This window comes from Notamacropus eugenii, chromosome 4 (genome assembly GCF_028372415.1).
Source record: "Notamacropus eugenii isolate mMacEug1 chromosome 4, mMacEug1.pri_v2, whole genome shotgun sequence".
NCBI lineage: Eukaryota > Metazoa > Chordata > Mammalia > Diprotodontia > Macropodidae > Notamacropus > Notamacropus eugenii.
Window position 1 is genome coordinate 141,036,158 of NC_092875.1, and position 72,089 is coordinate 141,108,246.

Genomic DNA, 72,089 nt, shown 5'->3' on the forward strand with positions numbered 1-72,089 from the left:
GGTGTTGTAGTGATACTGATTGCAAGTGATGAAGAGGTGGATAAATTCTAAGAAGAACTCAATAATCAAGCCCCAAGTCAAATAAATATGCTTGATATAGGTAACTTGTTGACTTCAGTGCCAAAGTGGTGATGGGTAAAGGTGGAAAGAAACATATGCAGAATCACAGATCAGAAACAAAAAAATGAGAGAGGCCAAAGACTTGGAGAAAAAAGCCTTAAACTTTTGCATCATGAATTAGTTCATCAAGAAAAATTTGGCAGATGCACAACACGATGAGCACCAAATAACATTGCAAAAAAAAAAATGAAATTGATATCTTAACAGAGAAGAAAACACTATTAACACAAAAATCATCCTTGCATAAGCTGTCTTCTTAAGGTCAGCCACTGACTTGTCTGACTAAAGACTAGAATACGTAAAAATGTAGAGAAAATATAATGATAGTGGTTATGCCATACAGTTGAAACAACTCAATCCTGAACTGTTTAAAAAAGGCAACTGATGATGTAAAATGAGTAGTGGATAGCATAAATAACAATTTTATACAGAAGTATAACTGACATATAAATCATCATAACAAGAAAATTAAAAAAAGCCTAAAGAGCTCCTTAGTCATCAAACACTTTTGTTAACTTATCAACTGGAGAAAGGTGATGGCCAAAGTCAATACCAGTTAAGAATATAAACTCATATAAATATCAAACACAAAAAGCAAGCATTATATGAAATGGGACTATGCTAGAAGTTGTCCCAATAACTACAGAAGTAAAGCAAGGATGCCCACTTTCCTGTTATTATATGATATGTAGTTCTAGAAATGCTAGTGTATCACTATTATATTAATTAGCTCATTTTAATCCTGAGGCAATATAATGTCCTCTCAGATCCTCATGGTTCCATATTCTACTACTTTAGGGAGTTTATATTGCAAGAAAAATTTAGAATGTTATCTGTTTAAAAAGGCAGGCCTATTCTTCATATCCTGTTAATTCAAGTTCAATGTTGGGATGAAGTGTGGCACTCATAGGTAATTAATAGTTTAAAAAAAAGAGGTTTACTTAACCCTAAAACAAAGCAAAGATATACAACGAAGATAAAGTGGCATTTCAGTGTGTAATTATTATTCACTCTATTCTTTGTGACCCCCCCTAGACCAACTCTTTATGGATTTTTTTTTTTTTGGCTAAGAAACTGTAGTGATTTGCCATTTCCTTCTTCAGTTTTATGCGGGCAGGGGTTAAGTGACTTGCCCAGGGTCACACATCTAGGAAGTGTCTGAGGTTAGATTTGAAGTCTGGTCTTTCTGACTGCAGGCCCAGTGTTCTATCCACTGCCTCAACAACAGTAACAAATACCAAGTAACAAAGATGAAATGGCAATTGCATTGGTAGACAGAACCATTTTTCCCCTTCCCCCATCTCCATATGGAAACACATCTGTTCTGGAGGGGAAGTGTGGCAATTCACATGGTTTTCAGATATCCATCAAGGAAGAAAGGCACCACTCTCAGGTGCGCAAGACCTTTTATAACTCTTAAGTGACCAGGAAGCTACAGCAACACAGCCAAAGACCACTGGGAAACTTCATTGAGAGTCACCAGTTTGAACCATGTCCCACTTCTAAGGCCTACCAAGTCCTGCTTTTGTCACCTTTTAGGGAAATTCTAACTTAAACGGTATTTGGGGAGGAACAAAGAAGAGAGGAACCCGGGTAGATATTGATCCTGTCACATTATCACAATCATTCTTGAGTGTCCAGTTAGGAAAATTCCTGATATTTTGGCAGAGTTTTGACTCTCTGACTTAATTTGCATTTATATTTATCTCTGGCATCTTATTGGTTGAAGAAAAATTCAGGTTAGGGTAAAGAAGCCATAGAGTATATTGAGGTATCTGTTAATAGGCATCAGGAGATAGAGTTGGGGAAGGAGCAGATCTGTTCATGACACTTCCCTCAATCCTCTACTTTCTCTTTTTATTTTTGTCGGTCACTCCTCTGCTATGCATTATTTATGACTCAACAGATGATAATCCCTCTTCTTCCTCTTTATAGTCAGACCCTTGAAAACTCTTAGGGTGCTGAATTAGCTCCCAGGTTATATAAAAGGCCTATAGGGCATTATCAAAGCCCTCACCCAGTCAAAACACACTTCTAGTCACGATTTTGCAGAGTTCTAATAGTTTACACCTGTCTTGATACTTTCAAAAGGCCTTCCTCGAATGAAAAATAATTAAGAAAAGGAAAAGGAAGTCAAGCAGAAGGTAAATGGGATCCCTTACATCATTGCTTGAGCACTCTAAACTCTCCTCCCAAGCACCTAATCCTTGGGAAGCAACATTGGTCCAATGGATCTAGGAAACTGAGATCCTCACTCTAGACTGCTCTGATGGAGAGGCTTCTCTACTGAGGACTCAGTCAGAAGATGACAAGTGCTATAACAAAACTGGTACTGGGTCCAGGGGACACTAAGGTACTTTATTCTCTTCTTTTCTTATTAAAGGGATTCTTCAACTCACCACCACCCCTCCAAAGACATAGTCTATTTATTGACTAAGTTACATAAGCTTCCTCAAAAGAAAAAATCTAGTTCTTATGAAAGCCCACTTAGTAGTCTCTTTCCAAAAGGGTTAGCAACTTAGGGTCCAATGGAAGTCACCCCATCAACCTGAAATGGGAAATCAAACTATCTTAGGTAGAAATTCTTCTATCATTCCCTCTCTGCTTAGGGCCATCAAACTGGGGTGTGAACAAAAATTTTTAATTGTAACCTGAATAGAATTTTAGAAAACTTACAGGTGATAGATCTCTGGGAATTACTGAAAAATATGTGTATATATATCTATGTGTGTGTATACATATACATATACATATACATATACATATATGTGTGTATATTTATGTATGTATAAAACTTAGCCCTGAGGAGACAATAGGGGGATCTATTTATAATGCTATATCTAGCTCATGAGGCTCAATTTTGCTTCCTACCACAATTATTATTTTTATCATTTAGTCACTCAGATTTTAGAAAGGAATATTTATTAAAATGGAATAGTTATTAGAGCAGAGTAGTAACAGTTGCCCTAAAAGTCTGTCATGCTCTCTCACAAGTACATGTAAAGTCCAACGGAAAGTGAGATCAAGCTTCGAGAACATGTGTGGCAAAGAGGTAAGTCCTTTTACTAGAATTCTTAAGATGTTTTCATGTGTGGCATAGCTTTTTTCCTATAAGCTTTGTAAAAACTTGAATATGCTTTCCTTACTGCAGTCATTCTGTCCTTGGTTCCTAATGCAGATACAACCATTAGCCATCCTGGGAACACTGCTGGGACTTGGAGAAAAAGTCCCAATGCTCTCTAGACCCTTTGAAGTTCACAAGGCACCTCTGCCCAAGGCAGGATGTAGGGAGATTGAAACTGAGGACCAGGATCTGTTATACCCTCTCCTCTTCCTCCTCCTTCCTCCCAAATCAATTTCTTCTAAGGAGGATACTCAGGAGTATAGGATATTCTTGTCTCCTCACTACAAAGCATTTGAATCTCTCTTGGATTATAAACTAGCTTCCTGGTTTATTCCTACAGTATTATCAAGTCTTCCACCCAATTAGAACAGATTTTGTGTCCCACCCAGGAAGTTATCCTTGCTTTGTTCAACACATAGAGAAATCAATCAAGATGTATTTCCACATATGGAGTTCTATGGGATGAGATTATTGGAACCCAAACCTTGCACTAGCAATATCAATGATGAAAGAAAAAGAATTAGAGGCATTGAGAGGCAAAGAGGAGACAACACTAATCCTATTTGTTGGTAATATGGAAGTTTATTTAATAACTCTTAAAGAATAGTCAAAGAAACTAATTTAGACAATAGCTTCTGCAAAATTTCTGGTTGATAAATAGAATATAAACTTGCATTTAAAATTTTATAAAGATGAGTAGTATCATCTCATAAAGCCCAGAGAAGTAGTGGAAGGTAAAACAAGTTTTTAAAAAAGCTTGGCCAAAGATTAAACTAGGCAAAGTCAATCCCGAGGATGTTTAAAAAACAAAAATGGAGGGACAACAGACAGAAGAAAAAGGGAAAAGATTTACAGTTATTTTTATGTGGTTTTCAAAATCAAGGCCAATGGAACAACTACACTTAAACTGCTTATGTGGAAGGTAGACATGATGCTAAAAACAGACAGGAAAAACAGATAGCTTGGGCCAAATTTACATATTATTCATCTGTACTAGATGTGACATAATTATAAGGCATTGATTGGTGAATGACTGCAAACTAACCCACATAATTATAAGGCATTGATTGGTGAATGAGTGCAAATTAACCTGTTTTGTCTACTACATCTATTGCTGACACCATAGTATAGAAGGAACATCAAGCCACTTTCAGATGCAGAATGGACAGGAGAGATTGAAAGATGGTGAGATTCCTGTGACTTTTTGGAATGGTAGAGCCTTGTTTCTGGAACTTCTTTGTTTGGCATTTAAAGCCCTTCAAAAATCTAAAACCATTTTACCTTTTAAGGCTTATTACATATTACTTGTCTCACATAGTCTATGTTCCAGTGAAACCAATCTACTTGGTGCACCTCATAGACACAATTCCATCCCCAATTTCTGTCTTTGTGCCCTCTTCACCTAGTGTGGTAGGTGTGTACACATGTAGACACTTAATAAATACTCATTTTGTTGATTCAATTGATTGAATGGGGTAAAGAGGATAGATTAGCAGAAAAGGTGTGGTAGTAGATGTAGCAAGATGTGGCACCTCATCAAATATTCAGGATGAGAAAGAGTTGATATTAACTTCAAGGTTATTAATATAGGTGATTGGAAAGATAGTGATGCCCTTAGCAGAAATACAAAAGTTTGGAAGAATGGTGGGCTTTAGGGGGAAGATGATCACATTTGGGATGCTTTAGTCAGTTCTTACTGAGTGGTAAGAGCCAGGGTGAGCATTATATGTCAGAAATCTACAAATGCTACAAATCAAAATTATTTATTATTTTGATGATGAAGAAAATGCTGAAGAAAATATTGTGTGCCATTTTTTAAAAGTATGCCATATGTCCTTTTTTTTGAGATTGTTGTTAAACATTTACCACTATACCCCTGGCATCAGACATGTTGAGTTTAAAATATCTGTAAGATGTACACTTGGAGATGTCCAACAGTAAGCCAGTGAAGAGGGACTGAAGTTTATGATAGAGGCCATAGCTATAGAGGCTATATAGAGCATATGGGATATGTAGACCTGGGAATTATATACATAGAGGTGATCATGAAATCCATGTGGGCTGATGAGATTTCAAAGAGAGAGAGAGTGTGAGAAAAGAAGAGTATCTACGGATGATGAGTTAGCAAAAGAAACTAAGAAGTGGTCAAATAGGTTGGAGGAGAATCATAAGAAAACAGTGTCAAGAAAACTCAAGTATCTAAGAAAAGGAGATAGCAACAGTCAGATACTACAAATATGTTCAGAAGGATGAGGAGTGAGAATAGACTTTTGGATTAGCTATTAACCTCAGAGAGGGTAGTTTCTATGATCATAGGATCATAGAATTAGAGCTTGAAAGAATCTTGAAGGAGATCTAGTCCAAGCCAAAGCCCTTCATTTTGCAAATGAGAAAACCAAGAAGTAAAGATTAAATGACTTCCCAAAGGTTGCAAGATAATAAATGGCAGAGATAGATTTTGATCCAAGGTTTTGTGATGCAAAATCCACATCTTTTCCTACTATATCTTAGCTCTAAGAGGTGAAGTGATTTTTAGATAATACATCGCTAATACATAGTAATAAATACATTTTATGAGACTTTGCCTCCATCAAATGTAGTCATGAATCAACAAGTAGCCACTAAGAAACTGGCAGAAAGGACATTCCCAGACTATATAAGCGTATGGTGGGGATAGGGATAGAGGAGGAAAATATCAGGGAAAGGACTAAACCAAGAGGAAAATATGAATGAAATGAGAGTTTCTAAGTTATAACCAAGGGTTCACCACACCCTCTATTTTAAGGCCACAATCCTGCATGGTGACATAACTGCTCTACCTTCCTACTCTACAGAGGCCTCAGTTATGAAGTTGGAAGAAGAGGTTTACAACATGACATCCCTCGTTCAGGACCAGATCGTTGGAGTAGGACAAGTTGCATGATATGTGATACTATATTAGCTAAAGCTAATAATAAGGACTATAGTACTTCCTGGAATAGTGGATCAGCTTATCAGAATGATTAAATTTCTACCTGTAGTTAGTCCAGGGAAAAGCATAGAGCTTTCTCCTTGTGTGAATCTATTGATTGAAGGCATAAACAAATTGGAGCTATGCAAAGGTGAAATGAGGGACCTTGCAGACTTTTGCTGACTGGAAGATTTCAAACAAAGGCTAGATAATTATTTGATAGATGTGTTGTAGATGGAAGTATTGTTCAGTTATAGGTTGGTCTAGATGGATTCTGAGCTCCTTTCCAACTCTGAGGTTCTATGATTTTGTGAATATGATTTAATGAAAGACTTCCATTATCCTTTATAGTGAGGAGAAAATGACTCAATTAAAAGGAAAGCTACTTCATGTTATCTTTGGTTACAAGTCTGTAGAAGTTATCACTGTTCAGATTTAATGTTTGGAAGGCAATTTTCCCTGGAGATTAACCCTACTAGACAAACTGCCAGATTTACATGGAGCTATTCCAGAGCTGTTCTGAATAGCGCCTTTATTATAACTTTTTAAAAGATTAGACAATTTAATATAGGTCCCCAAATACACAAGATACCATGTCCTTTCTGTCTACACATTTGTAGCATTGAGGCATTTCTATTATTTCCACTAAGTGGGCTGTAGTTTGCATTACATTTCTTTAGATGTGCCAGCCATTCATTTGAAATTATTTTTTTAGAAAGGGAAAAATTGCTCATGTTTTAAAGCATAAGGGAATCTCTGGGAACCATTTCCAGTGAGATCATTTTGGTCATTTTACAGTAGACTTCTCAAACTGATAATTACTCTTCTGTGCCACAGTTGCAGCAGTGAAGGATAGAATATATCCAGAATTTCTCTCATATTGGGAAAAATTAGAAATGCTTTCTTCACACATTTATATGTATACTTTAATAGTTATACTTATACTGGGGTTTTTGCTAAACATTGTGTTTGAAACTCTGGTCATTTTAGAAATGCTTACCTTTGTGTATTTATATTACACTGTAGGTGTTAAAATGAGAGGCGTTTGACATTTTCTTTTTTTCCAAATTGGTCTAACTAAACAGGACAAATCAGATGGGTGAAGGATTTTTATTATGTGCATTATGTTTTGCAGTTGGATGGAGCTGGTCCGTAGTCTATATATATTAAACAGATATTGCTGATGGACAGTCATCTAGACACAGAATTGAATAGGAAGATATGAATGAGCTATATTGCCTTTAGGAACTTACGTAATAGTTTTCACAACCCAATTCTCTCCCTTAAGCAAAGAATTATAATTTTAATTAATAGCACATTTCTAGTGATGCTCTGGATAGAGTGCCAAGCCTGGAGTCAGGAAGACCTTCATTCAAATCCAGCCCCAGACACTTAGTAGCTGTGTGACCCTAGGTAAGTCATTTAATCCAGCTTGCCTCACTCTCCTCATTTGTAAAATAAGCAGGAGAAGAAAATGGCAAACCATTCCAGTATCTTTGCCAAAAAAAATCCTAAATGGGTCATGATGAGTTGGACACAACTGAAACAACTAAACAAGTGATGCTCCATAACTACAAGTAATGATATGCCATGTTCTTCAAAGAAAGAAGCCAAATTGCCAGTATCAAAAGTGAAAAGGGTGAATTCACTACCAATGAAGATGAAATTAAAGCAATTATTAGAAAACATTTTGCTTCATTTATATGCCAACAAATCTAACAATCTAAGTGAAATAGATGAATATTTACAAAAATATAAATTGTCCAGATTAACAGAAGAGAAAATTGAATACTTAATCCTATCTTAGAAAAAGAAATTGAAGCTATCAACAAGATCCCTAAGAAAAAACAACCAGTACCAGGTGGATTCACAAGTGAATTCTACCAAACATTTAAAGAATTATTAATTTCAATACACTAGTTGTTGTCCTTCATTCCCAAAGAGGACCAAAATGACATCATTATGTTAGAGTCAAATTATACTGTGTCCAACTGTGGCTAGTCAGACTATTGTACCAAAGGTCCAGCACAAGTAGTTCATGTGAACATTTAGGGTGGATTCTTTAAATGTGTGCATCTTGCATTTCTTTTGAGCTGCTTCAGTTCTACTTTGCTTATAGAGCACATGATGAGGGTACGCCTGATGAAGGTACACCATGCCCAGGGAAGATCATCAGTATTGTATGTCAGTTTCACAATAGCATACTGGCCTGGGTTCTGAATAATGGATGATACTCTCATGCTTTCCCAGTCACCAGTGGAGTGAAACAAGGCTGTGTACTTGCTCCTATACTTTTTAACATGATGTTTTCAGGTATGTTATCAGATGCCTTCAATGAAGAGGAACACAGCATCAAGGTAAACTACTGCGCTGATGGTAAATTATTTAACTTGAAAAGGCTACAAGTCACAACTAAACTGGAGGGAAAGCTAGTGCACAATCTTTTGTTCACAGATAGTTGTGAACTCAATGCAACCTTTGAAGCTGAGATGCAACAGAGTATAGATGAGTTCTCTGCTGCTTGTGCCAATTTTGGCCTAACAGTTAACACCAAGAAAATCCAATTTTCCATAAGTCAGCACCATGCCATCCATCCATAGCAAAGCATAGCAAAGCAGTTATAGCAAACAGAATAGTTTTGAATAGTGTGTATAATTTCACTTATCTGGGCAGTATTCTTTCTAGGGATGTCCAAATGACAATGTATTGCCAGAACTAGTTCAGTGAGGTGCTGAAATTTTAACACAATTTCCCATAACTCTTCATGATTGACAGTATCAAAGGTCTTGGTTAGATCAACAAACATTGGGTACAGAACTCTGTTCTGCTCCTGGAATTTCTGCTGAAGTTGTTTGGTAGCAAGTACCATATCGACTGTTCCTTGGCACTTTCTGAAGCCACAGTGGCTCTCAGGTAGATTATAATCTTCCACATGAAGGATAAGTTTATTAACGAGTACTCTGGCAAGGATCTTGAGAGTACTAACCAAGAGAGAGAGCCTTTTTACTGCTTCCCACCCCCAATTGTCACAGCACAATCTATTTCTTTTGCTTTTATGGAGATGGACAATGGAGGCATCACCAAACTCCAGGGGGATAATCTTGATATATAACCCAGAAAATTTCAGTTAGCTTTTGCATGAGTAATGGATCCTCCATCTTGTAAATCTCAACTGGAATAGAATCAGTGCCAGGTGCTTTGCTACAAGAGAGGAGCCATTCAAAACCTTTTCTTCAGTTGGAACTTCAGCTAGGGAGGGAGTGGCTTCAATCTGAGGTAAATGATCACTGGCTTGGACATTGACTGATGACAGTCTATTGAGAACACTATGGAAATTTTCAGCCCATCTTTCCAGGATCATGTGCTTTTGTTACCACTATGATGAACCCTGATGAGGTCAAAGAAAAATTTTATGAAGACCTGGACACCTTTATTATCAATGTTCCAAAAAAGGACAAGCTTATAATTATGGGTGACTTTAATACTAAAGTAGGCTCAGACTACCAGGAATGACATGGAGTCCTTGGAAAGAATGGAGTTAGAAACAGCAACAGCACCTGAAACAGCAACAGTCACTTACTGCTGAAGACTTACTGTGTCTCATGACCTCATCACCAACACTGTCTTCCATTTACCTAAACACAATTAAATTTCATGGATGCATTCTCCAAGCAAACACTGGCATTTAATTAACTATGTCATTGTTAAGAGAAGAAACAAACAGGATGTGAAAGTGACAAACGCAACATGTACTGCAGAGTGCTGGAATAATCATAGACTTATTCTCTCCAAGCTAAATATTTGCATTATACAAAAGTGGTGGCTCCAAGACAAGATGACTACCAGAAGATTTAATGTCAACAAATTAGAATGCATCTCTAAAAGGGGATGGTTCTTTGCTAACTTTGAGGGAAAGTTGAGTCAACACCTGGTCAACAACAGTGAAGCAGAAAAGGAGTGAAGAACTTTCAGAGATTTGGTGTAGAGTACCACATTTATTCATTTAGGTCAGAACACTCAAAAAACATCAAGACTGGTTTGACAAAAGTGATTGAGAAATTCATATACTGTTAAATGAAAATTGAAAACTCCACAGGGTTCACCAATAGGATAGTTCTCCTATCTCTGAGAAGGTAGCAGTTAACTTCATCAAGGGTTAATTGGTTGTTCTCCTTCATTTTCAAAGAGAACCAAAATGGCATCACCATGATAAAGTGAAGTTTCAGTGTGTCTGACTATGGCTGATCAGACCAATAAGATCTTGGAATGCTCCATCACAGGTTGGGCACAGATAGTCCATGTGAGTATTTGGGGTGGATACTCCAAATCTGTGCATCCTACGTTTCTTTTGTGCTGTCTCAATTCTGCTTTGCTCATAGAGCACAGCACCCTTTCTGATGTGGACACACCACAATGAACGATCCTGTGCCAGTGCCTCCCATGTTGCACAGTCAAATCCAAAGTTCTTGAGAGAGACCTTAGGAGTGTCCTTGTATTGCTTCTTCTGAACACCATGTGATCACCTGTCCCATGTGAGTTCTCCATAAAATAATCTTTTTGGCAAGCATGCATTCTGCATTCTAACAACATGGCCAGCCCATTGGAATTGCGCTGTCTGAAGCATAGTTTGAATGCCTGGTAGTTCAGCTTAAGCAAGGATTTCAGTGCCTGGTACCTTATCCTGCCAGGTGATCCTCAGAATCTTCCTAAGATAGTTAAAATAGAAGCAGTTTCCTAACATGGCACTGGTAGACTGTTCATGTTTCACAGGCATACAACAGTGAGATCAGCACAAAGGCTCTTCAGTTTGGTAGTCAGTCTAGTACCTCTTCTCTCCCAAACTTTTCTTCAGAGCCTCCCAAACACTGAGCTAGCTCTGGCAATGTGTGCATCAACCTCATTGTCAATGTGTACATCCCTGGAAAATACATTACCAAGGTAAGTGAACTTATCCACAGCATTCAAAACTTCTCCATTTGTTGTGACTGATGGTTCCACGTATGAATGGTGTGATGGTGGCTAATGGAGTACCTGTGTTTTCTTGGTGTTAATTATTAGGCCAAAATTAGCACAAGCAGTAGAGAATTGATCCATACTTTGTTGCATCTCAGCTTCAGAGGCTGCATTGAGTGCACAATCATTTGCAAACAGAAAATCGTGCACCAATACTCCTTCCACTTTGGTCTTAGCTTGTATGTAGTCTTTTCAAATTGAAGAACTTAACATCAGTTGTTGACTTTGACGCCATGTTCATCCTCATTGAAAGCATTTGACAACATGGCTGAAATCATCATGCTAAAAAGCATGGGAGCAAGCACACAGCCCTGTTTCACTCCATTGGTGACTGGGAAGGCACGAGAGCATTGTCCACGATCCAGAACCCAGGCAAACATGTTGTCATGAAATTGACATATGATACTGATGAACTTCTCTGAGCAACTAAATTTTGACATAACTTTCCATAAGCCATCATGACTAACAGTGCCAAAGACCTTGGTCTGATTTACAGACATTGTGTACAGACCTCTGCTCTGCTCCTGGCATTTCTTCTGGAGCTATCGGGCAGCAAACACCATATTGACTGTTCCTCGGCCCTTTCTGAAGCCACACTAGCTCTCAGGTATATGACTGTCTTCCAGGTGAAGGATCAGCTTATTAAAGAGGGCTCTACCAAGAATTTTCTCAGTAATGACTAAGAGAGAGAATTCCCCCCACCCACCCCCATGATTGTCGCAGGACAAGTTATTTCCTTTGTCTTTATAGAGATGGACAATGGGAGCATCCTTGAACTCCTGGGAGATAACTTCCTCTTGCCATATAACCTGGAAAATTTCAGTCAGCTTTTGTATGAGCAGTGGTCCCCCTACCTTGTAAATCTCAGCTGGAATAGAATCAGCACAAGGTACTTTGCCACATGAAAGGAGCCTAATGGCCCTCAAAACCTATTCTTCAGTTGGAAGTTCAGCTAAGGAGGAATTGACTTCAACTTGACATAAACAGTCAGTGGCCTCAGCATTGATTGATGATGATCTGTTGAGAATACTATGGAAGTGTTCAGCCCATCTCTCTAGGATCATATCCTTATCAATGTGGCTCTGCCAGCACTGAGTAGTTGTGATGCACCATAGGTTTTTGGTCAATAAATAACTTTAATGGAATCATAAAAATGCTTTGAATGATTATTATTAGCATAAAACTGAATTTTACCTGCCTTCTTACTGAGCCAGGAATCCTGAATCTCTCTAGGCTTTGCTCGTACTTTTCTTTTGATGGAATTAAATGCTGCCTTCTTAGAGGTGGATGAACTATCCTGATGGTATATCTTGTGGAGTTCTTGTTTTTCATTTAGCAGATTCTGAATTTCCCCGTTGTTTTCATCAAATCTGTCTTGGTGTTTGTGAGTGTTGTGACCCAAATGAGCAAATGCAGTGCTATACACCAAATCTCTGATAGTTACCCACTCCTTTTATGATCCACTATTGCCATCTATGTGTTGGTTCAATTTTCCTTCCAAGTTAGCAACAAACTGTTCACACTCAGAGAAGAGCTCTAATTTGTTAACATTAATTCTTCTGGTAGTCATTTTGCCTTGGTGGCGGCACTTTTGATGAATGCAATTATTTAGCTTGGAAAGGATAAGTCTATGATCCGTCCAGCAGCTCTGCACCACACATTGCCTTTGTCACTCTCACATCTTGTCTGTCTCTTCCTCTTACAATCACATAGTCTGTTAAATATCAATGTTTGCTGCAAGGGTACATCCATGAAGTTTTATTGTGTTTAAGTAAATGGAAAACAGAGCTGGTGATAAGAAGAGGCAGTGCACAAGCTTTCAGCAGTAAATGGCCATTGCTGCTGCTGTTTCCAACTCCATTCCTCCCTTGGACTCCCTGCCAAGTCTGGTAGTCTGAGCCTACTCTAGCATTAAAGTCACCCAGAATTACAAGCTTGTCCTCTTTTGGCACATTGATGATAAGGATCTCTAGGTCTTCATAAAATTTTTCTTTGACCTCATCAGGGTTTTTCATGGTAGAGCATGGCATTTTCCTGCTAGTGGCAATTTCATTGTCCTGAGCCTGTCATTCACTCCTTTTGGCATGCATACCAGCTTGCTGACTAGATTAGTTTTGATTGTAAAACCCATGCCAGCTTTGCGGCCCTCCCCTTCACTCCAGAAAAAGGTGTATCCAGCTCCAATCTCAGTAAGCTGACCTTCATTTGTCAACTTTGTTTCACTCAGGGCTGCTGTTTGTATGTAATACCTGTTGAGTTTTCTTGCAACAAGAGCAGTTCTTCATTCAGGTCTACTGGATTTTGTGTTGTCTGTAAGTGTGCACAAGTTCCATGTGCCAATGGTGAGTGGAATCATTTTTGCTGATGTTTTTGTACATTTTGTACATTTTTATGTGTTTCTACTGCATAGTAGGATTCCCTGCCTATTGTAGTAATCAGGCCAGGGTTGGGTAAGCAAACAATTTTTAAGGCACTTTTTTCTAGCCCCCTTCCTCATACCAGGAGGTGAGCAGTACGATCCTTAAAAGGCTGCTTAGACACCTGGGGGCTGCCAAGTCCCACTGCTACTTTCAATGAGAAACAACCCTATAGTCTGGGCCACCTGTTTGCAGGGTTGTGACTACAGCTGCCAGTGTATCTGCACCTGCTGCTTTATCATTTGCTTGTTGCCACAGGTCTTTGAGGCACAATAGTAAAATGATATGGGTGATGTCTTTTGATTTGTGTGTAAATTGGATTTAAGTGAGGCAGAGTTACGTGAGGTCATCAGTCTCACTCTCTCCTCCAGAGTCATCATAGTACAGTGGCAGGACAGAGACAAGATGGCTGGCAATGGCTCAGGATGTAGTGGATGACCTTGGCATCTTCGGTGTCTAACCAAGCTCTAAGGACTCCACTTTGCCTGCTTCAGCAGCCTTCATGGCTGTTGGAACAAATTGTTCTCATTTGCCCATTCCATCAGAGGAAGTCTTCACATGTTTGGGGTAGACACCCCTCTAATTCACCAATGGATTTGAGACCCCTTGGTTACCCTCAACCTGGTTTGACCTATCTGCTGAAATGGTTTACCAGGGTGTTGCCACTGTGTATGCTGCAGCTTCTTGGAGCCACAGGTGAGAGTTGGGTGGAACAGGTGAACACCAAAGATGGAAAGAGCCCTGAAAAGGGCTTGGCAGTCATCACACCAAAGGTACTGGTCCTCCCTAAACACACCCTACACCCTTCATCAAGAGTAATACAAGCAAAGCTTGTACAAAGCAGGATTCTTGGCTCAGTAAGAAGGCAGATGAAATTCAGTTTTACACTGATGGTAACAATATAAAGCACTTTTATGATGCCCTGAAGGCTATTTATGGGCTAAACATTTATGGCGTATCAATCCTACATAAACTATTTCAAAAAATAAGCATAGAAGGAGCACTACCAAAATCTTTTTACAATGCAAATATGATGCTGAAACCTAAACTAGGGAGAGCAAAAACAGAGAAAGAAAACTGTAGACCAAATTCCCTAATGAATATTGATGCAAGAAAACTTAAATAAATTACTAGCAAGGACATTAGAGTAACAGATCATTAAGATCTTGCACTATGACCAGATGAGATTTATGCCAGGAATGCAAGGCTGGTTTAGTATTAGGAAAACTATAAGCATAATTGGCCATATCAATAACAAAAGCAATAAAAATCATAAAATTGTATCAATAGGTGCAGAAAAAGCTTTTGACAAAATGTAACACCCATTCCTTTATAAACATTAGGAAGTATAGGAACAAATGGAAGCTTTCTTAAAATGATAGGTACTATCTATCTAAAACCCAGAGCAAGCATTATCTACAATGGGGATAAATTAGAAGCCTTTCCAGTAAGATCAGTGGTGTAGCAAGGATGTCTGTTATCACCATTACTATTCAATATTATATTAAAAATGTCAGCTTTGACAAAAAAGAGAAGAAAAATAAATTGAAAGAATAAAAATAGGTAATGAGGAAATAAAACTTCACTCTTTCAAGATAATGTGATGGTATACTTAGAGAACACTAGAGTATCAATTAAAAACCTATTAGAAACAATGAACAAAGTTGCAGAACATAAAATGAACTCACATAAATCATCAGTACTTCCACATATTACCAATAACACCTAGTTGGAAGAGGTAGAAAAAGGAATTATACATAGACTCCCACTATTTGGGAATCTACCTGCCAAGAAAAACAAAGGACTATATGAACACAATTACAAAACTTTTATTCACACAAATAAAGTCAGATCTGAACATTTAGAAAAACATCAGTTGCTTATGGGTAAGAAGAACCAATATAATAAGAATGTCAATTCTACTTAAATTGATAAGCTTATTCAGTGCCATGCCAATCAAACTACTAAAACTATTTTATAAAGCTAGAAAAAGTAATAAAATTTATCTGAAAGAACAAAAGGTCAAGAATGTCAAGAGAATCAATGAAAAAAAATGTGAAGGAAGGTGGCCCATCCATACCAGATGTCAAATTTCATTATAAAGAAGTGGTATTGGCTAAAAAAAAAAAAAAAAGAGTGATGAATCAGTGACATAGATTTGGTACACAATACAAGTAATAAATGACCACAGTAATCTCATGTTTGATTAACCTTAAGATTCAAGGTTTGGGGAAAAGAACACACTTTTTCACAAAAATTGTTGGGAAAACTGTAAAGCAGTATGATAGAAACTAGATCTAGACCAACATCCCATACCATATACCATGATAAGGTCAAAATGGGTACATGATTTGTACATAAAGGGTGATATCATAAGGAAATTAGGGGAGAATGGAAAATTTTACCTGTCAAATCTATGGATAAGGGTAGAATTTATGACCAAACAAGAGATAGAGAGCATTACAGGATGTAAAATCGATAATTTTTACTACATTAAATTTAAAAGATTGTGTGTAAACAAAATCAATGCAACCAAGATTATAAGAAGAAGCAGAAAACTGGGGAATTTTTTTTACAAGTTTCCCTGACAAAGGTCTCATTTCTCAAATATATAGAGAACTAAGTCAAATTTACAAAAAAAAAAAAATAGAAGTCATTTCCCAATTGATAAATGATCAAAGGATATAAACAGGGTGTGTTCAGAAGAAAGAATCAAGGCTGTCATTAGTCACATGAAAAATGCTCTAAATCACTATTGATTGGAGAAATGCAAATTAAAGAAACTCTGAGGTTCCATGTCACAGCAATCAGGTTGGCTAATATGAAAGAAAAGGAAAATTATAAATGTTGAAGGTGATGTAGGAAAAAATAGGATACTAATGCACTGTTGGTGGAATTGTGAACTTATCCAAACGTTCTGGAGAACAATTAAGAACTATGCTCAAAGGCCTATAAAACTGTATATTCTCTTTGACCCATAATACCACCACTAGGTCTGTATCCCAAAGGGATTTTTTTAAAAAGGGAAATGGATCAATTTGTATAAAAATATTCATAGTAGATCTTTTTGTGATAGCAATGAATTTGAAATTGAGGGGATGCCCATCAGTTGGGAATGACTCAAGAAGTGGAGCCATATGATTGTGATGAAATACTATTGGGCTATAAGAAATGATAAACAGGACAGTCTCAAAAAACTTGGGATGATTTGCATGAACTGATGCAAACTAAAGTTAGCAGAACCAGGAGAGCATTGCACACAGTAGTAGCAGTATTGTATGATGACCAACTGTGAATGACTAAGCTATTTTGAACCATACAATTATCTAAGACAGCTCTCAAGGACTTATGGTGAAGAATGCTCTTTCCCTCCAGAAAATGAACTGATCCTGTTTGAATGTAGACTGGAGCATACTATTTTTGCTTTCTTTTTCTTAGCTTTTTTTGGTTTGGTTTTCTTTTGCAACATGGCTAATATGAATATATGTTGTTACATGACTTTACATGTATAATTTATATCAAATTGCTTGCCTTCTCAAGGAGGGGATAAGGGAGAGAGGGAGAGAATTTCAAACTCAAAATTTTAAAAATGAATGATAAAATTTATTACATGTAATTGAGAACAATGAGAGATAAAAATAAAATTTAAAAATTACATGAAATTGGGAGAAATAGAATGAAATTAAACCTTTTTTTAAATGAATGGTTCAAATACACAGGGACTGACCCTTTCATTATTTGTAAAGATCATGGAACTCAGAGTGGCACATCATTAGCTTTTGAAAAAAAAAGTATGAAGATGTATTTATACTTCTTTGCTCTTTTAGAAGATATGAAAAGGTTTCTCTATCAAGCTGATGGAATTTATAGGAAGCTGCCTAAAGGACCCAACCTATTTGGGATCTATAACTATAAAATTATTCCATATCATCTGGGGATCTGCCACAGAAGTCTTACACATTAGAGACCTATTTCTAGATCTGTTGACATAGTGTGACCTTCAAAAAGTAGATTAGCTATCTCTGCAGAAATTCTAAGGACTCATCCCTTGCAGTTGATAAGAGAGCCAGTGTAACAGCAAGGACTCCCATATACGCAAGAGGGCCTGCTGTACAGGTTCTTAGATCTGCTTTTCTAAAAGGAAAGTAACTTTGGAGGGGTCAACAGTCTACTTTAATCAAGCACTTATATCATTCACTTAGAAAAAGTCAGCACCCTGAACTTCAGAGAAATAAACACCAACAGACAGGGCTTCCAACTGTCAGACCATAAGCAATACATACATCACAGATTAACAGACAGATCCAACTGTCTGACCATTACATACATACATAGTTACCAGAGAGAGAAGCACTAACATCTGAGTTTTCAAAGGCGGGGGGGGGGGGGGGGGGGGGGGCCTTAGTGGCTACTCAGTCTCATCTAACCAAACACTTCCAATGAGTAATGCCCAAAGCAAAACATCACCTATATACAGTATAATACACCCACGAGCCAGAGGGCATCACAACCCTTGAGAACCAGTGTCTCATTAGAAATTAACAAAAGGTGTGGGCTTTCCTAATCCAATTTCCCTTAATGGGCAGATCCCTTAATGGGTGGGGAGGACCTTTAACTCTCACAACTAGCATTATAGTCAGCTATGGAGAGAGAAGGTTGAGATAGAATCTTGCTGTATCTTTTCACTTATACTATTCCAGAAGAAAGGGGCTTTGGGACATTGAGAGACTTTCTGCATTTTCTATAAGGAAAAATTATTTTTGAATGAGAAAACAGAGCAAAAAATGGTTGGAGGGACTGTAACATCAAATAGATTACAGGATAGCAAGAAAGCACCTAGATGCCCCCAATGAGTATGAATCATCAAGCAGGCCTGGATGAGATAGATCTAATGTATTGAAAGAATGTCACTTATTAGCAGTCTGACAAAATCATGGAGAGCAGAAGAATTTCAACAGCACTGAAGGCAATGAAATCCATTCCTGATTTAAAAAAAAGAAAGGAGTAAAGTATTCAAATTACCAGCCAGTAAGCTTAGTAGGAAAGATAGTTACTATATGTGTGTCTGAATAATTCTTATAATGCTCCTATCAAAATGATGGAAAAATAAGTATATTTGCTCATAATTATTAATGTTTCCTAGTCTTCTTTTTTAGGTAATAATATCATCTGTAATTTCTTCCATTCTTTTTTGTAGCTTCCCCTCCCTGAGATTTTGTGCAAAACAGTCTCTTACTGTTTTCAAGATTATGTCACCTCCAACTTGGATTCACTTAGTGAGTCCATCATCTGGTCCAATAACTCTTCCGGACTTCATTTTCTTAAGTCCCCTTCAATTTCATCATGTAGTACATTGGGGACTGAGGTGTTACAGTTCAAATGTGGTGATTCCTCTGTTACTGATGATGAAAATAAATTGTTGCAGAAATATTGACACATATATTCCATTCTGTGTCTGCTGTCTCCTTTCCAGTTTCATCTCTAAATGCTCCTGGGATGATGTAACTCAACTGGGTTTCATGCCAAGGCTTCTTTAGATTTGTTTTTGCTTTCATTGCTTTTTGTTGGTTTATGAGGTGATACTTCTTGTAATCTTTTGCCATAGTACTCCATTGTGTTTCACAAATGAGTTTATATTCTATACTGGTGTTGCCCTTGGCCGCATGTCTCTCTTCTTGGCAAGGAGTTCAAATGTTTTCTGGCTATAACTTTTCTAAGTTATTTTGGATTCCATTTTGTGGCAGCTGCTTTACATTGGTTAAGCTTTTGTGGGAAATAGTGATAAGGTAAATATTTTTGCCTTTTTCCATTTCCCATTTTGGGTAAATCAATGGCTCATTTGAATAATTCAGGTTAAAATTGTTATAGTTGTTCTCACTACCTTATCTTTACTCTTTCTTCTAATTTGATTTATTTTGACCTTTGTTCTAAGAAGTAAATGGTCTGACTGCACACAGACAATTGATTCTGCTCAACTGTCTATTAAGGTGTAGTCAATTTTGTTTTTTGTCTATTACTTGCCACTTGCCAAGTCCAGTATCTTCTAGTTCTTTTGTGAAAAGAAAGTAGTCGTGATATGTACTTGTGAGGTTTCTAGGTAATTTATAAACCTTTAACCTCTTTTATTTCTCAAACCTAAGCCCTATCTTCCAGCATATTATTTTTGTGTATGTCCTCACATTGATGCTGAAGATTTTAATTGTGGAAAAAACATTTAGGGGTTTTAGTGGATTGTAAGCTCAATATTAGTAAAGAGTATATTGCGGCAGCCAAAGATTTATTCAATCTCAGCCTGAATTAAGAAGGGAATAGTGTACAGCAGTGATGTCAAATTCAGATAGAAATGGAAGCCATTAAACCGTGCATAACAATCCATGTGGGTCATGTATTGACTTCCAAAACCACATATTAACATTATTTATGTTCTATTACATATTTATTTATTTTATTAAATATTTCAACTGAATTTAATCTGGTCCCAGCTTCATTGGGGAATATTGTCCTGCACTCTTAATACCTCTGGGATACAGGACTAGGAAACTGATAATTCTTCTATAACATACCCTGGTCAGATCACACCTGCAATATTGTGTCCTATACTAATTAACCAATTTTAGAAATAATATTGTTAAGCTAGGAAGAGTCCAAAGTAAGGCATGGTGAAGAATTTCTAGTTCATGACATATAAACTTTGCTTAAAGGAAATAGACATGCTTGACCTGGAGACTTAGGCTATCTTCAAGTATTTGAAATTCTGTCACCTAAAGAAGAATTAGACTGCATGTGCTTTGCCCTACAAGACAGAAATAGAAGCAATAGTTAGCAAAGCGATAAATTTACATCTCCTATACAGGAAAATCCTCTAATAAGTGTGAAATGGGCTCTCTCACTGGAAGTCTCCAAGAAAATAATGGATGATCACTCTTCATGTGTGTTGGAGTGAGGAATTCTTTTTTAGGTATAATCTCTTCAATTTAGGCCATAGTCCATTCAGAGCTTATCACAAGAATATGTAATGGTCATTAAAAATAAGACAGTTTAATGTGCTGGATGTGTGAAGTTACACAGCTTTCTTTTAATGTTGAGATGTACCATGTCAGGTATGGGCTCTCTTAATATAAAGGGACTGATACATCATCCCTAAGAATCGAAGAGACAGCAGGGTTCATTGATGAGATGAATGGATTCTGAGTCAGAGGACCTGGGTTCAGATCCTGGTTTTATTACTTACCATCTATGCAAACTTGGACAGGTTATTTGATTTCTCTAGACCTTATTTGTAAAATTAAGGTGTTAGAATAGGTTGCCTCTGAGGTCTTTGTCAGCTTTGTGATTCTGTGATCCAGAAATTCTCCCAAACTGGTGGACACATCTGGGTTCTTATCCTAGAGGCTCCTGTCATGTTTAGGTTCACACTACCACTTTTTACAACTTGCTTAAAACTGTTTCTTTGACATGCTCCTAGGTTATTAGTTTTTTGTTTATTCATTTTCTGAAGTTAACTCAGGTACTAATTTTTCATATTTAATATGATTCGATCAATACTTTCAATTCATAACATTCTGCTGAGATACATTCTGGGAATGCCAAATACCTTGAGGCTTCCCTCCACTTCATTCTTCTGTTACTTACTAGAAATTGCCCATTTTCCTGTTTTCTGGGCCATGACTTTCTCCTTAGCAATTCTAAACTTTTCAGGAGTCCTACCATGATATTATAGTTTTATTTTAGTCTCTCAGAAAGAACATCATCTTTATTTAAATAAAAATAAATAGTAAATAGTAAATAATGGGAAAACATTTTACTGACATTAAATATCTCTGAAAGAAATCTTTAATAGTGGGTTTTCTCTTACTGATCCCCAGATGTAACTTTTATTTTGATATGTCTTTATCTAAGTTATTTCTGTCAGATAAGATAGGTGGGAAGGGATAAAAAAGTTCTGTGGAAGGACTACCTCTGAGATGTGAAAAATCCAGTCATAGAAAATGCTGATGGTATTTTAGCTGCATTTTTATTGTGTCAAAATGTGAGTGTTCCTTGTTTATTTTAAAAGCTTACTGAGTCTCTCAAGACCAACCTGCTATTTAAAAATCAGAAAGTTTTATCTCCTGATATTTTTATTGCTTTTCTTTTCTTTTTTTAAATCACTATGGGACTTGGCATAATGTACTCAGCTGAGACTTGTTATCCACTCAAAAATCTCTTTCTCGTTCTGAGAACATTTCTGTCAGACAGTACAGCATTTTAAAATAAGAACTTTTGTAATTTTTCTTATTTTAAGTTTATAATTAGGAAGAGATTTCTGCTGTAACCTTAACTAATAGGTGTATCACACCTATGTCCCGGCTTCATTCATAATCATTTTGGGCTAGTAAGTAATTAGCCCCTGACCCAGTCCCTATTTGGTTTATTACCCTAGTATGATTCTCTACAAGACAACCACATTTCAAGTAGAAAAAGCATGTAATTAAGAGGTGAGATTATAAATATGAAAAGCAATCAAGTTGCAAGATTTCATCTGTATTTATACACATAATTATCTATATACTAAGCTACTATGCATCCAGTGAATTGTAATCTAATTCCTCTTCAGTCCATTGACTCCTTCAAATAACAGGACAGCACAGTTGATTTAGAACTCACATAATATGGGTTGATGGACAAGATGCTTAGAATACATTTCTGCCCCTTGGTGTTTCCCTTCAGGATGAGTAAAATTCATCAGGGTTCATGTCTGCAACTAAAATTTTGGGGCACCATGGCCATCCAAATCTACATAGTTGTTTTCTTTCTCCTCACTCTTCCATCAGGTTCATTTCTTGCCTCTCCTGGTTGCAATGCCACCCATTCTCTCCTACGCGATATATTAATGTAGTTAGAACCCTTGTTTTTTTTTTTTTAAACTTCCCATTTTGTAACACATTCTCTACCAATCTGAGTTCTCATTTGGTAACATTGTTAACCTGAAGTTTCATTAACTTCCAAATAATTATGGAAGACATAATGCCCAGAATCTCTCCCAATTTTCCAATTGATTTGTTTTGTTTCTATTTGTTTTGTTTCTATTTACATGCCTATTCCCCAAATTAATTGCTCATTAAAATAAGATAACAAGGTTCTATTCATTTTAAAGTTAATGAAAACAGATTTGCTTGCACTTCATAAGTATACTTGAATTTACTGTCTTATGTTTCATAGTAGAGATCCCACTTCATCAGACACTCATTTCTTAAGAACTCTATTCAAGGCAAAAGTTTCACTTAAAGAAACATATGATTAGTTTTGAGAATAGAAGTGTACAGAGAACCATAATTCATGAGGAGAACATATATAGAATACAATAGAATATAACATAATATGTAATATAATGTAACAATATATAGTGCGTATGCATATGTATGCATATATACACATATACATAATCATAGTAATATCCCCTTGGCCTGAGGCATCATAGGAAAAGAACTCTTTTGAATATCTCTTTCCATAGGAAAATTCAAAACTATAGCTAGGGGAAAGAAACCTATGCCCTATAACTGTCATCAGCACAGTTACTGGGGTGGAATAAGCACTTAATAAATACTTGTTGACTTGAAGCAGAATTTTTGGTGAGATACAGCAATATCACAAATTAATAGATTCACTAATGAATATATATGCCTGTTCAGAGAAAAATCATTTTAATGTAACACTCCATTTTTTCATTAAAGTAAATATGCATTTCTGTGTACATTCCAGAAACTCTCGGTTAAAAAAGAAAAGGTCTCCATATAGTGTTCATGTCATTTGATTCTAGGGACAGATGAGTGATGATATGAGGAACATTTTCATATTTGGAACAAATTTTTTACTACACTTGCAATAAGTATAGCAATAGCAAGTGGGTAACACAATGGAAAAAATGTAAGAACAAAACTTCAATTTTAAATTCTGCTTATTTAGGGATTTCAGAACCAAAGTATGCTTGCTTTTGGAAGTGATAATCACCAAAATAAGGATATGGAAAAGACTAAACAGATGATGCAAGCTATCCTCTTTCTCATGCAAGAGATTCCCTTGAGATCCTGCCTCTACACTCAGTCTAACTTAAAGAAACAAATAGAACTCATTTACGACTTTTTCTGGAATACTATTCCAAATTCACATAACATTTCTTTCCCATAGACTTTACTATGCGACACTTTTCTTACACATTAGTATTAATTTTTTTCTTGCCATTTTCATCTTAGTTCTTGTTATAGATTCCTAGGTATTCCCAGAGAATGCACCATAACAATTGGGCTTTATATGAATTTTAAAAATACACAGGTGAAAGAATGAGATCAGTCTACATTTTTTTTTACAAAATGAATACTCAAAGCAGGTTTACTTTTAAAATGTAAAAGCTGAGTACTAATATATGCAATTGACTGTAGATTTTATGGTCAAATTCCAGCTCTCCTTTTACATACCATCTCTGCTCTTCTTGTTCCCAAGAAGTAATAGGGTTTAGCAATTTTCCAAGTTATTAGTTTTGTTTCTGTTTACATACCCTTCTCCAAATTAGTTGCTCATTAAAATAAGATACAAGGTTCTAGTCATTTTAAGGCTATCAATAAAAATAGATTTGCTTGCACTTCACAAGTATACTTGAATTGACTGTCTTTTATTCATAATAGAGATCTGAGTTCACCATACACTCCTATCTTAACAACTATACGCAAGGCAAAAGCTTCACTTAAAGAAACATGACTAGTTTTGAAAACAGAAGTGTGCAGAGAAGTATAATTCATGAGGCTAATATATATATGTATGTATATATGTGTGGGTATATATAAATATATACATAAATAATAAGCATACATACATACGTATAAAAGCAAGCTCCATAATAGGGAAGAACAATTAGAATATTCATATTGGTCTTACCTAACCATTTAATCAAAGTTGCACTTAACAACTTTTGTGCTGTGGAAGGGGGTTGTAGAGGCTGCATAAGGTGTGGCTGTCAGAGGAAAGAAGGAAAGAAAACCATTTTGCGATACTGAACATATTCTACATTACTGAAGGATTAATTGCTACTGGAAACAGAGTAGGGATATGAGGATATGGAAGGCTAGAAGTGTGGTCCTTGAGAAAAAGAAGTTACCCCAGGAAAGTACTGCTAAATTTTGCACATTGGGACAAAGCTATACCATCTCAACCTCTTTACAGTTTTGCAGTTAGCTTATATATATTTTACCTTTGTTGCTCCAGACCTATTATTTCATCAGTATAGGGAAGTCTTGGCATAGAAACTTCCTCCATTAATGCAGATAAAATACTTAAAACATTATAATGTTGCCTGGAACACAGAAAGGTTAAGTGCCTTGTTATATGGTCAAACAACCAGTTAGAGACCTTATGGGAACCCATGTCTTCATGACTCTGAGGCCCACCCTCTATTTGCTACATCATGCTACTTCTCTATGCCTTCCCTATGTAATCTATATCTCTATCCATATCTGTATCTGAGCCCAGCTGGATGATGACAGCAAGGACCAGAAAATAATAATTTTGTGCCCTTTTCCTCACAGGGTTGAAGAGAAACTTGGGTCCAGGAGAGGGGTACCATGGTGACAGGACTCTGGAGATGCAGGTAGATGATACTGAGCTAGCAGACAACCAGAAGCTGGAGAGTAGTGGCTAGTGTGGAAATGTGTTCTTTTGGTGAGAAAGTATACCTCCTAAAGAACACAGTGAATCCTTTTTCCTATTGGAGGTAGTTAGGTGGCTCTGCGAATAGAATATAGGGTCTGAAGTCAGTTCAAATCTAGCCTTAGACACTCACTAACTATGTGACCATGGGCAAGTCACTTAACCTCTGTTTGCCTCAGCTTCCTCAATTGTTAAATGAGGATAATAGTAATGCTAACTTCTCAGGATTGTTGTGAGAATCAAATGATATAATATTTTTAAAGTGCTTAGCACCTCACCTTCTATATTCTCCTTATGCTATTAACACTCAATTTATAAGCACAGTAGAGGAGAACGTAGAGTAATACTCCTTTAGGGTCAACAGGGTGGGGATAGAGAATTCCTGTTTCTCCAGTATATAGAGATTTTTCTATAGCATTGAGAATTCAAGTGACTTGTCCAGGGTCACATAGCTAGTAAGTGGCAAGTGGGATTTGAACACAATTATAGTTCAATGAAAAGCTGGTTTAACTGAAAAAAAAAATTGGTTGTCTTCATACCTGGAATGCCCTTTCACTTCATCCGTGTCTTACAGAGTCCCTCCTTTGTCATTCATGATATATGATCCTCTTGACTGCTAGTATGGTCCCACCCAAAATACTTTCTCTATAACTGCTTTGTACTTTTTATATAATTTTCATGTGAAGATATCCATAAGGAAGCTAGAGAATAGAGCATTGGTGAAAAGAGGAGGAAGGTAAGAAATGATCAATTAAGGCATCCTTTGTTTAGAGACATAATTGAAGCCATGAACTTGCTATCTCCTCAGTAGAATGTAAACTCTTGGGACCAGGGACTGTTCTGTTGTTTTCTTTTTTCTCTCTGCATCCACAGTGTCTAGAATATAGTAGGGAGGAAAATACTGAGAGAAGATCTAGTTCAGAATCTTAAGGAGAAGCCATGTTTAAGGGCAGGAGGATACAAAACCTGCAAGTACAAAGAAAGAGTCATCAGAGAAACAGGAGCAGAACCATAAGAGCATATAAGGTCAAGGGAACCAAAAGAAGGAAAGGAAGGAAATAGTCCATAATGCCAAATACTCTATAGAGGTCAAGGGGGATGACGATATATAAAAGACTACTGGATATAGTATAGGGGAATTAATGACTTTGGAGAGAACTCTTTCAGTCACATGGTAGGTATGGAATCCAGGTTACAAAGGTTTGAGGAGGGAGCTGGTGGTGAGCAAGTGGAAGCATCAAATGTTAACTCCTTTTTCAAGGAATTTGACAGTGAGAGAGAAGATGGCAGCAGCATGAGATACTGGCGGGATCTAGGAAAGGGTATGTTTATGTGTATGGATGGGGTGTATTTCAGGATAATAGAGAATTGAATATGTTTGTAGAATATGGTTAAAGACACAATTGAAGAGACATTGAAGAGCCGTGAGAAATAGGAGCTGATAGATGGACCAAGATCACAAGTGAGGTGAAAGGGGGCAGAATTAAAGAGTATAGGTTCAGGATTTAGTTTTAGCTTAGGGGAAAACTACTTCTTCCATTGTGACTAGCAGGAGGGAAGAGAAAATGTGAGTATTAGAAGGTTGAAGAAGGGAAGGAGAAATGGCTCACAAACTAGGTATCATCCTTTACTCCTCACTCTCTTAACCTCTTCAACTAATGTATTGTCAAGTTCTACTGATTCTACCTTTGCTACATCTCACATATCCTCCCCCAAGCCCTTCTCTCCTCAGACATTACTACCACTCTGATTCAGGCCTTCATCTCGTGACTGGACTATTGCAGTAGCCTTCTGGTTGGTCTCCCTGCCTCAAGTCTATCCCTACTCCTGTCCATCTTTAAATCAGTTGCCAAATAGATCTTTTGAAATTTCAGGTCTCACCATGACAATAGACTCCAGTGTTTGCCTATTACCATCAGGATCAGTTATAAAATCCTTTGGCCTTTAAGTCCTTCATACCTTTCTAGTCCTTTTATCACTAGTTTCCCTCCATATACTTTATAATCCAGTGACTCCAGCTTCCTTGCTATTCCTCACATGATAAGCTATCTCAACATGATGTAAATTTTCATTGGCTGTCCCGTGTAGCTGGAGTTTTCTCCCTTTTCTTCTCCAACCCCTGCCTTCCTTGGCTTCATTCAAGTCTCAGCTAAAATCTCAACTTCTGGAAGAAGCGTTTCCTAGCCCCCTTAATGACGGTCCCTTCCCTCAGATTTTCTCTTGAATTTATCTTGCACATCTCTTGTTTATGCATGGTTATTTTCATATTGTTTCCTCCGTTATGGCAAGAGTTCTTTGGGAGAGGGGACTGTTTTTACCTTTGTGTGCATCCCCAGTGTTTAGTGTAGTGCCTAACGCGTACTAGATGTAAATACTTGTGAATCTAAATTTTTTTGGATAGACTCAGTATTCTTCACAAGAAAGAGGAAATCAGTGAAGGACAATGCAAGGAGTTGTCAGGGCCCCAAGTAAAGAGGTCTGGAACATTGTTGTGGGGAGTGCATAGTAATCCATAGAAGATGAGTAGAAGAAATTCAATGCAACAGTGAAGGGCTAATTCAGGGGTGGAGTGGGCCACCTGGAGGCCACATGTGGCTTTGTAGATCCTTTTGACTGAGTCCAAGTTTTACTGAGCAAACCCTTTCATTAAGGGGATTTGTTCTGTAAAGTTTGGATTCAGTCATATTAGCCATTAATTCATGGGATTTACACATAGAAAGGATATTAGGGTTCATTTCATCAATATTCCTTGTCACAGAGGGATTAAATAACATACATAAGGCCACACAAGTACCTAGTGCCAGAAGCAGGATTTGAAATCAGGTCAGGTGATTCTAACTAAAATAATCTTTCCATTACACCATGCTCAGCCCCTAGATTGCTACCAGGTTTATAAGAGATTTAGGAGAAAAAGAGAGACCATCTGCCAATTTGTTCAGACTTTTAATCGTTTAATGAAGATTCCCAGTGTTTAGGAAGTCAGGCACAGAGGCAGGATTCCCAGCCTATTCCTTAACAATCCTTGTGTGTGTAAATTAGTGTAACTTATTTTTCCATGGTTCTCAAAGCCTAGGGTGCTACAATAAGGAAGGCAAAACAGTGGATTTGTAGAGGCAGGAAGGCAACAGTGGTTACCAATAGAGGGCGCTAATTTCTCTCCCACTCCAAGGCTTCCTATAAAAAGCAGGGAGAGTCAGCATCTTTGGGCTGTTTGTTGTTTGCTTTTTTCTTTCTTTCTTTTTTTTTTTTTTGTTGCTGTTCTTGTTTCAGTTTGGGGTTTGGTTTTTTTGATTGTTTTTGTTTTTATTTTGGTCTGGTCCATTTATACTGAAATTGCAGATTTTCTGGGACAGGGGAAAGAAAAGAGTCAAGAGAGATAGCAGTGTGGCTTATTCTACTTGACTTTCCCTGAATCTGTTTGTGCTTTATATCCCTTAGAAAGACTGGTTCTTCTGAACCCTACCATAGATCTTGGGTATAAAGAATAATGAAGGGTTTAGTTGAAAATGATTCTAAATCACAAGACTAGGTAGCAATAGATTAATCCTCAACACTTTCTGAAATTTTCTCTTTTGTTTTTAGGTATTTCAAGATACCTAAGTATCTTTAAGGGTGGAATACTTAGGCAAAAGGCATTAAGTTCCCTCCCCACAATACTTCCTCCTTCTTATTTCTACTAATCCCAATGATACAAAACTATAGACTGCTTAGATCAACACCCCACTGTCCAGATATCATACTCTGATCATGCATCCGCATCAACTTTAGCCCTATCCATCCTTAATAAAACTGCTCTTCCCTTCTTTTATGCCCTCTGGGATACCCAGTCTATCGTTAATACATTTCCCTTCATTTTAGACTTTTCCCTCTGGTGCTCCTTCCATATTATAATCTGTTCTACTGGGGTAGCAAAGTGGATAAAGTGTGGACTTGAAGTTAAGGAAACCTAACTTGGAATCTGGTTCCAGTTTCTTCTTAGCAGTTTGAAATGATAATAAAGATAGTACCTACTTCCTAGAGTTTTTATGAGATCAAATGAGAAAAAAATAAATTGATTTACAAAACTTAAACTGCTATGTCAATATTACATATAGGAACAGTTATTATAATTGTTAATATACTTGACTTCCTTGGGTCACCCTTTCCAGTATGAGATGGGTCTTCTCTTATAGTTTTGAAATACTTGTCCAAAAGGAAGAGTAAGCTTCTATTTGCACCTCACTTTTATCTCCAAGCTCTTTCTCTGTTGCCATTGCTTAACCACTTTTTCTTCCTTAAGGTTCATTCTACACAGATATATTACCCTATCCAGATCCTGCTGGCAGTTATCTACTGGTCCTGGGTCATTGTACTTTCTTAAATAGTTTAATACTTAGTTCACAATCTTCCCGGACTCAGGGACTTCAGTCTATAGGGTAATATCCCCTGACATCATCTGACCTCTCTGTATATCACATTCCTATGATCAATAGCAGGACTGCACAGCATATGGCCCACAGGCCTCTTGTGGCCTACCACAGGATTTCGGGCAGCCTGTGAAAAATGTAGAGGATGTGAAAGAAAGTAAAGATGTAACAAATGCTTTGTCCATGCCCCACTTAACCACTTTCCACTAGTCACTATTGTGCTTGTCATGTAACTTGACTGTTGGGTGGGCTGCCACTGTGTACTCTCTCCTGTTTGTCATATGATCCACAACAACTAACCATCATCAGTCTGTCTCCAGTCTACAGGAGTGAGAGTAATACCTTTTTGCTGTATTTTCAGTCATTATGAAATATAAACAGTAAGAAAATCTGAAAATTGTATTAAAACTTGTACCACTTAGCAAAGTAATTTTTTAACATTAATGTGATTTCATGATAAATAAAAAAGCAATAAGTGTAATTTATTGATATTCATTGAAATTTCCCTTTTTAAAAAATATGGTTTATTTGTAACCTATCTGTAACCTGAAGGAGTTTAGCCTATTTTAATTTTGGCCCCAACCTACTGGCAAGTTATATAGATCTGATCTATACCTTCAGGCTATCTAAGTCCTATAAGGAAAAAAGGTCATGGTGTGAGGTCCTTGAGAGCAGGGACTATTTGACTTTTCTGTTTGTATCTATGACATTTGGCACAGTGTTTCAGGATCACCTAAATACTTCATTCATTCATTTAATCATTCCCATCACTCTGGTTCTTTTTCTGTCAAATCATTCCTCAGTCTCCTTTGATAATTCTGTGTCCTGCTCCTTAACTATAAGTATCCTCCAAGGTTTTATCCTGGGCCTTCTTTTCCCTTTTTAAAGGCTTACTTTTGGAGAATCTCATCAGGTCTCATATATTTAACTATTGCCCCTGTGCTGATGACTCCAAGTTCTCTATAGCCAACCCTAATCTCTCTCCTGAGCTCCAGCCCTGCCACACCCAACGCAGGCCTGCTGCATTTCTCCACTTGGATGTTCTATATGCAACTGAAATGAAATATCTGCAAAATGAAACTCATTACACACCTACCTTTATTCCTAATTTCTGTTACAGGCACAGTTTTTCATTAATTCTAGTAGCTTCTTGGCTCATCATTCATAATCTGTCTGGACTACAGTCACATTCAAGCATGAAACTGAGGTAGCATCCTTTTCAAAAAAACATTCTGGCTTTTCTTCTGCAAGATGAAGGGTTGAGAGTAACAATTGCCATCTTTTCTTGTGTATTGGAAGGAATCAGTTGAATTCCAAGTGCCCAAGCTTCTTGACAGATTGCTATCCTTGGTAGTTATCACAGTGTTTCCAATAGAGCACCACTACCCCCTCATTCAGATTCACAATGTTGTAGTAATCCATAAATCTTCATTCTTCCTTATCCCACATGTCTAATCAATTGCCAAAACTTGCTTTTTCTACCTCTGCATTAGCACTTCTGTTGCCCTCACTCCATTAACAAGGTTCTCGTCATCTGTTGCCTGGACATCCTCAACGGCCTCCCTCTCTTAAATCTCTTTCTCTTTCTTTCAGTACCTAGTTTCCACAACTGCCAAAAGCACATGTCACTACTGTGCCCAAGAAGCTCCACTGGCTACTTATTGCTCCTACAAACTCCTGTAAAGTTTCCATATGTTTGCTACAGCCTACATTCCAGATTAATTTCATGTTATTCTCCCCTCATTCACTCTATGTTCCTTCTGTCCTACTTGCTATTCCCTATAAATGGCATTTCATCTCCGGCATGCGCAGACCATCTCTGATGTCTTCTGTATACCCCCATGTCTCGTCTCCCTCTTAGAAGCCCTATCTTCTTTCAAGTCTCAATTTATGTGCCACCTTTTACATGAGAAATTTCTTGATGCTGTCAGTTCAAATCCAGCCTCAGACATGTATGAACTATGTGACCCTGAACAAGTCATTTAGACTCTGTTGGCCCAAGTTTCCTTAGCTGTAAAAGGGGGATAATAACAGCACCTACCTCCAGGGAAGTTGTGAGGATAAAATGAGATATTTGTAAGGTGCTTAGCACAGTGCCTGACACATACTAGGTGCCATACAAGTACTTATTCCCTTATTTTCCCCTTCCCATCCTCACCCCACTTCACTACTAGTACTCCCCCATAAATTACTTTATATTCATCTTGTGCTTTTTCAGTGTTTCCTTTTTTTGCACGTAAAGTAAAGTCAGTTCCATAAAGGGTAAAGATTGCTTCATTGTTGTCTTTATAGCTCCAAAGTTTAATACAATGACTTTCAAATTATAGTTGCTTAAATGCTTGTTGAATAGGTGGTTGGATAGAAGAGAGTCTGTAGTAGTGAGGGATAATTTAATCCTCTCAAAGGGTTCAGTGCCATATTTTTATATATGGATGAAAAAGACCATGGTGCAGGGATCTGCTCTGATTCATCTTCCCTTCTTTTTTTAATTAATTTTATTTCTTTTCAGTGTTCTACAATCATTACCATATAACTTAGATTTTTTTCCCATCTCTCCCTCCTACTTCCCCCCTCCCTCGCTGAGATGGCATATAATTTTATATAGGTTCTACACATATATTCCTATTAAATACATTTTCACTATAGTCATGCTGTGTAGAAGAATTAAAATGAATGGGAGAAATCATGTAACAAACCAAAACCTAATACAAAGGAAAATGATCTGCTACATTCTGTAATTAAATTCCATAGTTCTTTGGATGTGGAGGCATTTTGCTTAGAAGACCATTGGGAATTTTTTTAAGTCCTTGCATTGCAGTGAAGTTCCAAGTCTACCAGAAAAACTCTCGCACCCTGTGGTTGTTTCTGTGCACAAAGTTCTCCTGGTTTTGCTCCTTTCACTCAGCATCAGATCATATAAGTCTTTCCAGGCCTCTCTGAAGTCTTCCTGTTCATCATTTCTTATAGCACAATAGTATTCCATTAGATTCAAATACCATAATTTATTCAGCCATTCCCCAATTGATGGGCATCCCCTCAATTTCCAGTTCTTGACTACCACAAAGAGAGCTGCTATAAATATTTTTGTACATGTGGGAACCCTTGCCCATTTTTATGATCTCTTGGGGATACAGTCCTAGAAGCGATATTGCTGGGTCAAAGGGTATGCACATTTTTGTTGCCCTTTAGGCGTAGTTCCAAACCGCTCTCCAGAATGGTTGGATGAGCTCAGCTCTATCATGACTTAGTGTTCCAACTCTCCCACATCCTCTCCACCATTTATCATCTTCCTGTTCTGTCATGTTAGCCAATCTGATAGGTGTGATGTGGTATCTCAGAGTTGTTTTGATTTGCATCTTTCCAATCAATAGTGATTTAGATCATTTTTTCATATGACTATAGATAGCTTTAATTTCTTCCTCTGAAAACTGCCTGTTCATATCCTTTGACCATTTGTCAATTGTAGAGTGATTCATCTGTCTTTGAGCAATGGGAATGAGCTGTGGGAGTGAGCTATGGGAGTGAGTTGTAGCATGACATCTTATGATAGGAAATGATGCTGGGCTCTGACAACTCGCACATGATTTAAAGTGCTAGGCTGAGGTTTTTGTTTCTATCGTCATGACATAAAACTAGGAAGTCAGTCTAAAATTATTGCAAAGAATGAGAGAGTACATCACAGTCAGGCTGAGTAAGTTGGAGTTTTGCCCTAAGCAGAGTTAGTCTTCTTACTGGGAGACTGGTTGAGTAAAATTAAGACCACAGTAGTCCAAGGTACTATATTTGAGAGGTGAATTCTAATGTAGCCAAGTCTGAGTGAATGAGTTGTACATGATACTGACAGAGAACAACTAAATTGGACATGAAGGAAGAAAAGGAAAACCATAACCACAGCAAAAGTATTCAAGAATTGCAAGGATTTGTCTTTACAGAAACTAGTTGAGCTACACTGTTCCTTTTAACTTCATAGACCTATTCCGTCCATGTGGAGATCTCAAAGGAACTGTAGTTCAGTAACTAGATAACCAGTATCTTCTTCTCTCATCATGATTTTGTGATAGGAGTGAGAGACAGAGGCAGAGAGATAGACAGAGAACCAGAGAATGATGTTAATGTAGACTAATGTCTAATCATTACTAATTAGAATTACTAATTCATTTATTAATACACATATCAGAGAAGAATAGCTTTAAAATCCATGAATTTCTATACAATTTTATTCTCCAATTATACACACACATACATACACACACACACACACACACACACACACACACACACACCTTTGGGTTAATCTTTTTGCCTTTAATTAAGTCCTTATGAAATGAAAGTTTATGTTAAGCTTTATTTATGAATATGAAATGCAAAGCTTTTCCTATTTGTAAAATATTAAAAATGTTACACATTTTTGAAACATCAGAAAATAGTTACATTTTGATGTATATAAAATGTTAATTACTGATAATGGGATATTAGTGAGGGTTTAGTGCAGTGACAGACAAAATTACCTATCTGAGTTATCAGCTAAACTGAAAGTAAGGATTCACAGTATATGTAGTTGATTCAATTTGGATGTTTCTTTTCTTTTCCAAAGTGAAATCACATAGAGTTTTATAAGCTAGATACTTAGGCTACAGTTATCTAATGCCAAACTAAACAGTCAATTTAATGGGTGAACATATGATGAATCTGTCATTTTCTCTGTGTAGGAAACTCCCAATTGGAAAACTCCCTACACTAATACAGTTAGCAACACATCTATGATGAATAGAGAGCTTTTGGGGACTGATATGAGTTAAGTGACACCTAATGTTATGTAACTAATAATTGTCAGAGATGGGAGTTGAAGTCATATTTGCCTGACTCTAAGTATAGGAATCTATTAACTATGTCATTGCAGTGAACACAAAGGTTGTGGGCTTGCCTTCACATTGAAAGCCTTAGAGATGTGTTTTTGAATGAACAAGCAACTATGTGAATGTCATGAAATCCTATTGTGCCATAAGAAATGATGAAGGGGTGGTTTCAGAGAAACGTGAGAAAACTTATATGAATTGATACAAAATGAAGGAATGCAGCAGTCAGGAGAACAAGTGATACAATAACAACAATATTGTAAAGCCAAACAGCATCAAAAGACTTAGGAACTGTGATCAACACAAGGACCAACCATAATGCTGGAAGACTCCTATTGAAACATGCCACTCTCTTCCAGAGAAAGGGGATGGACTCAGTGCAGATTTAAGCACACCTATGTGTGTAGAATGTATGAATATATATATATATTTGATTATAGCTAATGTGGGAATTTGCTTTGCTTGAATATACATATTTATAATGATTTTTTTCTTGTTTTCTCCATGGGTGGGGAGGGAAAAGTAAAAGAGAGAATTCAGAGCTAAAAGAAAAATAAAGCTGAATTTTTTTTAATGCATTTGGTGTGTGGAATAAAGATTTTATGTTACTCTTTAATATATAGAAATCCTCTTGTGAAAAGCCATACTAGTTCAACTTCATAGGGAAAAAAATAAAGAATTCTCTTCAGATTTCCTTGGAAACTTGCTAATATCTTAGAATAGACAGGACAGATGACTCAAAGAAAATGTGTAATGCTTTGTTTCAACTTCAATATATATTCAGGTCCATATCTCTTCTGCCCTGAAGAATAGTCCTTATAATACTGAGGAAAACAGATACTGATTTCAGTACACATGTGGTAGAAAATACAAGGTCATTAAAAAAATTTACAAGACAAATAAAATGAAAAGTTATGGAAAATAAAATCTCTATCCAATTTGTGGCCTTTTCAGTGTTGTAAATTGATTTACTGCAATACTAATTACTTATATCCTTTTTTTAAACAAAAAACATCACTTGTTGAATTTGTCTTTTATGGGCTGTTTTTTTCTTTCCCATTAACCATTCATCTGTGGTGCTAGATAGCCTGCCAAACTCATTAATATTTCCTTAGTGATGGATAAATACAACTATGAGGTAAGATCTGAAAATATTACCATCTGAGGCAGAGGTAAAGTGTTTTACATATGTTAAATTTTCATTTCTGTCAGACTGATTTGTCTACCTTAAAAAATTTAAAACCAGCAGACAGTTTTCATGAATTTACTGTCAGGGAGACTAAATGATACCTTAAGAACATAAAATGATCAGTCTTTTTTGCTCTAAGCTCTAAGTTTTCTCTGAGGGCATAGGATACCAAGAGATTAGAATCCTTTGATTCATATTTTATCTGGTTAATTTGCCTTTTCTCCTCTTTACAATATCATTAGCTAAAGGTCTTTCAATTCTGACAGTCTTTTATTAGAAGCAGATTTTAGTTTTATCACTTCTATAAATCTTAGTTTTCAAAACAAAATTGTTGTGCTTATTCACTCCTTTAACTAGTTGTGGATCATGTTCCAACTTCTGTCTTCTCCAAATGGGAAAATAACTCTTATGATTTGATTGAGAGTTCCTTGGTAAGTGCTCTTTTTCTTTTAAAAATTCCTCCTGATAGATGTAGCTCTAGATTTTGATGGTGAAATTTTACAGATAAGTTGAATGCTGACATTTCTTTCTTAAAAGTATCTCATGAATTTTATTGATCTGTATTGACGTTACTACATCCAAGAAATTTTCTTAAGTGATTTGCTAAAAAAAGGTAGCAAGTTTTTAAATTCTCTGCATTTTTGAGGCTAATCCAATACAGCTTCTATTATTTGTCTGAGCTCCGGGCTCTAATGTAGTCATACTTGCCGATAAACTTTCAAGTTTTTTCAGTTGAGTTACCCTTTGGTCTTATTTTGTCACATGTTCTACTAATTCATTTTCCAGACTAAGAATATTATTAATTCCCAATGATTAACTTTAAGCACTTAACTCTGTTTTTCCTACTGTTTTCCTCTTACTGCTAATTTTTAAAAACAGATTTATCTTATAGCATTTTTACTATTACAAACATTAGACCTTTCCTTTCCAACACAGGATCTCCTTCATATCTTTTAAGTTATTTTAAAATTCAAATTCATGTGGTTTTTTTTACTAACTCCAATTTCATTTCTGAGACCATTGCTGAAGCTATTTGGTTTTCTTCTGGTAAGTTTCTTCTCATCTATAACACTAGCTCATGTTACTGGAGTTTTTTTCTTCCTGCTGATTCCTCTTTTTCTTGTATTTGTCCTCTTATTTACCTGAGAGGCTCTTCTCCTTGGGGACTCATGGTCCCTTACTATTTTCTTTTTCCTTTTAATTAATTCATTTTAATTTAGGAACTTGTACTTCTATTCTTTAGACAATATTAAGTGGTTAATCTCTTTTATGATTTCTCAGTTTTCCATCTGCCTTGAACTTTATACATTGCCTTTTTGAGAACTCTGAGTGTTCATATTGTCAGCAATTTCTGAGACCCTATAATTAACTCTTTTATTTAAAAACATTTGTATAAAAGCTTTTCATTCATACATGTGTATGTGTGTGTATACACATATACATATACATGTATCCTAAATGACAATACTAGAAAAAGTAAAAATGATTTCAGTCATTGGTATGAGTCATGAGTCATTCCTTTCAAGTCATCTAGATAAACATTTGTACTTCTGAGCATAAGATCTTATTGGTCAGGAACTGTACTGTCTTTTATGTGTTACACCCAGCATGGGTCTAACTTCATAAGATATACAAATATGATTTGAGTTGCCACCTAAAGCATTTTCTAATAATAGACAAAGAAGAAATCATAAGTAGCAAAGTATTTAATTGGGCCTAAATAGTCAAATAAATAGCAGGAAAAAACTCAGTCATTTTTATCATTCTCATATTCACATAAATGAATAAAAATCACTCACAGATTCTCATGCTGGTTGGTGAAGAAGAACCCTCCCTTAACAACTTGCTCTCTGAGGTTGTCATAGCTGAGTCATCTCACTGACATATCACATTGCTTTTTGCTCTGAAGCTGCTATTTGTAGCTTTTCCATTTAGTAGCTACTTTCATCTGTTGGAGCTGTTTTGTTGATGCTAATGCTGATACATCCTCTGGGGTGTGCATGTGCTGGATGGAGTATTAGTTTTCATTTGTGACACCAGCTTGAGTAAATATCCCTTCAGATCTAGTCAATACATTTTCAGCTCTTTTGCTAGAAAGATTTCACCAGACTAAGCTAAGACATAAAAGGGCCACTCAGACAACTATCAAGATCTTCCCTTTATGATATTTTTCCCTTGACTTTCTTCATTACTCCCAATGGAGGTCAAATAAATCATAGTCACAATTGGGTTAAGGATACATGAATTCCTTGCAAATCCTGTAATGTTAATAGTAGCTAGTACCTGAACAATATAAATGTCCTTGAAGTTTCAGTATCCTTCAAAGAGATACTTAGCAAACCTGAAAGAGTAAGGGAAAGTACTGGATGCTTTTGCTTTGTTTTGCTGCTCTATCAAAGGTCTCTATTCCCTTTATGCTTATAGCAAACCTTGGGGACCATTACCAGTCATCCTGATCTATATCTTTCCACTAGACCCAGATGGCTCCAGAGGAGAGAGTGAAGTTGGCGACTTTGCACAGCCCTGCCTCACTTGAATCCAGTTCGCTTGCAAGTCATGACATCACCTTCCTAATGTCATGGTCTTATTCAAGAATGAAGGACAGACAACAAACAACAATCTTTGAGTAATAGTAGCTGCTCCACTGGGAACCCAAATGGCCAGCTCCAATTGAGCAATGTGGTTTCCTTCCTTCCTTCCTTCCTTCCTTCCTTCCTTCCTTCCTTCCTTCCTTCCTTCCTTCCTTCCTTCCTTCTTGCCCTCCCTTCTTTCCTCCCTCCTCTCCCTCCCTCTTCTCCCTCTATCCACACAGGGAATCATACCCTTACAGGTGGGTGCTTTGCCCAAAGGAATATAAATTTTGGTCACTGAGACCTCACAAGATATCTTGGAGTTTATGAGTTAGATTTCTTTTTTAAGGACCAGGCCTTAAATCCAAATCACTCTGTTTCTCATGATTATCCAATAGTACATCCTAGCCCAAGCCTCATTTGGTCATTGTTTGGACCCTGATGGCCCAATAGCAATTTTTTCTTTTTTTTGGTCAGAAACTCTGAGGGTCTTCCCCTCCCAGACTGATTTTTTTTTTAACTAGGTAAAAGAGACATTCTTTGCCTCATTTCTTACCCAGTCTTAATCACTGAATAGGCATTTGTCTCAGACAAAGTGAGATGGGAAAGACCTTACTTAGCTTATAAAGGTCAAGGTCTTCCACTGCATTCAGTCATCCTGATCTATATCTTGTCACTGGACCTGACTCTAGAGAAGACAGCGAGGCTACTAACTTTGCACAGACCTACCTCACTTAAATGCAATTCACATGCAAGCCTGTGACATCGCCTTCCTGATGTCATGGTCTTCTTCAAGAATGAAGGACAAACAACAACAATTGCAACCCTCAATGTAAGTATTTCCTTTAATAGAGGTCTCTGCCAGGTAATGTCTGTAGAAGCTGAGAAGTGCAGAAAGAGGTAATTAAATAAATAAGTGTGGTCACAAATCCCATGTTTGCCAGAAATTTCAAAATATCTAAAGCAAAAATAATTCTCTGCTTTCCTTTTTCACATATTGGATAGACTAAGAATCATAATTAATGTATTATTTTTCTTCTTTGAAACTAGAAACATGTAAGAAAAATTATTTGTTACTTATTCTTCAGGTAGGAAGCGATGCTTTTTTGGTAGTGCAGGCTGAGATACTTTGTGCAGATGGTAATGTTTGGAAATCCTTAGGATATACCAATAGGTCAAATGGCAGTGTCTGGAAGATGCACCATCAGAGCAAATGATAAGGCCTCAAGAGTTTTAGGGTGCACTGGAAGGACAGATGAGAAGGGTTGGCATTCCTCTATCTCTCCTGAAAGATGGTAGTTGGTGAGTCCCAGCCATGTTGTTTTTTCTTCTATGTTTCTCCAGTGTAGTGAGAGTAGTTCAAGAAATTGGGGAAAGGGCAAAGTGAAGTCAAGGAGAAAAAATAATTTTTCCTGCCTAGCTGTCCAGGTCAGAAAACACAAAATAAAACAAAAGAGTACAATCTCCAATATTGCACCATATTACTCATTGGAAAATATAACTCCCAATACAAATCCTCACTCACTTACCTAACAGCATCTTTTACCCTATGAGGTAGTGTTCCTTTAGGAGATTCTGTGATGTGGAAAGTGGCGTGGAAAAACCAGCCACTTGCAAACCACAGTTGCATGATGAGAAGAATCATGACTTCCTTCACTCTGTGGATTTGATGAGCTGTCAGACAGTTTAGCCAAAAAATCAATGTTAGATAGCTCTCCAGGAGGCACTTACAATGTTTTTGCTGCTGTCACCATAGAAAGGATCTTTTAATAATTGTTCAACACCATAATAATACCATACCCTCCCGCCTCTGATCTTGTATAATACAGGCACTCTGATACCAAATGCAGTGGCAGAAATCCTTCTTAAACCAGTTTTATAGTTCTCAAGGAAGAGAACTATAATTTTTTTAATTTAATTTTTTTTAATGTTCTACAATCACTACCATAAAATTTAGATTTTAACCCTCCCACACCTACCCCCCACTACCCCCCTCCCTCCCCACGATGGAAATACAATTTTATATAGGATCTACATATACTTTCCTATTGAATACGTTTTCACTATAGTTGAAAGACAAAATATTTTAATAAAAAATGAGTAAAACAAGAGTAACTGCAAAGAAGAGCTCAAAATTTGTCATTTGTTTGATGTCTTTATAAAAATCTAGGTAAATCATGAAAAATCTTGAAATCTTGCTCATTGCATATTCAACGGGACTAACAACTATTGTTGATCATGGAATGACATGTATGTAGAGCAATGAAAAAAAATCTGTTAAGTCTTTTTAGTCATTATTCCTCAATAACCTAGAACTATTGTGACTTTTCTAATTACTCCCAAAAATCTGCCTTGGGATTGGGGAGTTGAGCCAGTGTGCTGGGGGCCTTCCTCACTCTCCTTTGATATCATGAAGGTTCCAGAAAAGTAAACAGTCTATTCAGCATTAATCAAGTGGTTTTGTAATGTGAACAACCACTCTCCTTTTTAAGCTATACATTTCTTTGTTTATATCCATTATTGCAATCCTTCTACATAGTTCTGACCTGTTCATACCTACCATGCACCTCTCTATTGCCCCTCAATAATATCTTTTACTCTTCATAAATTGCAGAATTCTATAATTCCTAGTCATATAACAATACTGGTCAGATTTTAAAATTAGCCTTCATTTCAGAGAGAAGTTTGAATTTATTGAAAGAGCCTAGAAATTTTCTATTAACAATCTTTCTTCTGTCTTTTAAATTCTTGGCCATCTCATTGTTCATTTGCAGTATTTGTCCAGCACATACATAATAAAGGATGGGCTCTGTATTATTCATCTGTTTATCAGTTTGGACTATTGTAATTCTTTGTCAATTTGGTTTCTCTTTTGTGGATAGCTAGGCCAAATTGAATAGTTTTAGAAGCTCTGCATTTTGGGAGTCTGATGCAGTCAATGCAACAGTATCCTTAATCACTAGCATATGGAGGTCAGCACCATCTACAGGAAATAACTCTTCAACATAGACTCTTCATTGACTCTCTCCCATGATAGTACCTAAAAATTTAGTAAATATGTATCTTCCCATTTTATGCTTCACCTGATATTAATGATTAAAGAGTTGTTGAAGTTACCTTTGTTTAACAACGTTATCTATCATTCATACAATCTTTCATAATTTTAATGTATGAGGTAGGAGATACTTTGTTTTAAGGAAGACTTTTGGGTGGTATTTTGATACTGACTCAAAAGATTTTTTTAATAGTCAATGAACAATAACAACAGGATAGTGGATACTTTACATCTTGTGTATAATTGTAAAAATGTGGCTACTGTGGGATATTACTTGTTAAAGTCTATCTGTCTACTACTAACTCTCTCATCAAGGATATTCTCAATATGTGTGCATATTATCCTCATCAAAATAGCATATAGATGGGAAAGTAGGGCATATAGGTTCTTAGTTGTTGATGTTCTCTGTTGGCTTTCTGATATTAATAAGGTTTGAGTTCCCCCCCACCATACCTTTGGATACTTCTCCTACTTCAGATACTTTGAAAAATGTTGTCCGTCAACATTCACAATTGTGATGGCCACAATTCCTCTGTTTACAAGTGTCTAATCCAGTTGTTTTTATAACTCTGTTCTCCGTATTGGCATTTCTACTTCCTCAATAAGCATATATTGTATTATAATTTTAGAGTCCAACTATGGGGACTCCATTTTCCTTCATGGTTAAAAGAGTATATTTTAAAAATCTTTGTGGATCTTTTCAATGTTTATCTCTTTTTTGTCCTCCTTTCAGAGTTATCAATGCATTCAGAGTGATTTTACTTAATTGGGCTGATCACCAAACTTTCTTCTCACTAGGTTAAATCTCAAATGTTTTTATTTTACTAGGTAAAACCACTTACAATATTTCTTTCACTCTCCTTCCCTGTAAGATTTTACAAACATTTATAAACTTCACTTGTTTTGCCCTTGAACATAATATCTCTTTGATTGGCAAGTAAGTCAAGTGTTTGCTTATTATACTATATTTGGTCTCCTAATTATGGACATTAATTTATGCTGATTGATCTTCTACATGAAATTATTATACTTGGTTTCTGCATCCTTAATTTCATCCCAAACCAACATTTCATTTTCTATAACTTTAAAAAAGTATAAAAGAAAATTACAAAAATGGCTTTTAATCGTATGTGATCTCTACTGTTTATGTAGTGATGATAGCAGACTTGTAGAAAAATGGGGAGATAGGGGCTATGGATTATATAGTTAGTAGGTTTTCTATTACTTTAACTTAGATAATGGTACTATTAATGTAAAATCCTTGTCCAGTAACCAACGAATGGACATACTAATGGCATATGAGTTCTTTTTTAAAAAACAATTATTTATTTTATTCTGAACATAAATTAAACAAGAATTTCCATAACATAGGAGAATACAAAAAAGATAATTGTACATGGAACTGCTCATCTATTTCGTACAATTTGCTATTCCTTTTAAATATACAATAAAGTTATTATGTAAGTTTCTTTTTCCCCTTTTTTCTTCCCCCTCCATGGCTACCATTAAACACAAATGTGTATATATATATATATATATATATATATGCATGTTTGTATGTATATGTGTGTACATGTATATATGTATGTATGTATGTGAAACCATTCTATATATACTTCTATTTATTAGTTCTTTCTCTGGATGCTGATAGCATCTTCTTTCATATATCCTTTGGTTAATTTGGATATATATAATAGTCACTCAAAGTTGTTCTTAAAATGATATTGTTGCTTCTGTATACAACATTCTCTTGGTTCTGCTCATGTTACTCTTCATCATTTCGTGCAAGTCTTTCCATGTTTTTCTAAAATCCTTAAGCTCATCATTTCTTACAGAACAGTAGTGTTCCATCACAATCATATACCGCAACTTGTTCACCATTCCTCAGTTGACAGGACAGGCATCCCCACAATTTCCACTTCTTTGTTACCACAAAGAAAGCTGCTATAAATATTTTAGAAATATAGGTTTGTTTCCTTTTCACTGTGGTGACAAGGAACTGTAAATTGCAGGTATGTCCATGTGTTCAAAATGTGTTTAAAAAACAGGATCATGGACCCCAGGTTAAGAACTCTTATGAAAGAATAAGAACATAGAGATCTTGATAGTACTACTGTAAACAAAACCAGAACACAGCAGCTACAATGGAAGGGTAACACATGGTTTCTCTTTGAAAAGGCTTACAAAAGAATTATTGGAGTTGGCCTTATTACATGTCCAAAGACAACAAGAAACATCATCTTGTGAAATCTTGCTTATTTTCTATTGCTTGTCTCATGATGGGATTTGTTTTGTTTTGAATGCAAGCATGTATGCATGTATTCGTTGGCACATATTCAGTAGAGGGAAATAGAATTTTCTGTGTCCTGTTTCTGAACTTTGTAGAGCCTAGGAGAGCTTTCCTTAATAAGGGAGATCCTTCATGAAGATGGATTTTTTGTTTGTTTGCAACAAGATGAAGAAAATTTACCCATCCCAGAATATGTACACTTTTGATTTCTTTGGCATAAATAACTAAAATATAAGTCAATTTTAGTTACTGGAATTTGAAGTTTGTCTTCCTCCCTATATAACATGGCAGGGAGGCTGGCCTGGCTTAGAAGAATCAGAGGTATAAAATGTCATGTGAGCACAATGTGCAATTTTCAGTAATAAATCTGAGAGACAATAGATAATAAAATACTTTTCCTACCAAAGTAACCAAAAGCAATATCTGTTGCAATTTTTATACCATTTGGGCACTGAAACTGGCTCCAACCATGAGGTTTCAAGGAATGTGACAGAATTAGGAATATTCCTAATTCTGAGAGTGTGTCTACCTTATCTATTAGTGGGCTCTAGAAGATAAGAAAAAATTTAAAACTTTTCATCAGAATATGTACAGATAAAAGAGCTGTGCTGAAGCACATACTAGTCATTTACTCTATTGAATAATTAGTATTGAGTAGTCACTTATTTCCTGTCTTTTAAAATAATCAAAAACTTTTTTCCCCTAAAAAAGCATATCTAGGGCCTTCCCATTCTTTTTTCTAAGTATTGTGTGTGTGTGTGTGTGTGTGTGTGTGTGTGTGTGTGTGTGTGTAGGCGTAAGGCTTTTCTACAGTTTACATATCTCTGATATCTTTCATTTATTATTCCTGATTCATATTTTCCAACACCTGATGTCACCTATGCCTACCTTTGCATTCAGTAATATATATTGGGATAACTAAGTGGCACAGTGGATAAAGCACTGACCTTGGAGTCAGGAGAACCTGAGTTCAATTCTGGCCTCAGATACCTACCAGCTGTGTGACCCCAGGAGAGTCACTTAACCCCAATTGCCTCCTTTAAAAAAAGAAGTAATAATAGATATTATTTGAAGGGTTATATAACATTCTTGAAGAAATTTCTCAGCCTCTTAAATTTTGTGAAGAAATTTTAGCTATAATTATTTTAATGGTGGTCTTTTTGCAAATGCTTATGAGATAAGTATTTCTCATAAAAGTACTTTTGTTATACAATCAGACCACCTGTTTTCTATAGCCAATATCAAAATCAGTACAAAGCTTTGAAGAATCAAAATTAGAAACCAGCATGGTGTACAATTAGAATAACTCTAGCCTGATCTGTTTAAAAATAAAATATAAATATATTTGAATTGAATGTTGCATGTCAGGAACCATGAGTAGCAATGAGCCTATAGTGAAATTTCCATGGAGTGTCAGCCAGAACTCCCCTAAAACCTTTCAGGGACTCCAGGAACATATGTGTTTCAGTAAAGGAATGGATTAGGTTCAGAGGTCCCCTCAAAGGACCCCAAACAGAAAGAGCAAATTACTCAATGGAGTCTTTAAAAGGAGACAGCTTCTGCTTTTCTTTTTCTGTGACTCATGTGGCTTTCCTTTCATGAACTTCCTATGAGTGAGCAAGGAAGAAGCCTGGCAACTAGAACAATGGCTCAGATAACTGAGCTTGGGTGAGCGAGGTCTTGGGCAGCTTTTACTGATTCTTTTGCTTTGTGTTTCTTTGCCTAAACATGGCACTAAAAAGACATCCTGAGATAACCATACCCTAACTTGGAAGTAGTCTTCTGAATGCAAGGGGTCCAGAGATACCACATCCCTTGGACAGAGATAACTGATGGTAGAGAAAATTCTGCATTGGAGAGAATACCACCAATAAGGGGAAGAACTCAATGTTTGACTTCATTTTCTAGAAGACATGGGTCTGAAGAGAATTGTTTGGACACTGAAGAAAAGGGGCAAAATGTAAAAAATGCCTTTTCAGAAATCTTGGAATATATGTCATATTTTGATAAGCTTAATTCTCAGCCTTCTTGGAGAGTATAACAGTGGATATAAATTACTGTATCCTTGTTTTACATCTTTGTTAATACATATCTGTAAGATCATTTTGTATTTAACATTTGTCTTCAACTTTGCATTCACTTTTCCCGTTACTGATTCACATTGGACAGTGAATACCTTCTATTCTCCACTTTAGGGAGAGCCTAGATAGGAACAAAACCTAAATTCCAAGCAACTTTTCCCCAGGGTGAAAGAGTAGGAACCTGATGAACCATCATCTTTGCCTTCAGTTAGTAATAATCATTTTACTGATGGAGGGTCTTGTCTTGATGTTGATGGCTGCTGACTGATCAGGGTGGTGGCTGCTGAAGGTTGGGGTGGCTGGGGCAATTTCTTAAAATAAGACAACAATGAGGTTTTCCTCATCAATTAACTTTTCCTTTTATGAAAGATATCTCTGTAGCATGTGTTGCTGTTTGATAGCATTTCCCCCTGAGTAGAACTTCTTTGAAAATTGGAGCTGATCCTCTCAAACCCTTCCAAAACTTTGTCAACTAAGTTTATGTAATATTTTTCATTTTTTTTGAGAATTTTAAAAAATGTATTTGTTTTCAGTTTTCTACAATCACTTCTATAAATCTTAGATTTTCTCCCACTCCCTCATACCTTCCTCCCTGAGATGGCATGCAGTCTTATATGGGTTCTACACATTCATTCTTATTAAATACATATTCACATTAGTCAGATTGCATGGAAGAATTAAATTGAATGGGATAAACCATGAGAAAAACCCAAACAAAACAAAACATAACACAAGAGAAAATATTCTGCTTCAATCTGCTTTCAATTCCATAGTTCTTTCTCAGGATGTGGATGCATTTTGCCTCAAGATTCCTTTGGGAATGCTTTGGGTCCTTGATTTCTGTGAAAGGCTAAGTCTATAAGAAAAATGCCTCGTGCATTGTGGTTGTTACTGTGTACAATGATCTCCTGGTTCGGCTCCTTTGACTTGGCATGAGTTCATGTAATTCCTTCCAGGCCTCTCTGAAGTCTTCAATATCATTGTGTCTCAGAAAATAGGGAGGCCCTGAGGAGTGGGAAAGAGATAACAGCTGGTTGGTGGAGCAGTCAGAATGCATGCAACATTTATTAATTAAGTTTATGATCTTATATGGGTACAGTTCAAGATGCCCCAAATAATTACAGTAGTAACACCAAAGATCACTGATCATGGATCATCGTAACATATATTAATGAAAAAGTTTGAAATATCACAAGAATTACAAAAATATGAAACAGACGCAAAGTGAGCACATGCTGTTGGAAAAAATTTCACCAATAGACTTGCTAAATGCAGGGCTGCCACAAAACTTCAATTTGTTTTTTTTAAAATCCACCAATATCTGCAAAGCACAAAAAGCAAGGTGCAATAAAACAAGGCATACCAATTATGTCTTCTAAATGGTTCTGCACTTTTCCAGGACTTGATGCCTCCAGCACAATATGATCCTCAAACAGGAATCTGAAGGATCTTATCACTTACAGATAATCCCTCTTTAAGTTGGAGTCTGTATTGGATTTTACAAAAGATATAGTCATGGGAAGTGTGACTAGAAAAGTAAGTGTCTTGGTAATGTAACAAGAAAGATGTGCTAGTGATGTACTAGTATTCACAAAATGTTAAAAGAACCAGAAAAAGGTCTCTAATGCAGTGGATATGCATAACTCTATGAATGATGTAAGGAAGGTTATGGACAAGAATTGTATGGATGTGAAAGCATGGATGAAGTATAATCCATTCCAGTTGAGGAAGTGCCATAATGAGTAGATCACAGATCCCCTAAAGAATTGAAATATAAGTTATACTGCTCACTCAGGGATGACTGAATTTTTTAGATAACTTGATTATCACCTAATTTATCAATAGCCAGTTGAAAAACTCATGTCAGTTTGGAATATACTTCAATAATTTGATGTATCCTTGATCTCATCCTGATCAAATGAGATTGTGGATGCTTTCTACTCTTCCTGCTGATTTTTACATTTATATCACTGAGTATCAAACTTGGTCAACTTGGCTTGAAAAATCTTATCTATTTCTTCATAAAATTTTAATAGTTTTTCTCCCTCTGCAACAGTTGTGGAATTTAAGCAGCAATTATCTTCACTGTGGTCTTTTACTTTATTATTCTCATGAGTGCTGCAATAGTGAGAATCAGAGGATCACAGACATAGAGCTGGATAATCTGGTCTTCAGATCTTTTGACCTCTAAGATGAATTTACAGATTTTACAAATGAGCAAATTAAGGCACAGAGAGGTTAAGTGACTTTCTCGAGGTCACCCAGGCAAATGACCAACCTTGAATTTGAACCCAGATTTTCTGATTGCAAATCCAGCACTTTTCCTACTATATCTACTATTGAAGGGCTTGAGTCAATAGTCAGAAGCTGAGTAGAGATGAGGTGAAGAGAAAAAGAAATATGCTAAGTCAAATTGCAAGAAAGTAGTTCAGGCACATCTAAGCAGTTCTGAGAAGGGAAGAAAAGCCAGGAACAAGATTAAGTCAAATATAGAGGAAAGCATAATCAGATGAACATGGAGGGAAATGCCTGCAGCATGTTTTTCAATAGCCACAAGCTTACAATATCTCCTCTTACTCCTTAAAAGGATTAGTTTATTTGAGGTAGGGAACTAGACAATCTGATTTATATGTTACAAATCCACAGTACCAACAGTAAGTGATATTCTTCTTTAGGGGGAAAAAAATCACAGGAAGGTCAGATGATACAATTCAAATGCTCATTACTATACAACTTCATCATCAATTGGTCCCCAACCTTATATGTGTTGCATATATTGGAGTGGGGGCATGACTAATAACACTTGTCTCCACAACATTACCTTCACACATATGCACACACATGACAATTATAACACCAGGGAAAATCCAAGGTTAAAATGATGAAGGCTGCTATCCTACATCTTCTACCATCTACCAATTTCTTCCTACATTCACTCTTCAAATTCTCACCAAACAATATGCTCATATTAATTAATTCACTCATGTCTTGATTGCACTCACACCATGAAGTAATGATTGCTGGACCTAAATCAGCCACTTATATAACAATGACCTATTTCATTTCTGACACTCCCAAATCCGCCTCATATAAACTTTGCTTTCTCCAAACCTCATCACTTGCTCTTTCAGTGGTCAGAGCTATAAATGGAACTTTCTCTTAAAGACACAAATCTTGGCACCTGTGTGTCTTTCCACATCTCCAGTCCCTTAGTATCCTGAACTAATGACATTAGAGGTAGGGCTGTAGTGGGCTATATCCTCAACTGATTGGGCTAAAATTCTACTGAAGTAACTACTAAAGTAACTACAGATTCCAGCCATGGAATTTTTTTTTCATTGACTGTGTTCTAGGGTATCATGAATTTTTAAATATTAGACAGCACTTCTGCACCTCAGCAGATTCAGAACCATAGACAGCTCCTCTTTGCTCTCAAAATCCTTCAATTCAATCCAACAATTCAACAAAAAGCCATAGATACAGGGCTGGAAGAGAACTTAAGGGTCATCTACTCTAACTCTATCATTTTTTTGGATAAGAAAACTGATGCCCAGAGTGGTCAGATGATTTAGCCAAGATTATATTGCTTTTAAGGAATAGAGCTGGGATTTGACCCAAATCCAACACTCTTTGCATCATACCAGGATGATTCCCTCAAGCTCACCCTCTAATAGTCTCAAAGTCAGAACATTATAGAAATATTGCTACCATGTCTAAGATTCTAAAAAAGCAAGGTATCCACTATATTCTGGAAGACTCAAGCAGTAATAGAAATTCCAAACCAAAGGTACCTAACTTGGTCTGTCCCTTTGATGAGTTAAGATTGCTTAGGTATCTTCAGTAGCATTATCCACAGTCTTTTGATAAGCTCAGGAAAGGTCAAATGTTGACTCTTTTTTCAAGAAAGATCAGGAGAATTTAGTTGAATATTGTCATTAGAGGTACTAGTCAAGGATCTTCTTAAGAGTACTGGAGACTCTAGTACTACTAACAGAGCAACCTTGGCATAGGTAACAGTTAGTGATTTGATCAACAGATCAGTAACAAGAACAAAAGTTTTGAAGCCAAAAGACAGGACCGTAATGTCTGGTCACTATGAGTCTTGAGAGAATATATTAAAGGCAAGCAAATTGTGGTACTTACTAACAGCATCATGTAGATGATCTCTAGCAGACTAATGGATTATTTCATACTCAATCAATATAGCTATATTCTTTTATACTTACATTATGCTTCTCCATTGTAGATCATTAGTGGCCAAATATTTCTCTAAAAGTAAAAGACTTTGAGTGGTCTTCTTCTAAAGAAGCCTTATAATAGCTTTCACTGTTTAAAAAAATTTTTAAATATACTTTTCAAAACTGCCTCTAATCATTATATTAAATATTCTTTACAGGGTGACTTAGATTAAAGAGCTACCATTAAGGTTTTTAGTCTGGAACTATGACTTCATGAGTTCAGGCCAAATAGGAAATAGGACATATATGGCAAGGAAACTTCCTCTACCAGTGCACACTGGGAATTGTTCTGCAACTTACATCTTAGAGGTTCGATTGGGCAAAGAAAAGTTAAGTGACTTCCCCAGAGGCACATAGCACTATGTGTTAGAGGTCCAAGTTGAGAACAGGTTTTGATGATTCCAAGGTCAGATCTCCAGAGATTCACTCTTCTGTGCTGCCTCTACTCATGTTGATTTTCTTTTGGTGGAGGGGGGAAAGGAGGATGGAAAGTGGATTGGGTTGCAATAAAGGAAGTGAGGTGTTAGAAGAAACCTATGATTTCATTCTGTAGATAGAACTCCCGGTGAGAAAACTTCCTCTACTAAATCAGATTGCCACTGCCTTTGCACCTTAGAGTAAGAAAAACATGAGATGTCAAACAACTTGCCCATGATCACACAGCCAGTATAAAGGTAGGATGAGTCAGAGATGGGACTTAAACTCAAGTCTTCTTGATTTGGCCATGCTCTTCCTGACTGGTCATGAGGCCAGCTCTCTAGCCATGCTGATTCTTACAGGAAAACTGTCAAGTTTACAAAATAAGCATATCATTTGTAACAATTTTTCAAAAACTAATCATCAAATAATAGCAATCCAGTGGTTTTTTAATATCTTGATAGCTGCTTCACACCATACCATTTCCACTTCGATAAGTATAGTATTCATGAAAACCCCCTCCAATACTACCTCCAAAAAATAACGAGTAAAATCAGGAGCCACTTACAGGCACAGATTATAACATGTGTGTTTCTTATGTATTCCAGCCAATCCCTTCTGCTTGTTCTAATGAGCTCAGATTTCTGTCTTCTACTTCTATGCCTATGCATAGATCATTTCCTCAAACTTGGAATGTGCTTATTACTCTATCTCTTAGGATCATTGGTTATACCCTACAATACAGTCAAATTGGCCTCTTTACTGTTCCTCACATATGATGAGTCAGCCGCCACCTTTCTCCGTGCCTTTGTAGAAGTTTTTCCCCCTGTCTAGAATACATTCCCTTTTCACCTCTAACTCTAAGCTTCCTTCAAAGGTCAAATCAAGAACCACCTCTATCATAAGATCTTTCCTGATTCCCCAGCTACTAGTGCCTCTGTTCTCCCCCTTGAATTGTATTGTATTTATTTTGTATATATTTCTGAGTGTGTTGTTTCTTCCAAGAGAATGCAAGGAATTCCTTGAGGACAAGGAATGTTGTTGTTGTTATTGTTGTTTTGGACAGTGCTTGGCATATGGCAGGCATTTAGAAATGTTTGCCTCCTTCCTTGCATATTCTTGCATGTATGTTGGTTAATTGAAATTGTTTCCTTGAAAGGTAACTAACTATATCTTCTATACTACCAGTGCTACCCAATCTAGCATTACTTTCCATCTACTCTACTTACTTTGTAAAGTGGATAGAATGGATAGAATGCTAAGCCTGGAGTCAGAAAAACATGAGTTCAGATTCTACCTCAGATCCTTCTTAGCTGTGTGATCCTGGGCAAATCACTTAATTTCTATTTCCCCCATTGGAATATGGGGATGATGGTAACACATCTCCCAGGATCATTGTGAGGATCAAATGAGATAATATTTGTAAAGTGGATAGCATAAGTACCTGGCATGTAGGAAGTACTTAGTAAAATTTGTTTCTTTCCTTCCTTATACGTTCTCACATACGTTTTCTCTCACTGGAATATAATCACCTTGAAAGCAGGGACTATCTTGGCTTTTTTCTTTGTATTCTCAGCACTTAGCATTGTACCTGGCACATAATAAACATTTAATAAAAGTATGCTAATTCATATCTCATCTGTAATATGATCACAGTATAACAAAGTACTTTTTAATATTTATCATGTTATTTCATCATTTTATTTATACTTAGAAATGTTGAGTGTAAGTTTTGTTTCAAATACAAAACAGAATAAGCTGCAGTCTCCAGGAGGTTAGATATGACCTGTTGGATCTGCCAACAGATTATCATTATTAGTATTTTAGTATTATTATATTAGTATATTAGTATTATTAGTAACATAATTGTAGTTATAATGGTTTGCTTGTGAGGCAGTGGTATGGTACATAAAGAAAGGGTCAAACTTGGAGTCAGGAAGACCCAGGTTCAAGCACTGTAGTTGTGTAACCATGGACAAGTCATGTCACCTCTCAGTATCCTTAAGGCACTCTTTAAGACTAACTTACAGCAGAGTCACAAATCTGAATCACAGAGCCAATTTCCATGCCAAAATTTCTGCACAGTGCTGAAATCACAGGTCTGGAGAAAAGAAAAAAAAAGAAAGAAAAAAAGTTGTTCTTTTTACTTAAGACATGGTTACATTTCAGCTCCCTGAACATAAATGGGTCTATATTTTGGCCTGAACTATCTGAGCTAATTGATTTCTTAGTTTCAGTTCACCACTTATCAGTCCTACATTTTGGCTACAGCAACTCCAGTAAATGTAGTGTTTAGATTGTTAACGCTGCTCTTGTCATTAAAAAATATTCTGCACATTAAAAGACTGAGGTTAGAAAATTCTTTTTGTGTAGTTCTTTCCATCATAAACAAGTGACTGGACAGCACCCAGTATTTATTGCGCAGACTGATTCACAAAGAATGCACTAAACAGTTGCACCGTGCCATTCTCATGTGCCCTATTGTATAAGCAGGAGGGATTCAGCTATGTGGGAGATCCTGAAAATAATTATCTCTGCTTTCACCATCAGCTGTTCCAAAGGAAATGAAAACATTTCTGTAGAATCAATGGATTACAGGGTTATAATTTGATGACCACAAAGGCATTAAAAATTAAATGCAGCTTTACCTTACATCTTACTTATCTCCTCACAGTGTCCCTAGTTTATTATACGTATTGGCTTATCCATCCATAGATAACCTTATTGTTCAATTACAGGCTGATTTCTATTAAACTGGTGAATTCACTTGTCTTCTTTGTGTAAAGATTTCAGGAAAAGAAAATAATAGACAGTAGCAAATGACACATCAAATATCCTCTTGCTATTACACATTTTGCCTAAATCTGAGCAATTATTTGATTCTGATGATCCTTTGTTCCTGGAACAATAAGCCTCCTGACATTTTAGAACAGCAATTTACAATAATGCTTACACATATGGCTTTGATATTGCATGTTGTTAAAAGAAATCAGCAGGTCTAGACAGCAATTTATTTTTTTTTTAAAGAAAGAGTAATGATGAGATGGATTCTAAGTAAAAGAGTATATGACTGCCTAACTGAAAAGGAGAATTACTGGGCAACAGTGAGTAGTTGCCTATAGTGTGTGAAGGAAGGTAATAGAAAATTCTCCATGCCTTCAACATGTCCATTTTCCTTTTTTTAAAACTTCTATATTTATTTATACAGGCATTTATTATTTTTCCCTTCCAATATCGTCCCCTTAATTAAAAATAAAAAGAGAAGAAAATCTTCATAATGAAAATACATAGTTCAGGAAAGCAGACCCCAACACTGACCATATTCAAAATGCATGTCTCATTCTACATTTGAAGTCCATCATCTCTCTGCCAGGAGGTAGGTGGGGCATGTACATCTTTCCTGGGGGCTGTGGGCATACAAAGAGAAGATTAAAATATTTTCCCTTTCTAAAGCATAGCCCAGGCTTTCCTTTCATAAGGCTTTACAGGCCTTACTTATAAATACTAATGCAGACACACACACACACACACACACACACACACACACACACACACACACACACCATATTCACTGATATAAACAAGGAAAAAAAGAGAAAAGACGATGTTTATTTTCCCCATGAGCTTTTGGTAATTTCTCTATTTAAAAGACATTATCAATAATTTCCTTTTTTTAGGGTTCTTATACCTGGCTGGTCGCCTCAATTCTTCAGATTAATTGTAGTGGACTGTAACATCATACACTAATTTCTAAAGATTCCTGTGGAGTCTATTGACTAAGAAAAGATTGGAGATTGCAGATATCAACACATTAAAATTTGAAAACTATTAGTTAATCAAACATTTTTGATATTGTCTCCTTGTGGTCTATTGAGGGATTGCCCACTACATTAGTCAGATCTCACATTACAATTTTATAATATTTTTATTATTGCGAACTTGAAAACTTCAACAAATATGAACATATAAATGTAAGGGAGGGAGTCCTCCTTCCCACTTTAATAGATATTGTCACAGAAGGACCAGCGTGTAGCCAGGAAGCCAGGTCAATGTGGGTTTATAAGGAAGCTGCATATATGTAGGCACAGCTTGAACCTTAGTCCTCTGTTTCAATAAAGTTATTGTCTTTGAGGGGGGAAAAAAGCTCCCCTGGCTCACATGAAGAGAGGAGGGAGTAGGAATCCTGGTATCACAACTTGTCAAATACATTTACTTTGGGAAATGGACATTTTTATTGTGCTTGTTCTTGGTGAGTGATCAAGCCAAAGTCTTTTGATCTAAGATAACATATCTTTTCAAAGAGGCTTTGAAAAGTTCCAGGACTTGATGGCTACTATCACAATGTCATTAATAGAAAGAAACATCTGGAAGACCTCATCATCAATATGAAATATCTCTTAAACTTGTATTCTGTATTGTATTTCTTTCATTACAGTGGCAAATACCTTTGACTAACATCTATCTTGCTATATCATGCTTCCCCTGATGATTATGATCAGAGAGAGAGTCATTCAACAGGGTTATTTCTATGTATATCTTTCAAGAAATCATGAATGATTATGATGTAGAGAGATACTTTGTTGGACATAAATCTTTGATTTGGTGTTTTGCTCTACTAAATCAAAGCCTTCTTCATAATCAGCAAAAATAGTACAGTGAGCTCATATATATTCCATCTTTCAGGCAACTGCAAAATTGGGATGATGTGGTCCACTGGTGAATATTAACTCTAAAAATCTCTTTGTTCCCTTCTTTTTGCTGTTGTTGTTGTTCATTTTTTGTTTTTAAAGAGGAACAATGCTATCACAATGTATGATGGGTGACGACTTGTGTGTGAATTGGATTTAAATGTCTTTTCTGGAGTCATTGAAGTCCTGTGGCAACAGAAAAGTCAAAATGACTGGTGATGACTTGTGATACAGTAGATGACCTTGGCATCTTTAATGTCTGACCAAGCTCTAAGCACTCCACAGCATCTGCTTCAGCTGCTTTGATGGTCATTAGAACAAATTACTGTAAGCCATCCATTCTGCTGGGGGAAGTCTTCACATGCTTCAAGTAGATATCCCCCTAATCCTCTGATGGATTTGAAACCTGTCAGCTACCCTCAATCTGGCTTAACCCATCTGCCAAGATAGTTTTATTGAGGTGTGGCCCCTGCACATGTTATAGCTTCTTGGAGCCATGGGTGAGAATTAGGCGACAGGTAGACACCAAAGGTGAATGAGCAGCCCTGTAAATGGCTGAGGAAAACCTCACACCAAGGGTCCTCCCTGAATACTCCATACACCCTTGTTCCCTTCTTATGCTATCATCAAGGATATTATTTATCTATGTATGACAGAGTGAACATTCATAAAAATTTTGTAGAAATGGAAGAGTAGGCATATTGGCTGAATGCTAATGTTTTCTTGGATGTTATTTTTGGGTATAAATAATGTGTAAGATTCCCCTTCTCCCTTCCCCAATAGTTTTGGTACCTTCTATTCCTTCAAGTACCTTCTATATTGATTCCTCAATACTTTCAAAATTGTGCTCTCTCCAACGTGGGACTCCTCTACGTTAATTTGTACAGGATGCAATATAGATGGTTTCGTTGTCTTGTTCTTTTTAGTGCTATTTCCACATCCCCTATAAATACACCTGAGACTGTTATGTTTGGGCCCAAGTGTAGTGAGTTTGTTCTACTTGATAGAGAAAACAGTTTGTTAAAGTAATTTTTGCAGATATTTTTCCATTTTCCTTGTTTATTATCCTCCTTTCATTTTTATCCTTAAATGTCCTTGGATTAAATATGCTTAGTTGTATATCTTGCCAAGCTTTCTTTAAACTGGTTTTCCACTGCTTTTTCTCTGCTTTATGAAACATTATCCTTTTTCATAAGATTTTACAGTTGAATTTATAGTCTAAACTCGTGTTGCTTTTTGTTGCTACCTCTCTCTGGTTGGCAAGTGAATAAAATGCTTGCTGATGAAGTTCCATGTTAGGGTCTTTTGGTCTTCTTGTTATGGTAAAAGCCCAATAGCAATTAAACTTCTGTGTAACCTTATTAAAGTAAAAGTTGATGTAATTTCTCTTGTCCATTTACCATTTTATTCATCAATTACTTGTTCAAATAGTTCAGGTTTTAGTTGCCTCAATTGTACATCATGTTTTTATAATTATTATTCTTTCATCCCGTTGTTGTTCAGTCATTTTTCAGTCATATCCAACTCTTTGTGATCCCATTTGGGGTTTTCTTGGCAGACATACTGGAATGGTTTGCTGTTTCTTTTTCCAGCTCATTTTACAGATGAGGAAACTGAAACAAACAGGGTTAAGTGACTTGCCCAGGGTCACACAGCTAGTAAGTGTCTGAGGCCAGATCTGGACCCAGTAAGATGAGTCTTTCTGACTCCAGGCCTGGCACTCTATCCACTGCACTGTGTAGCTGCCCATCTTTTTACCGATTCTGATTTATGATTCAGACAAACCAATAGTCTTATTATACGAAGACAGTTAATTAAGGGATAGCTCCCACATCAATAATGTCTATTAAAACATAATCTATTTTATTTTTTGTTGTGCTATTTGATACTCACTATACCCAGTGCCTACCATTTCTTTTCTCAAAGAAATTGTTTATGACACCAAAGCATGAGGCTTTTGTCTAGCTTATAAATCTTTGTTTTCTCTCAGTTTTTATTCCTAAATCAGACTTTCCCATATGTTTCTTTTCCTCTTCACCATTTTCTTCCTTCATGTGTTTCTTCTTAAAATGTAGAAATGAACACAGTATTCCAGACATGACCTGACCAAGGCAGAATGCAATAGGACTATCACTTCCTTGGCTCTAAACAATATAGCTTGGGGAGGGGAAGGAAGGTAGAAAATTTAAAAACTCAAAATCTTATAAAAGTGAATGTTGAAAACTAAGAATAAATACACATTTTTTTTAAAAAAAGGAGAGATGAGAAAACAATAAAAATGCTTTTCAAATAAAAAAAAGGAACATGTAAAGGGCTCCAAGTTTTCATTTTTACATTTTTTGGTTCTTCTACATGGTATATAGTCTCTCATGACATCAAGATGATGACAGCCCTCCCTCACTCAAATCAAAGTCAACTGCAAGTCATGTCATCATCTTAATGTCATGGTCTTCTTCAAGAACGAAAGACAAACACAACCTGTGAATGAGTAGCAGCTCCTCCCAGCTCCTCCCTTCTCCTCCCTTCTCCTCCTCTCTCCTGTCTCCTCCCCTTTGCTCTCCTCTCTAGTCTCCTCCCCTTTGCTCTCCTGTCCTTCCTCTCCTGGGGTGTTCTGCCCAGGGGAAGGTACACTTCCATGGCCTTAAGCGGCCTCTTTTCCTTTGGGTTTGCTGCTAGATTTTTTACTCAAAGAGTAAATAAGCCTTAAACTCAATTCACTCTGGAGCTCATACATAGATTGCACAACAGGTCCCTGCCCTCCTAGCCCAGAGTGAACGTAATTACTAAATAATAACTGTTTATCTTTTACCCAGGAACCCTGAAGATCTTCTCCTCCCAGTTTGATTTTTTTTTTTTTATTAAAGGGACCATGCCTTGAGTAACTACTTAGGTCTTTTTTGAATTTTTGAATGTTTTTTGAGTTTTGAATGCTATGGATAAGTTCACTTACCTTGGCAGTGTACTTTCCAGGGATGTACACATTGACTATGAGGTTGAAGTACGCATTGCCAGAGCTAGCTCAGTGTTTGGGAGGCTCCAAAGAAAACTTTGGGAGAGAAATATTAGACTGACTACCAAACTGAAGGTCTACAGAGCTGTTGTGCTGACTTCATTGTTGTATGCTGGTGAAACATGGACAGTCTACCAGTGCCATGCCAGGAAACTGAATTGCTTCCATTTGAACTGTCTTAGGAAGATTCTGAAGATCACCTGGCAGGATAAGATACCAAACACTGAAGTCCTTGCTCGAGCTGAACTGCCAAGCATTCACAGAGAGTACAACTCCGATGGGCTGGCCAGGTGATTTGGATGCAAAATGCATGCTTGCCAAAAAGACTATTTTATGGAGAACTTGCATGAGACGGGTGGTCACATGGTGATCAGAAGAAACGATACAAGGACTCTCTTAAGGTCTCTCTCAAGAACTTTGGATTTGATTGTGCAATATGGGAGACACTGGCACAGGACTGCTCAGCCTGGCGTGCTCACGTCAGAAGAAGGGGCTGTGCTCCATAAGCAAAGCAGAATTGAGACAGCACAAAGGAAATGCAGGATGTGCAAATTTGGAGTATCCATCCCAAATGTTCATATGGTCTATTTGTGCCCAATCTGTGGTAGAGCCTTCCAATGGTTGTATTGGTCTGATCAGGCACAGTCAAGACACATTGAAACTTGAGTTTATCACAGTGATGTCATTTTGGTCCTCTTTGAGAATGAAGGACAGAACAACCTCTTAAAGAGGTCTATTCATTGAAAGGTTGTATCTCACTCAAAATGAGAATCTGATAAGACCTTAGCCTAAAATACCTAGGACCTCCCATTGCATTCTGGGACATCTCTAGTCATCCTGATGAACATCTGGCCACTGGACCCAGATGGATCTGGAGGAGAAAGTGAGGCTGGTGATGTTGAATAGTCCTCCCTCACTCAAATCCAAGTCAACTGCAAGTCATGTCATCATTTCCCTGATATTGTGGTCCTCTACAAGAACAAAGGACAAACGCAACAACAACAAGTCTCTCATGAAGATAATTAAAATAATTTTCATTTATATGACAGAATACTTAAGTAAATGGATATACTAAAAAACTGGAGATTTGTACATGTTATTTAAAATACATTTCAAATATATTCATGTTTAAAATAAAAAACAAAACAATATAGCTCTATTAATATAGTCTAAGATCACATTCCCTTTTTTGAGTAGCCACATTACATGCAAAAATATTTTCATATTCTCTTTAGTTATTGATGTATCACATTATTGACTCATATTGTGTTTGTAGTTCATTAAGTTTCTTCCCCCTCCCGTGCCCCAGATCTTTTTCAGATGAACTGGAATGTAGTTATACATGCACCATCTTGAGTTTTCAAAGTTCTACTTATTTCCTGTGAGTATAAGACTACATTTATCCATAAAATTCCATATTATTAGCTTTGTCTCAGTGTTATAGCCTATCTATATATCATTTTGGATCTTGACTCATCTGTCATCCAACATGTTAACTTTGATAAACATTCTATAAATGCATTTATCCAAGACATTAAAGGAAATGTTAAACAATACAGTGCCAAACACAAATCTCTGTAGCATTCCATTAGTTATCTCTTTTCAAGTTATCATTGCACTACTCATTACTTTTTGGGACAGGCTATTCAATTAATTTTAAATTCATCTAGTTAGGCTATGATATGCTCTACATTCCTCATGTGAAGTCAAATCAAGTTAATATTTATTAAACTCCTACTATGCTAAGAACTGGGAATATAAAAAAAGTCAAAAACAGTGCATACATCAAGGAATTCACAATTTAGTGGGGGAAACAACATGTAAATATATATAAAACAATCTATATACAGGATAAACAGGAAATACTCTCAGAAGAAAGTCAATAAGATTAAGGAAGATTATGAAGCAATACTTTCAGAAGGTGATACTTCAGCTACAACTTGAAAAAAGCAAGGAAATCCAGGTAGTAGAGATTAAAAAAGAGAGAGCACAGCACAGTCAGGGATAGAGTGTCTTTGGTGAGAAAGAGCAAAAAAGTCACTGTCATGGGATTGCACGTGGAGAAATAAAATGTAAAAAGGCAGGAAAAGTAGGAAGGTTCAGGTAGTGAGCAAACAGAGGATTTTGTAATGAGTTCATATTGAGTTTATAATTCATATCAAGTTCGACTCATACATGTTGAGTCAAAGATGTGTGCAGAATACCTTGCCTGATATATCCAATAGGTAGTTGGATATGTGAGACTGGAACCCAGGAGAGAGGTGATGGCTAGACAAATAAATCTGGAAGTAATGGGGAGCCACTGGAGTTGGGGAAAGAAAATAACATGGTCAGACCTGCCACTTTAAGATGAACAATTTTAATTCAGTGGAGAAGGAACTGTGGTAGGGAGAGACTTGAGACCAACCAAGAGGCTAGTTACCTAGAAATGAGATAATGAGAGCATGGACCAAGATGGTGGTAGAGGCAGAGGGTAGAAGGAAGCATATATAAGAGATGTTTCAAAGATAGAAATGGTGGGACTTGACTGCTGATATGATATGATATGATATGAGTATATAAGGAAAGAGACAGAGAGAATAAGGAGTCAAGAATGACACCAGGTTGGAAGGCTAAGTAACTGAGAGGATGGTGGTGCCCACAACAGTAATAGGGAAGTTAAGATCAGAGGACTTTGAGGGGAAAGAATGAGTTCAGTTTTGGACATGTTGCATTTAAGATGTCTATGGGAAACCTCATTTGAGATGTCCAATAGGTACTTGGAGATAAGAGACTGAAGGTCAAGAGAGTGTTTAGGGTGAGAAAATTAGATCTGAGAATCACTTTCAAAGAGTAATACTTGAATCAGAGTTGATGAGGTTGCCTCGTAGTGAAATGGTTGTTGCCCTTCATCTTCAAAGAGGACCAAAATGACACCAGCATTGTAAAGTGAAATTTCAGTGGGTTCGACTGTGGCTGATCAAACCAATACAAGCTTGGAATGCCCTACCACAGGTTGGGCACAAATAGTCCATGCGAATATTTGGAGTAGATATCCCAAATTTGTGCATCTTACATTTCCTTTGTGCTGTCTCAATTCTGCTTTGCTCGAAGAGCACAGCACCTTTTCTTATGTGAGCATGCCATGCTGAGCAGTCCTGTGCCAATGTCTCCCATGTTTTATAGTCAAATCCAAAATTTTTGAGAGACCCTAAGAGTGTCCTTGTATCATTTCTTCTGACCACTGTGTGATCGCCTGCCCCATGCAAGTTCTCCATAAAACAGTCTTTTTGGCAAGCATACATTTTGCAATCGAACAACATGGCCAGCCCATCAGAGTTGCACTCTCTGAAGCATAATTTGAATACTCAGCAGTTCAGCTCCAGCATGGACTTCAGTGTCTGGTATCTTATCCTGCCAGGTGATCCTCAGAACCTTCCCAAGACAGTTCATATGGAAGCAATTCACTTTCTTGGCATGGCACTGCTATACTGTCCATGTTTCCACAAGCATATGACAATGAGGTCAGCACAAAGGCTCTGTAGACCTTCAGTTTGGTAGTCAGTCTAATACCTCTTCTCTCCCAAACCTTTCTTTGGAGCCTCCCGAACACTGAGCTAGCTCTAGCAATGTGTACATCAACCTCTTTGTCAATGTGTACATCCCTGGAAAGTATACTACCAAGGTAAGTAAACTTATCCATAGCATTCAAAACTTCTCCATTTGCTGTAACCAATGGTTCCATGGATGATGGGGTGGTGGTGGCTGATGGAGCACCTGTGTTTTTTTGGTGTTAATTATTAGGCCACAATTAGCACAGGCAGCAGAGAATTGATCCATGCTTTGTTGCATCTCAGCAAACACCAAGACTGGTTTCATGAAAATGATGAGGAAATTCAGAAGCTGCTAAATGAAAAATAAGAATTCCACAGGATTTACCAGCAGGATAGTGCATCCACCTCTAACAAAGCAGCATTTAATTCCATCAAAAGTAAAGTACAATCAAAGTTTAGAGAGATACAGAATTCCTGGCTCAGTAAGAAGGCAGAGGAAATTCAGTTATATGCTGATAGTAACAATTGAAAGCGCTTTTATGATTCCCTGAAAGCTATTTATATGCCAAAAACCTATGGTGCATCACAGCTCCTCGGTGCTGATGGAGCCATATTGATTAGTGATAAGGACATGATCTTAGGGAGATTGGCTGAACCCTTCCATGGTGTTCTCAACAGACCATCATTGATCAATGCTGAGGCCATTGACCATTTACCTCAGGTTGAAGTCAATCCCTTCTTACCTGAACTTCAACTGAGGAAGAGGTTTTGAGGGTCATTAGGCTCCTTTCATGTGGCAAAGCACCTGGTGCTGATTCTGTTCCAGCTGAGATTTACAAGGTAGGGGGACCATTGCTCATACAAAAGCTGACTGAAATTTTCCAGGTTATATGGCAAGAGGAGGTTATCCCCCAGGAGTTCAAGGATGCCTCCACTGTCCATCTCTATAAGGGTAAAGGGAATAGACTGTCCTGCAACAATCACAGGGGGATCTCTCTTAATCATTGCTGGCAAAGTTCCTGCTAGAGTCATCCTTAATAGGCTGATTCTTCACCTGGAAGATGCTTATATACCTGAGAACCAGTGTGGCTTTAGAAAGGGCCAAGGAACAGTCATTATAGTGTTTGCTTCCTGACAACTCCAGGAGAAATGCCAGGAGCAGAACAAAGGTCTGTATACAACATATGTAGATCTGACCAAGGCGTTTAACACTGTTAGTCATGAGGGCTTATGGAAAATTATGTCAAAATGTGGTTGCCTGGAGAAGTTCATCAATATTGTACGTCATTTTCCTGATAGCATGTTTGCCCAGGTTCTGGATAATGAACAAGGTTTTCGTGCCTTCCCAGTCACCTGTGGAGTAAAACAGGGCTATGTGCTTGCTCCCATGCTTTTTAGCATGATGTTTTCAGCCATGTTGACAAATGCTTTCAATGAGGATGAACACAGCATCAAAGTCAACTACTATACAGATGGTAAGTTCTTCAATTTGAAAAGGCTACAAGCCAAGACCAAAGTGGAGGGAGTGTTGGTGCATGATTTTCTGTTTGCAGATGATTGTGCGCTCAATGCAGCCTCTGAAGCAGCAAAATAGTACTAAAGGGGAAGAGGATCTATAACAGTGCCTGGGGGAATACCCACAGGCAATGTGTGTGACCTGGATAAAGATCCAACAAAAATAACTCAGGAGTGGCAACACAGGTAGAGAGTGCTTTCACAAAATTTTACAGAGAAGAGAGTATGAAGGAGAAGGTGACTGACAGTGTCAAAGGCTACAGAGAGGACCAAGACAGATAAGGACTGAGAAAAAGGACATTAGATTTGTTGATTAAAAGATCATTAGTAACTTTAGAGAGGAGATGTAGTTTCATGAAAAGAATCAGAAGCCAGACTGCAGAGTTAACAAGAGAGTGTTCTGCATCATAGATGATCTTCTCAAAGTTTAGTCACAAAAGGGAAGGGATATTATCTAACAGGGTTGGACAGGTCAAGAAAAGATTCTGGAAAGTGGGGTAAATATGGACAGGCTTATAAGTAAGGGGGAAGCAACCAGTGACAGGGAGCTGCTCAAAATAAGTAAGAAGGTAGAGAAGATGGAAAAGGCAAAGTGCTGGAGAAGATGGGATGGAATAGGTTCAAATCTGCATATGAGAGAAGGGTGGAGAATGGTAGTAGAAAACAGCTGATGGATGTGATATGAAGTTAGAGCATGGTAGATGTAGGTCTCAACAAGTAGCCTCTATTTTTTTCAGTGAAATATGGGGCAAGGTTCTCATCTGTGAGGGGGTGGGGTGTAGGAGGAACTATGGCACATTTAAAGAAGAATGAAAATGTTTGGAAAAGGTGCTGTGTCGAATACAAAGGTGTGCTGCTACACGTTTAATAATTGCCTCTCTGGATAAAAGAAAATGTATGCATGATACACTTTTAAGTTAAATCTAAATTATCAACATTTTCTTTTATTTATTTATTTATTTAACTTTTAACATTCATTTTCACAAAATTTTGGGTTCCAAATTTTCTCCTCTTTTGTCCCCTACCCCCACCCCCACCCCAAAACACTGAGCATTCTAATTGCCCCTATCACCAATCTGCCCTCTCTTCTATCATCCCTCTCTGCCCTTGTCTCCATCTTCTCTTTTGTTCTGTAGGGCCAAATAACTTTCTATACCCCTTTGCCTGTATTTCTTGTTTCCTAGTAGCAAGAATAGTACTTGACAGTTGTTCCTAAAACTTTGTGTTCCAACTTCTTTTCCACCCTCCCTCCCCACCCCTTCCCTTTGGAAGGCAAGCAATTCAATATAGGCCATATTTATGTAGTTTTGCAAATGACTTCCATAATAGTTGTGTTGTATAAGACTAACTATATTTCCCTCCATCCTATCCTGTCCCCCATTACTTCTATTCTCTCTTTTGATCCTGTCCCTCCCCATGAGTGTGGACCTCAAATTGCTCCCTCCTCCCCATGCCCTCCCTTCCATCATCCCCTCCACCCTGCTTATCCCCTTATCCCCCACTTTCCGGTATTGTAAGATAGGTTTTCATACCAAAATGAGTGTGCATTTTATTCCTTCCTTTAGTGGAATGTGATGAGAGTAAACTCCATGTTTTTCTCTCACCTCCCCTCTTTTTCCCTCCACTAATAAGTCTTTTGCTTGCCTCTTTTATGAGAGATAATTTGCCCCATTCCATTTCTCCCTTTCTCCTCCCAGTATATTTCTCTCTCCCTGCTTGATTTCATTTTTTTTTATATGATCCCATCCTCTTCAGTTCACTCTGTGCACTCTGTCTCTATATGTGTGTGCATGTGCGTGTGCGTGTATGTGTGTGTAATCCCACCCAGTACCCAGATACTGAAAAGTTTGAAGAGTTACAAATATTGTCTTTCCATGTAGGAAAGTAAACAGTTCAACTTCAGTAAGTCCCTTATGACTTCTCTTTGCTGTCTACCTTTTCATGCTTCTCTTCATTCTTGTGTTTGAAAGTCAAATTTTCTTTTCAGCTCTGGTCTTTTCATCAAGAATGCTTGAAAGTCCTCAATTTCATTTAAAGACCAATTTTTTCCCTGAAGTATTATACTCAGTTTTGCTGGGTAGGTGATTCTTGGTTTTAGTCCTAGTTCCTTTGACTTCTGGAATATCCTATTCCACACCCTTCGATCCCTTAATGTAGAAGCTGCTAGATCTTGTGTTATCCTGATTGTATTTCCACAATACTTGAATTGTTTCTTTCTAGCTGCTTGCAATATTTTCTCCTTGACCAGGGAACTCTGGAATTTGGCCACAATGTTCCTAGGAGTTTCTCTTTTTGGATCTCTTTCAGGCAGTGATCTGTGGATTCCTTGAATACTTATTTTGCCCTCTGGTTCTAGAATCTCAGGGCAGTTTTCCTTGATAATTTCATGAAAGATGATGTCTAGGCTCTTTTTTTGATCATGGCTTTCAGGTAGGCCCATAATTTTTAAATTGTTTTTCCTGGATCTATTTTCCAGGTCAGTTGTTTTTCCATTGAGATATTTCACATTGTCTTCCATTTTTTCATTCTTTTGGTTTTGTTTTGTGATTTCTTGGTTTCTCATAAAGTCATTGGCCTCCATCTGTTCCATTCTAATTTTGAAAGAACTATTTTCTTCAGTGAGCTTTTGAACCTCCTTTTCCATTTGGCTAATTCTGCTTTTTAAAGCATTCTTCTCCTCATTGGCTTTTTAAACCTTTTTTGCCAGTTGAGTTAGCGTATATTTCAAGGTGTTATTTTCTTCAGCATTTTTTGGGGTCTCCTGTAGCAGGGTATGGACCTGCTTTTCATGCTTTTCTTGCATCTCTCTCATTTCTCTTCCCAGTTTTTCCTCCACCTCTCTGACTTGATTTTCAAAATCCTTTTTGAGCTCTTCCATGGCCTGAGCCCATTGGGTGGGCTGGGATACAGAAGCCTTGACTGCTGTGTCTTTCCCTGATGGTAAGCATTGTTCTTCCTCATCAGAAAGGACGGGAGGAAATACCTGTTCACCAAGAAAATAACCTTCTATAGTCTTATTTTTTTCCCCTTTTCTGGGCATTTTCCCAGCTAGTGACTTGACTTCTGAGTATTCTCTTCACACCCACTTTGCCTCCAGATCCTCCCAGCCAACACTTGGGGTGTGAGATTCAAATGCTGCTTCCCAGCCTCAGGGCTTTGGGCGTGGGTGGGGCTGCTATTCAGTGTGAGATTAAGTTCAGGTGCTCAGGTGGGGGCAGGGCCACCTCAAGGGCTCAGTTCCCTCAGAGGGTTTATGCAGAGACCTTCAACAATGGATCCGGGCTCCTGCCTGCTTGGGGAGCCCCTGTCTGCTCCCACCTCCGCTGATGCCTCCCGAGGGGGCCTGAGTTATGGGGGGACCCCACTCCCCTCTCAGCAAGCCAAGAAGACCCTCTCACCAACCTTTGGGGCCCGTGGGTGGAGGGACCTGAGGGGCCGCTGGAGATTCTGTCCCTGAAGCCAGCTGGGATCTGCTCCTCTCGGTACCACACAGCCAAGGCAGGGCTGGGCTCAGCTCTGGGTCCGCAGTGCGATGGACCTTTCGCATCAGGTTTTCAGGTCTCTCTGGAACAGAAATCTCCTCCACTCTGTTGTTCTGTGGCTTCTGCTGCTCCAGAATTTGTTGGGAGTTCTTTTTTACAGATATTTTATGGGCTGTGGGTTCGGAGCTAGCATATGTGTGTCTTTCTACTCCACCATCTTGGCTCCGCCCCCTCAACATTTTCTCCATCACATTCTTAATTCTGTCTAACCAACAAAACAAATAAACCAAGCACTGATTTGTAGTATTTGCTGGTTTCTAAAGTGTAAATGTCTATGTTGAAAAATTTAACATTCAGCTCTGATGCATCAATTGGAGTGATTTCTCACACACACTCTTAATTGAATGGAAATAGTGAATTGATAGTAAAGGCCCAGTTGAGATTATTCAGCATAAGTTATAGTGGACTCAGTCAGTGGTTTCATAATCTTTTTTTTTTGTTTAGCGGCATATAGAAAGGAATGAAAATGGTGGATATCAGAAATAAATCAAGACTTGAGTAAAGAAAACAATGTAGAGTTGAACTCTATCTTGTTCAGAAAAATAGCATAAGATATTTTGTTGATTTTTTTCTATAATCTAGGCAAATTATCTATAAGATTCTCTTGATCTACTATCAGGAACATTTTTTAAAAAAAGGACATTATGGTCTATTCTTAATAATGTCATATAGACACTTTTTGATCACTACTTTCCTTTTCTAGGTATAACATAATGAGGCCTTAAAAACATATTACAAGAATTTGACAGAAATTAAAATCAGTCTCACTGGCCTTCAGTTTGTAGGTTCCCCTCTCATTCCATTTTATTTTTTGTTAATTTTAGGACATTAGTGCTTTGTCCTGATACGTGTATTATAATTGCTAACTAAGTACCAATACTTATTATTATTACTTTGCCTTAACTCTGCTATGAATGAAAAATGGTGGAGAGTGATAAGGAACAATTGTCCCTAGTGACTGGCCAGACACTTCTATGCCTTGTATTCTCCCTCTCACTGATTCCATCCTTGTTGAGTGCATGTAAACCCTGATTTCTGTGCTGGCTGTAACAATTTCAGATGGGCACTACAAAGGGAGTTGTCTTTTCTGTTGACTGGAATTCTGTCTTTGGCTCAGTCTCTAACCTCTCTTCAACACTCCTCTCATTTCTGCTACTGGTAGTATGAATTGCTTCCTCTTTCATTATCCTTGTCATGCTCCCTGTCTTCCTCTTGCCACAGTCAACATCTCCCTTGCCTGCTATAGCTTCTCTCTATTCATTGCTCAAAAGAGAGAAAAGAAGGGAAGATGTAATTATACTCTCAGTGATCATTTTTAGTAGATAATGGGTGTTACAGGGCCGGAGGTAACCATGAGAGAGAAATTATATCTTGATTTTAATTAATCTGTGGCTTCCTTTGCAATCTCTTCTGAGAAGGGGTCCATAATCTTCATCAGATTAATAAAGGAGTTGAAGACATAAAAAAATGTTAAGAACTCACCCTTCACCTTCTAAACCATACGACTCCTAGCTCTAAATTCCTTTGGCTTTCTGATCTGGTCTTTTTCCTCTCTGCACCTGGATGGGGGAAACTTCTGAAAACCAAGTTGTTCTCAGAAGCCTTTGTGGAAAAGTAGGGTCATGGTACATAGAAAAGTGTGCTCTATTTGAAGTCAAAAAACTTTCATTTCAGTTCTGGCCCTGCTGTATATCACCTATGTGACTTTGATCAAGTCACTTAACATCTATGGGTCAATTCTTCATCTGTAACCTGAGGTGGTTGGACTAGGTGGCTTGTATGGTCCATCATACCTCTGAATCTATGAGCTTATGATCCATCTATATGTAGGAGTTGTACTTATGCAGATTATTATCTCAATTCTGATACCTATCAAGCGTCAAATCTCTATATCCAGCCCTAATATTTTTCCTTAATGTCAGTTCGGCATTTCCAATAGCCTTTTGATCATCTTCACCTAACGTGTCTCGGAGTCACTACATCCAAAATGGAACTCATCATATTTTGTTTTAATATATTATTTTTCAAAAATGTCCTTCTATTTTATACTACCATATTATCAGTCTCTTGGGTTTACAACCTTGGAATTATCCTTCTCTTCTCTCTCCTTTACCTTTACTCTGTCCTTTACTCCTTTACCTCTTCTCCCATGTATAATCAATGAACAGATATTATCAGTTCTAGCTCTACAACATCTACTTCATCTATTTGGCTTCCTTTATGACTTTCTCCTCTCTTCATTAGACCAATGTTCTGTAAAGTAGAATATAAGAACCCTAGAGACTATACATAATGATCCCCTGGGACAGAGGAAGAAAAATTGGAATTTTATTTATCTAAATATATTAAATAAAATAAACTTCACTAATATTTAATATATGAATTTACACTAATCACCTCATTCAGTCCATATGTCAGATATTCACCCATCATGTCCCAGTCTCTTAAAAGAAGAATGGCAATTCCATAGTGTAGAGCAACAACTAAGATTACTGTGCATCTACAAGACAATATGGGAGGGAATAGAATGTGTTCCAAAAGGCAGTAGAGCTCAGGATGTGGACTAAGGTCACTTACCCTGCAAATCTGAGCTTAACCATATAGAATAAAAAATGAACATACAGGAGAGGGAGAGGGAGAGAGAGAGAGAGAGACAGAGACAGAGACAGAGACAGAGACAGAGAGACAGAGAGAATGAAACCGTTCTAAAAGTAAACCATAACTGAAGACATTTTTTGCTTCTCAAAACCCCAAACACTGAAAAGAAAGAAGGGCAAATAAACAGAGCGGGCAAGGATAGAAATAGCAACAGAATGACAATAGACAGACCTGTAAAAAAAAATTTCTAAATGTAAACAAGGATATGGGATGAAGGAAGAAATCTGGAGAAGGTTACATTGAAGAGGTGGAAAGGAGGCATTATGACATAACCTGGTGACACCTTGCCTGCAGATGAATGCTTCTATTGTGGGACAATATTACAACATGAAAGGGTACATGAAAGTGGAGAGAGAGCAGGAGAATAAACAGTGATTGATGTGCTGGGGCCAGCAATGAGGAGAGGGTGACCTCTGTGGTCCCAGAAAGAGACCTATAGGGGAGTGAGTGAGTAGAAATAGAAAAATTGACTAGGGGAGGAAAGAAAGATGGCCTTACTTTGGTCTTGGGAACAGATTCCACTGATAAATGGTCCCATGGGCAAAGGGAGATGAGAACATTACACTAGACAAGATCTAGGAGTTTGAGTGCTTGAAAAGTCTACTTCTCGTGAGAGAGTGAGGGAATGGAAACCTATGGGATTAACTGGCACCCAGAGGGGTGGAAGACTATGAACACTGAGATTTCCAGTCAAATGTAGGGGGGAAAAGGTTAACAAATATATAGATATAGATATAGATACAGATACAGATATAGATATAGATAAGTGCAAAGGGAGGCGCCTTACAATAAGGCAGTGTTCTCTCTGACACTTGCTATAATTGGTATTGTTCTGTGAGGCATAATGGAAGAGGGGACAAGCCCTACAAAGCAGTGGCAGAAGGCATCAAGATGGGAGAGCCTAGAGTGTATAACTTGAAAACTTTCATCATATGAAGAATAAAGAGAAAAAAGGCCAGATTATAGGGTCATAAATCAGATAATGAGGGTCTAGAGCACTGTGGAGAACCTGCAGCCTCGAGGTCACATATAGCCTCTAGGTCCTGAAGTGTGACCCTTTGACTGAATCCACCCCAGTCCAGAATAAACAGAAAAAGAAGTTGGATAATGAGAGTGAGAAAAATTATTTTTTGTAAAGGAACACAGAATATGAAATTTTAAAAACTAATGAACAAGACTACCTGAAAGAATGGAGAGCAAGAGGGAATCTACTTGATTAAGAGGAAAACAGAAGGAGAAGAAATATATAATCAGGCAAAAGCAGAAGAGAGGAACTGATAAGCAAAACTCTAAAAGTAAAGGGAAACAAGAAGAGGGAATGAAGGGTGAAAGAGAGCTAATGGAAACAGAACCACCTCAATAAAAGATTAAGATAAAGTAACTGAAAGAACATAGTATGATATTTATAGCAGGATGTGGAAAACATAATTTAAAAAATTTAGATATAGAGGAAAATATAAGCCTCTTATAACTTTAATAATTAATGGGCTAAACAATCCAATAAAAGGAAAAAGAACGACAGACTGAAAAATGAAATCCTATAATCCGTTGCTTACAAGAAAGACATTTAAAAACAGAGACAGCACAACATAAAACTGAGGCAATGGAAATACGTTGTTATGCATCAAATGAATCCAAAAAAAGCAGGAACTGACATCATTCTGTCAGATAAAGAAAAAACAAATATTCAAAAAATCAAAAGAGAAAAACAAGGAAACTATAACATACTGAAAACCATAGGCAACAAAGCAATATCAGCCACAAATTTATGTATTTCAAATGCCTTAGTATCCAAATACATGAAGTAAATATCTGAGTTTCAAGACACATAGACTAAGACAATTGTGACAGGAGGCTTCAATATCTCTTTCTCAGTTTTGGATGAATGTAATAGCAAGATAAACAAGAGGGAAAATATAGAACTGAACAAATTTTTGGCCCCTTCTAAAAGGAATGGCAAAAACATATATACACACGCACACACACACACACTCAAATATATTCACACACATATATACACACATATATGTGTGTACACATAGATATATGTATGTGTACATGTGTGTGTTTATACATATGTGTGTGTGTGTGTGTGTGTGTGTGTGTGTGTGTATATATATATATATATATATATAGAGAGAGAGAGAGAGAGAGAGAGAGAGAGAGAGAGAGAGAGAGATTTCAATGCACTATGTGGAACATTTACAAAAACTGAACATGTAATAGTGGCCAGAGATAATGCTCTCAAATGTAAAAAGGTAGGAATACTCAATATGTCCTTTACAGACCATGATGCAATAAAAACAGAAATTTGTTCATGGACTACAAATAAAAGATAAAGACACAAATGGAGACTTAACAATGACATCTTAAACAGAATGAGTTAGAGAATAAATCATGGAAACAATCTGTAACTACGTAAAAGAAAATGATAATGATGAAACAACAAATCAAAATTGTTAGGATGTAGCTAAAGCAATCCTCAGAAGTAAAATAATACCTTTTCAATCATACTTTGCCAAAATAGAAAAAAAGAGAGCTAGAGAACTGAATATACATTTTAAAATTGGAAAATCTAAAATAAACAAGAAGAAGAAATACTGAAAATTAGATGGCAACTAGATAAATCAAAACAAAAAGCATAAAAATTATAAATATAACTAAAGCAGTTTCTTTGAGAAGACTAAAATTAGAAAACTCTTAGTTAATCAGATTGAAAAAGAAGAGAGCAGAAAACT

The 72,089-nt window shown here is 37.0% G+C and overlaps 1 long non-coding RNA gene across 1 annotated transcript; it reads right to left on the reverse strand.

The window, feature by feature from the left end:
• Nucleotides 1-46,414: 46,414 nt before the first annotated feature.
• On the reverse strand, nucleotides 46,415-56,886 carry LOC140500609 (uncharacterized). Its single transcript, XR_011965800.1, has 3 exons — nucleotides 53,724-56,886; nucleotides 52,434-52,506; nucleotides 46,415-46,755 (listed from the first exon to the last, which is right to left on the reverse strand). It is a non-coding gene; the product is annotated as an uncharacterized lncRNA (long non-coding RNA).
• Nucleotides 56,887-72,089: the final 15,203 nt, after the last annotated feature.